Below are 72,089 nucleotides of genomic sequence, written 5' to 3'. Positions count from 1 at the left end.
ATAACTGATTTGCCCTCAGTACGAGTCTGGCATACCACTTGGTCCTCAGCTCGTATCTAGTATGCTAATGAGTCCTCAGTATGAGTCTGGTATGCCTTCCCGACCCTCAGCTCATATCTGGCATACTCCAGGGTTTGTTGGTCACTGCACGAGACAATGCAACCTCAACCCTACCCATACAACATGTCTACAGCTACAACTACTAGCATGTACATATAATCAAACAGTAGCACAGGTAGTCCTACAGATCTACCTAACTGGCGTAGCAAACTAGCATGCATGATCATCTCATACTCAACACGTAATCAACTACTAGGATATCAAATCCAATGGGTCGGCCTTGGTGCCTTAGACCCCTTATTATAGTGAGGATAATTCATATCGCAATGTCGCTCTGAACTGAAGAATCAAACTCCGAATCGCTGGCTCACCAAAAATCCCGAACTATCCAAATAATAAACATTATGTCAATACATGGAATACCAATCTTGACTAAGGGTCCACATAATCCATTTTTTCCTTCCTCTTTATTGGGCCAAGGCCCAATTGCCAAATCCATGATCTTAAAAGCCCATATATCCAAGGCCCATTAATGGCCCAACTTTCCCAATTTGGGCCTAACTTCCTAATTGGGCCTTATTATAGGATCCTTTATCAAAACTGGCCCAACCTCAATTATTCAGAGGGCCCAACAAGGCCCAAGTCCAATTAGTCCAAAAAGTGGCCCAATCCCAAAGCCCAATTTGTCAAAGGCCCAACAGAGGACGTACGCGGGGCGTACTCCTCTGGTACGCTGGGCGTACTCCTCCTGACGTTGACCACCATCGGGGTGGTTGACCCAGTACGCTGGGTGTACAGAACTTACGTTGGGCGTACGTGGGGTTTTGCCAAAACCCTAATAAGTGCTTAATGGCTTAAGCACTTAAGCTCATATTTCAGATCCATCAACCAAAAGTGTCTTAGAGCCATAAGGTCTTGAACTTTATTACTTTGGACGTCCAAAAAGCTCTTAATCCATGGTCTTAATCCATTAAGACCTTTCTACTTCATGCATGAGACAACTTAAGCTATTGGGACCTCATTTTTATCACTTAGGACCTCTTCAAAAGTCTGAAAGGACAACTTATCTTGTCCAAATCACATCATGCACCAATTTGGGGACTCTTGGGACAAGAATGGTTCCATAAGGCTAGAATAGCTAGATCTATATCATGCAAGCATAAAGTTTGAAGCTTTTTACCTTCTGGAGCTTCTAGGGCACTAAACAACTTCAGATCTACAAGCTTGATCTCCTTCTCCAACACCTTGATGCAACACCTTCTTCTTCTACTACTCAAAATACACTCTATAAGCTCACACACTCAAAGAAATGATTAGGGTTTGGGGAAAACGACTCTAAACAGTGGAGGCTGAGGTAAGGGAGGGTTATGAGCTCATAAGGTTGTTTATATAGCACCCAAACCCTAAATATTAGGGTTTCCACCTGACGTGAGTACGCCCAGCATACACAAGTGTACGCCCAGCGTACTAGGGCACGCCTAGTACGCTCAGCGTACACTTTTGTACGCTTAGCGTACTCTCTTGATCCCAAAGTTGCAACTTTAGCCCTTAGACTTCTCATGGGTCGTCTCTTCTAACCCCCAGGGACTAATATGACAACATAATAATAATAGAAGAGAGGATTCGGAAATACCTGCAAAATCTCGGGATGTTACACAAATAGTTGAGTGGAAGGTTCCAGAACCCCCTTGGAAGGGGGTGGACGAAATCTATAGGGGAAACCCTAATGATTTCGTCCAAGGGGCTTGGATAAGGCCTTTGGATAAGCTTAGGCCCTAAGCAAAGGAACATTAGGGTTTTCCCTAAACCCTAGATACCTCAGCTATAAAAGGAGGCCTCTGGCTCCCAAAATTGTCCACTCCTTCTCTTGAAGAAACCCTAGGCCGAAAATTGCATACCCTAGCCTCTCTCCTCATAAGTTTCCTTCTTGCTAGCTCTTGGGTGTGATTCCATTAGAGGCATTGCATTTGTGGTACTAAGCTTCCAAGAAGATCAAGATCAAAAGGATTACCAATTGTTTACTATAACAATTGAAAGGTATGTAACTCTATAACCCTAATTGGTTAATTTCGAAAATAGCATGCTCTCTTAGGGTTCTTGTTTTGCAATTCAAAGATATATGTTCAATAATTAAAACATAGATCCAAAGTAGGTTGCATGTGAACTTAGGAATTGTTTTTTCTAGTTTATTTGTTTTACCCAAAACCCATCAAAAGCATCTTGAAGGGAGGGCAGTCGATGCTGGTGTGGTAGCTATTATTGTAGGAAAACTCTACCAAGGGAAGGTAGGTATCCCAGCTACCATCGAAGTTTAGAACGCACGCACGCATCATATCCTTCAAGGTCTGGATGGTCCGCTTGCTCTGACCATCCGTCTGCAGGTGAAAAGCTGTGTTGAAGTGCAAACGAGTACCCAACTCGTCATGAGATTTCTTCCAGAATCTGGAAGTGAACCGTACATCTTGGTCAGAAATCACGGAAACTGGCACCCCATGTCGAGCTACTACCTCCCTGATGTAGATGTTAGCCAGCTTCTCGACCAAAATGCTCTCCTGAATCAGAATGAAATGAGCACTCTTGGTCAACCGATCCACGATGACCCAAATCGAATCCACTCCCCATGCGGTCCTGGGAAGCTTCGTGATGAAATCCATAGTAATATCCTCCTATTTCCACACAGGGATATCCAACGATTGCGTCTTGCCGTGAGGTATCTGATGTTCGGCCTTGACCTTCCTACAAGTGAAGCACCCCTCGACGTACCAGGCTACATCCCGGTTCATGCTGGGCCACCAGTAACCAGGACGGAGAACTCTATGCATATTCTTCACTCCAGGATGGATGGAAAATCTGGATTTGTGCGCCTCCTCCATCAGGACTTGGTGCACACTGTTGGATAAGGTGTCTAAGTCCATAACTATTTCTGGTATGTACTTGACCCGACCCGGCATGGTCCATTTGGGTTGCATGGCACCATGCAATTGGATAAACTAAAATGAGAGAAATAACACTTATGGTTTATTAATATATTATAAGTTCTAATATATTAATAATATTATTTAATTAGTTTGATCAAGAATTTATTTAGAATTAATTAAGTGATCAAAAGATAACTAATTAAATATATGCGTAGATTATGTAAATCTTCCATATCTTATATAGTGGGCTAAGAGGCTCCATGGATTATCAAGTTGGGTTCCACCCATAGGATGCTCCATGGATGCTCCATGGGAGTTACAAACCCATGGGTCATGGAAATGAAGAGTCATGACACATTAGGGTTTACATGGTGTAACCCTAGATGTGTCAACACTATATAAGAAACCCATTCTCCACCAAAATTGGCTACACATAAGAAACAAGAGGGCTAGAGCCGATTTTGCAAGTGTAAGATTCTCCCAAAGTTTACTCCTTTGCATTTGGTGTTGTGTGAAGCATTTGAGGCATCACACTTGGGGTGCTAGGCTCACAAGGTTTCAAGGATCATAATCAACAACAAGGTAAGTTATTCTATCTTTCATTCAAGTTAAAAATGTTCCCCATGTATGCTAGATAGGAATATAACCTTGGAATTCAACTTTGCATGATTATTAGACAAACATAGATCCAAGGTTATTAGGGTTGCATGTACACTTAGGAAGTGTTAGAATGCTCAAAACCCATCAGTGGTATCAGAGCCTAGGTTTGTTTGTTGTTTTTTGTGTGCAAACAGCTTGAAAAAAAATCGTTTTTCTGTTTTCTGCTCGTATGAAAGTTTGCACATTTGTTGCTGGAAATGGACTAGAAACATTACCCTAAACTATTTTGATGTTTTAAAGCTTGTTTTAGATGGTGTAATGTTTATGCTAATCCATTTACAATGGCAATTATTAAAATTACAAGTTTTTTTAAGTGTAATTTTTTGATTCTTGAAAGTGTTCATATTCATGTTCTTGAACTTATGAAGATTAGATGATCATATGAATTGTTTGTAACCTTCATGGTAGTTTAATTCATGATCATAATGTGTTTTAATGGAGTCTATAACTTGTTCTCAAGTTATGGAAAACCAAAAGTCTCACTTTTATTAAAGCCATTAAAAGAACACAAGAGTTATAAAAATGAAGAGTCTTCATTTTTATTACTCAATTAATTCATAAGTTATAAGAAATGAAAAGTTTTGGAAGTTTACAAAACTTGCCCTCAAGTTTTGGAACATGTAAAGTCTTGATTAAAACTTTAGTTCCAACCCTTAGAATTTTAAAAGTTAAAATTCAACCCTTATACTTTATAATATTATAAGTTACTAATATATATGTATAACGTCAAGTCGTCTTACCGCTAGTACGCCTCATTCACGAAGCCGGTCTATAAGGGGGGTATAAGGTTGTTGCCTATAAAATGGCAACTTAATGGGTGTCCACTCTCACCCACCGCTTCGTTGATCGGTGGAGGGTCGTTAGCCGAACGGGTAAGACAAGGACTTATAAATTCTCATTAAAAGTATGATGAATATTATAAAGTAACTAAATGCTTTTATTAAATTCCCAATCTTAGTTACTTTAGGAAAATGTGAATAAGGTGCTAATCCATGAAATTACACTTTACACTTTGTTTAAGTCGTTGGTGGAGCGTGTGTGGTTAACCGGCACACTAACTTGGACTTAACAAGGTAGGTAAAGGGTGACTTAAGGTTTACCATAGCATCGATGGAGCGTGTGTGGTTTACCGGCACATCGATTGAGTGATAAACCTTGAGGGTACCAAGTGATTTGCATGGTTACTTCACACCTCGTTTTGTGATCCTCGGTATCCCAGTCACAAAACTTGGAGGGCACACTCGAGATTGAAACATGCCTTTGAAAAGTTCATTGAATCTCAAAAGAATCTAGGAATTTCTAAGAACCAATTAAAAACCTAATATTTATATTTCGTTTTTCATGGTGGAAATTGGTGAATCGTCATTCACCTACCTTTCAAATATGTTATAGCTTGGATTACGGCATACCTCTTCTAAGTTATAATATGTTGTGATTGGATCCTAGCCTTAATATTACATTTGGGTGTTTTATTAAGGAATATCTTAATATCTAAACTAATCTTGTTCTCTTCTTTCAGATGTCTTCAAACAATGCTGCTTCTGGCTCTAATCCTAATGGCTCCTTTACCCTTATGAACTTGTGTGGGAAAGTCACTTTTGATGGATCCAACTTCAATGAATGGATCAGAAACATCAGGATGATTACCCGCTACGAGGACAAAGAATATGTCCTTGACAAGGAGCTTAAGGAGATTGATGAGACCACTGCAACTCCCGAGGAGATCGCTGACTTCCGGGCACATGAAAGGGATGCTACAAAAGTGGCATGCATCATGTTGGCCACCATGACAACGGAACTCCAAAAGTCCTATGAGGACTTCTACCCTTTTGAAATGCACCAAGATCTGATGGAAAGATACCATCAAAGTGCACGACAAGATAGGTATGAAATCATATGCTCTATCATAACAACCATGATGAAGGACGGGGAATCCGTCATGAGCCACATGCAGAAAATGCAAAGGTATGTGGATCGGTTGCTGAAGCTTAATGTGAACTTCCCTGAGGAGCTTGCAATAGATATCATTTTGCACTCCTTACCATCGTGCTATGATCAATTCCTCATGACATATCACATGAATAAGGAAGAGGTCACACTCAGCAAACTTCAGGGACTCCTCAAGACCGCAGAAACAGGTCTTAAGGGTAAGTCGGTTGTTAACACTCCTACTCCAAACTCCGCCCCGGTTTTGGCAATCGGGAAAGGTAGAGGGAAGAAGAGGAAGAGTTCTTATAAGGGTACCAAGGCTAGGACCCTTGATGGCTCTTCTTCAAGTGGAACCAAGAAAGGTTTTGTCACTCCTTCTTCTGACCCTAAAGAGGCTGAATGCTTCTATTGCCATGAAAAGTCACATTGGAAGCGAAACTGCCCAAAGTACCAGCAAGATGTGAAGGATGGGAAAGTTAAACCCAACCATGCAGGTATTTACACTATCTTATCTAATAACTCACCCCATTCTAACTCTTGGGTCCTTGATACCGGTTGTGGTATTCATATTTGTTCTGATTTGCAGGGACTAAGAAGAAGTGAGAATGTGGAGCATGGAAGAATAAACTTAATCATGGGGAATAGGAAAGCTTTACCTGTCACCAAGATTGGAGTTTATACTTTATCGCTAAGTAGTGGGTTTAGTTTAGATTTGAATAAATGTTGTTATTCGCCAGAAATGGCAAGAAATATTATTTCCTTTCATGTATTGTATAAACAAGGTTTCACCTTTTCATTTGATAATGAAGTTGGTTCGATTAATGCTTTCTTTAATAATGTTCTTTATTTTAAAGCATTACCTTGTGATGGTGTGTATGAAACTGTATCTGTGGTTGATAACTTAGGAAATAATGTATTGTGTATTGATTCTGTTAATGATAATAACTTGGATAAAGCATCATTATGGCATTGTCGTCTTGGACATATAAGCAAGAAACGCATAGGCCAACTCCAAAAGGATGGAGTATTGGAGTCATTTGACCTAAAGTCAGATGATAGTTGCGAATCATGCTTACTTGGAAAAATAACAAAGTCACCCTTCACAGGTTCTTGTGAGAGGGGTGAAGGTTTGTTGGATCTTATACACACGGATGTGTGTGGGCCCTTCAAACATGCCACAAGGGATGCTAATCGTTATTATTTGACTTTTACTGATGATTACAGTAGATATGGATATGTCTACTTAATCAAGCATAAGTCAGAGACTTTTGAGAGGTTTAAAGAGTTTAAACAGGAAGTCGAGAATCAATTGGGCAGGAACATTAAGATGCTTCGATCCGATCGAGGTGGTGAGTATCTTAGTTCAGAGTTCCTCGACTATCTTAGGGAATGTGGGATTGTCTCACAATTGACACCTCCCAGGACACCGCAGTTGAATGGTGTAGCTGAGAGGCGTAATCGAACCTTGTTGGATATGGTTCGTTCCATGATGAGTCGAGCTTCGCTACCAATCTCATTTTGGGGGTATGCCTTAGAGACTGCCGCCCATATCCTTAATCTAGTTCCCACAAAGAAAGTTGCCAAAACTCCTCATGAGATGTGGACTGGTAAAGTACCCAAACTAAACCACATTAAGATTTGGGGTTGCGAGGCTTTCGTGAGACGCGAGACTCATGATAAGCTCGAACCTCTAAGTGAGAGGTGTATTTTCATCGGCTACCCACAGAAATCCTTTGGTTACCTCTTCTACAGACCTAGTGAGAATGTGGTCTTTGTAGCTAGAAGGGCTTTCTTTCGAGAGAGAGAGTTCATAAGCCAAGGAGACAGTGGGAGGCAAGTTGACCTTGAAGAAATTCAAGAGTCAAGTGGTGAAGGAACTTCAAACCCTAGCACTCAACTTGAGGAGGAAACTCCTGTTGAGCCAATTTACAAGTCTGTACCTCTGAGGCGTTCCACAAGGGTTAGGAATGCACCTGAGCATTACTATGGATTCCATATTACTGCGGAAGGTGATACACTTATCAGTGATGAGACACTGATAGGTCTGGATGAACCTAACAGTTACGTGGAAGCCATGGCAGGCCCTGAGTCAGCCAAGTGGAAAGAGGCAATGGACAGCGAGATACAGTCCATGTATGACAATCAAGTTTGGAACTTGGTTGAGAATGTACCAGGTCGTAAGACTATAGGGTGCAAATGGATCTTCAAGAAGAAGACCGACATGGATGGTAATGTACACACTTATAAGGCACGACTGGTTGCAAAGGGTTTCTCAGAAACTCCGGGAGTTGATTATGATGAGACCTTTTCTCCAGTGGCCAAGATTAAGTCTATTAGGGTTCTGTTAGCCATAGCTGCATTTCATGACTATGAAATATGGCAAATGGATGTCAAAACCGCTTTCCTTAATGGAAAGTTGGCTGAGGATGTTTACATGAGTCAGCCAGAGGGTTTTGTCAATACAGAGTACCCTAATAAAGTGTGTAAGCTTGAGAAATCCATTTATGGGTTAAAGCAAGCACCTCGCAGATAGAATCTTTGCTTTGATGAGAAAGTCAAAGAATTTGGCTTTTCTAGGAGTGAAGGTGAATCTTGTGTATATGTCAAGGCTAGTGGGAGTATAGTTAGCTTTTTGGTATTGTATGTGGATGACATACTACTCATAGGAAATGACATCCCAACTCTGCAGGAAGTTAAGTCCTGGCTTGGGAAGTGTTTCTCTATGAAGGACCTAGGAGAAGCTGCCTATATTCTAGGGATAAGGATCTTGAGAGACCGGAGTAAAAGACTAATTGGACTTAGTCAGAGTACCTACTTGGATAAGGTGCTGAAGAGATTCGGCATGCAGGACTCCAAGAAAGGAGAGTTACCCATCCAGACAAAGCCCTAGTACTGAGGCTGAGATAGCAGAAATGAGTCGAATACCTTATGCTTCGGCTGTAGGATCGATCATGTATGCTATGACGTGTACTCGACCTGATGTAGCCTTTTCTTTGAGCATGGTTAGCAGGTATCAGGGGAACACTGGCAAGGCACACTGGACTGCGGTAAAGAATATCCTCAAGTACCTACGGAGGACTAAGGACTGGGTCCTTACCCTCGGTGGGAGTGAAGACTTGAGAGTTGTAGGGTATAGTGATGCTAGCTTTCAGACTGATAGGGATAATTTCCGCTCTCAGTCAGGTTGGGTCTTTACCTTAAATGGAGGAGCAATTTCTTGGAAGAGTTCCAAGCAAGAGACAGTGGCTGATTCAACTTGCGAATCAGAGTATATAGCAGCTAGCGAGGCAGCAAAGGAGGCGATATGGCTGAAGAACTTCATTGGAGACCTTGGAGTTGTACCAGCTATTAAAGAGCCAATGGAAATTTTCTGTGATAGTGAAAGTGCAGTTGCCTTAGCCAAGGAACCAAGGGATCACGGGAGATCCAGATACATCGACAGAAAATACCATTTCATCAGACATCGAATAGAAGAAGGACTCCTCGTGGCAAAGAGGGTATCATCGGATGAGAATCCAGCAGATCCCCTCACGAAGGGACTGACTCGGGTTAAGCATCTCCAGCATGCTCGGAGCATAGGGCTGAAGGATGATATTAGATTTAGTAGTTAGATAACCTTGAAATTTGTAAAGTGTAATTGACATTAGATGATGAATAAAAGGTGTTTTATTTATGAGTAAAGTGTTGCTATCTCTTGTCGATCGTTTACTATATTTCTTTTGCATGTTTTGACTTCCAGAATAATTATGTTTGGTATATCATATTATTCGAACCTCCACAGTCGGTCATATGTCGGAAGTAGGTATGAATCAAGACTGTCATGATTGGTTGCGAGGTCTAAGTTGTTGGACATGGCTACAACACTCATGAGTGCTCATAAGTTCTGAGCATTGGACTCAACCCACGCTCACTGGAATCACTTCATGGAATTTATCTCGAGTGATCGTGAGACGGTAATATCATATAAGTCTTCAAACCTAGAGATATGATTTGTTACTTATGAGTTGGTTATGCATTGATTGTACGTTAACGCATTGGTAACTCGATGTTATAAAACGTGCTTTTGTGTATAATTCAATGAGTGGTAGAACAAACATATGAGTCGAAGTTTATCTGGTCCTTCTTGGATTAGAAGCTGATATCTGGGCCCCTCGATGATTTTGTTTTGACCTATGTACCGGGCCCGGTCAGAACTAAGTTGATGTGTTCAATTAAGTTCTTTGTCAAACAAATCGGAAATCGGGAAACAAACTGCTGGACAATAAGTAAGACATTGTTCCATGTATTTGTCCGGATGATATCTAGAACAGAGGATTATATGATCACTTATCTTAAATGGCGTATCATCATCTTCTCAGTTCCGAGAGACCTTGAAAGAGCTACGATTGCCGATCGGTTCCTGAAGTATTGCTGTTATAGTTATTAGACTTATCCAAGTGGGAGACTGTTGGATAAGGTGTCTAAGTCCATAACTATTTCTGGTATGTACTTGACCCGACCCGGCATGGTCCATTTGGGTTGCATGGCACCATGCAATTGGATAAACTAAAATGAGAGAAATAACACTTATGGTTTATTAATATATTATAAGTTCTAATATATTAATAATATTATTTAATTAGTTTGATCAAGAATTTATTTAGAATTAATTAAGTGATCAAAAGATAACTAATTAAATATATGGGTAGATTATGTAAATCTTCCATATCTTATATAGTGGGCTAAGAGGCTCCATGGATTATCAAGTTGGGTTCCACCCATAGGATGCTCCATGGATGCTCCATGGGAGTTACAAACCCATGGGTCATGGAAATGAAGAGTCATGACACATTAGGGTTTACATGGTGTAACCCTAGATGTGTCAACACTATATAAGAAACCCATTCTCCACCAAAATTGGCTACACATAAGAAACAAGAGGGCTAGAGCCGATTTTGCAAGTGTAAGATTCTCCCAAAGTTTACTCCTTTGCATTTGGTGTTGTGTGAAGCATTTGAGGCATCACACTTGGGGTGCTAGGCTCACAAGGTTTCAAGGATCATAATCAACAACAAGGTAAGTTATTCTATCTTTCATTCAAGTTAAAAATGTTCCCCATGTATGCTAGATAGGAATATAACCTTGGAATTCAACTTTGCATGATTATTAGACAAACATAGATCCAAGGTTATTAGGGTTGCATGTACACTTAGGAAGTGTTAGAATGCTCAAAACCCATCACACACCGCCCGCGTACGGAACCCACACTCTTTGATGGAGTGTCAATAGCCCACAGTTATCATAATCGAAGGAGGAAATCTGACCCACGATACGCTCACTCTTCTGGTGTTCCTCCTTCATAGCCTCCGTCTGGGCATCCCGAATCCGCTCCAAAAGCGGAATCACTAATGTCATCCTCAGGCAGATGTCTCTGATCAGGGTCGCGAATGCCTTGCGGCTAAGTGCATCGGCCACAACGTTGGCCATCCCCGGGTGGTAGATGATCTCGCAATCATAATCCTTCACCACGTCCAACCACCGTTGTTGTCTCATGTTTAGATTTGGCTGGTCCATCAAGTACATCAAACTCTTGTGATCCGTGTAAATCATACAAAGGACCCCATAGAGGTAGTGTCGCCAAATCTTGAGGGCAAAAACAACCGCCCCCAACTCCAGGTCGTGTGTCGGGTAATTCGCCTCGTGAGGCTTCAACTGCCTCAAGGCGTAGGCGATGACGTGCCCTCTCTGCATCAACACTGTGCCCAAACCCGAGATGGACGCATCACAATACACTACAAAATCCTCAACGCCCTCTGTCAAGGCTAAGATCGGCGCCTCGCACAACCTCTGCCTCAAAGTCTCGAATGCTGCCTGCTACTCAGGCGCCCAATGAAAGACAACAACCTTCTTCGTCAGCTGGGTCAGGGGTACCGCTATCTTGGAGAAATCCTGAATGAATCTCAGATAATAGCCTGCTAAACCGAGGAAGCTCCGAATCGCAGCTGGAGACCTCGGAACCTCCTCTCTCATCACGGCCTCCACCTTGGCCGGGTCGACCAGAATACCGTTCTGGTTGACAAGGTGTGACAACCCGTAATTTCCATTCTTGTAAAAGCAAACTTGGTCAACTAATGTCAAACGTATCAAACAGAGGTCAAACTTATTTCTTTTATTATCTTAATATAGTTAGGATAATGAATATATAGGTGTATAAACCTAGTATTTTTAAATGTTGTGTGGCTAAGGAAAGAAATCCTTGAAAATCGAGAACCTTCGCATTAGCCGCAAACCCCTCGCATGCGTGGTTATCCCTCGGACCGCAAACGGTTCGGACCACAAACGGTTTGCAGCCGTGAACTACCTTCGGGCCGTGAATCTTCCTCGGACCGCAAACCCTACCTATGTATATGAGTTTGACCTAATTTATCCTCACTTCTACACTTATAGCCGTGAACTCAAACTTTTGCTCTCAAGATCTTCAACCGAAAACCCAAGTTTTCTCTCATCTATCATCCGAAGATCATCCAATTCACCTTCGGATCTTGTTAAGAACACCTATTGTTCTTCCTTCTCATCGATCATACACCCCTTCATTTGGTGGGTTTACAGTCGTAAACACCTACATCTCCTTCATTTCACCAAGAACATCAAGATCACACACTTGTTTCCAGCCGAAAACACTTGAATCATCAAGTAGCCGTGAACCGTTTACGGTCGTACACACACCAAAGCCTAGCCGTAAACACCTTGCAGCCTTTTGATTTCGGTTCTAACACTCCTTTTGTAAGCAATTCTTGCATCCTAGGTTGTTTCCTTAATGCCTTAGAGGTTATATTCACTAATCGTATGCCTATATTCTATGTGATATGCATTTTAGGACTTGTTTTGTCTCGGGATCTATCTAGTAGAGACAATCCACCTATATCGAAAATTCAAACGAATCACTCACTTAAGGTGAGTTCATACCCCTACAATTTACCTTTTTAAATGCTTTTAGGGGGGGAATACAAGTAGAACACAACTTAATTGTGTTAACTTTTACATGTGAAAAGAAACGAACAAATGATTTCTTATGCTTATAATTGTTGTTAAAATCATTTCAAAAACTCTTTTAAACTATTTTAGATTGCTGTTATTATCAAAATCGTATTCATTTATATATTTATGTATAAGTATGCTTTAACGGACTTAGGACTATTGCTAAACACCTTGACTCCTGTTCCTTGTTTGGTTATGGGCTTAGGGTAGAGTCACTAGTCCGACTGTCGGCTAAATCATAGTTATACTTGCTAAATATATATATGAATATTAAACCCCATTTTCAAAGAAAATACTTAACTCAATTGCAAACATTGGGCAATTGAGTCGTTTTGACAATTCATTTACAATTCAAACAAGTGTACTAGTAAACTATAATAGGTATAGTTTAGAGGATCAATACATGAATCAATACATACTATTTCTAGAACAGAGGAACAATACATGAGTCAATACATACATACTATCACTATTCATTACAAATTATACTATTCATTTATGAGAACAAAAAGGAACTTACATACTATAACAAGAACAAGATAACTAAAATGTGAGATACTATTTCATGGCATAGCAATGTACTTGTTATGTCATGTTTTGTAACCAGAGTCTCCTTGTAACATACACGTTCAGTTATCGTGTTATGTAATTTTAAAAGTGAATAATATAATGAAATATTATGTAATTTGAGCGTTGAGTTCTAACAAATAGTTTTTACTAGAAATGAAGTAAAACTATGTTTAGAATCGCCCGGAAAATATTGGAAGTCTTATGAGATTCCAATCAAAAGTCACATAGTGAAATTTAACGAAAGTATAAAATTTGAAATAAGTAAAATTATATTATTGAAAGTTGTAAAGAATCTCATTAGAAACATTTAGGCGAAAACCTCAGCGAAATCCGGGTTATAACGAAGAAGTTATGACCAATCGAAGATCCGCAACAAAACCAGCAAACATTATTTAGCGTAAAAAGTGAGTTTTCGATAAACTACTTTTTTAGCTTTAGTGATCGAAACGAAAGTCGTAGTATTCGTTAAACCGAGAATTTTCATAAAAAGAAAGTCCAAATCTGACTCAGTATGACGAAGTTATGATTTTTCTAAGTTTCGGAATAGTAGTAGACAGCTAAAAACTCGAAATAAAGATCAAGTAATTTTTAGCCGACACAACCTAAACGAGAATTGAAGGTCTCGTCAATAGTAGTACAACGGTAAAAAGACAGACAAAAACGGACATCGGATGAAGAAGTTATGAATTTTTAACGGATTTTCCTGTCCCGGTCTGTTAAAAATAATAATATTAAAAATAAAATTAAAATTAACCGACGCAGTCTAAACGAAAGTTATAGAGCATAATTTTACCTACGCGTGCATATAAAGAACGTCGAAAACGGAGCTCGTATGCGAAAGTTATGGATTTTAGAAGTTCAGGACACAAAATTCGAGAAAATCACTAAAACCGAGGAATTTCACATGGTCAGACTTCGGCCACGTCACCCTCGCTCGCAGCATGCCGCGTGTCCGAAATTGATGAGTCATCCGAGGCCAGCTGTCGACCCACGTTGCACCCTCCTCGCACCGAAGGCTCGGTCCAATCCGAGATCGACGCGTGCCATCGCCTCGCAACCGCCACCTGCCCTCGCCTCGCATCCGACGCCTGGCACCCCTCGCATGCGACGCGTGTCCTTCTCCTTCCCTCTGGATCAGAACCCTCGCACCTATATAAGGAGAGGTGCGAACCCTCCCGGCTAATGTTACCAAATTTCACACTTTTTCACCTCTAAACCATTTTTAAGCTATACCAACATCCCCCGAAGCCCCAGGATCATACCCAACACCCGAAACACGTTCCGAAGTGCCTGAAGATCCCGAGAAATTTATCTTTTCGGCTTGAAGCACAATCCTCGCAGGGCCCGATTTTAAATAAAGCTCCTGGTTTTCATCGAAGAAACTTATTTATTAGAACGAAGTGCTGCCCAAATTACTATTTTAACCTTCGGTTAATTCACGGTGAGTTCAATATATAGGAACAATTGTATGTTATGTGTTATATGTGCTATGTGCTTTTCCGTGTTATCATCTTGTGTTATTATTTCTGCTATTTTGATAGCAAAGTTGTACCTTTGGCCATGTGATCAGTGAAAGGACTTAGATTCACAGTGGTATTAGTATGTAACCTCTGGCCGTGTAGAGCATGTCTCGCAAGAGAATGACTTCTACCCCTATGGCATTGGCAGAAGGTTAGATAGGGTTATAAGCCTGAAATCTACCAAAATGTTTAAATTAGAAATTGTATGTCTTTTGTGCCACTTGGGCTGAAATCTTATTGATGTATATCAAGTTGAAATTGTTGTATCTTATTGATTGTATATACTTGAATCAAATCATCAATTGATATGGAAAGCTTGTCGCATTTCACATATGCCTTTGTTGTTCCTGATACCCCTTTGCTTCTGCTATATTAAAGTATATATATGGCATAATTTTATATTGTATCTATTATTGAACTCACTAAGCGTCACCGCTTACCCCTCTCAGTGTTTAACAATTGCAGGTAATGAGAATCCAGTATAGTCATATACTGTTGGAAGATTTAGAATAGTTTATATTATTACTTTTGTATTTAGTGATCGTGTATGTATAAAATTATAATATCCTGGGTAGTTTTGTAATATATAAAAACTTAGTCGGTTTGTATCCAGTCTTTTGTAATCAAATTATCAATGTAAAATATTATTTATGAATATGCATGTAGCATGTTTCGGAGTAACAATATTGTGAAGTATGAAAGTTTGGGTCTTTCAGAAATACGAAAGTTGAGAAAGGGGTTCTTTCAATCATGGTATCAGAGAAGTAGTTTAAGTGAACTAAATACCACAGATTGGTATTTAGACTTAAACCGTCAGAAGTTCAATATATGAACGGATTCATTATAAGTATATGGATACAAACCATAGGAAAGATTTAAGTAAATTATTAGGTACTGATAAATCCTAAAATATTATATAACTTTAAATTTTCAGAACAATGGCTGAACAAGTGGGTAGCCATACACCAGACGTAGGTGGAGATCCTCGTCCTGATGAAGTAAATACTCCAGTATCCCCTCGTGAGGAGCGACTCTTGGGTAAACTTACTGGTGTTATTCGGCAGACTCTCGAAGAACATAAAAAGAATGGTGATAAAGGAAAAGAGAAAGTCATCGGAGAATCTTCAAAAGGAGAGACGAGACGTCCCTCATTCAAAACTTTCAAGAGTAGTGGTGCTACAGAGTTTTCTGGTGTCCTTAATCTCATAGTTGTTCTAACTTGGATTCAGAACACAGAAAAAGTATTGCGTATGTCTCATGTGGATAATGAAGACAAGGCTAATTATGCTTCTGCTATGCTCGTCGGAGAAGCCTTGGTTTGGTGGGAAGCAACATATGAAGCTCTCAACGGGTTTGACCAGGAGAATTTATCTTGGGAAATGTTCAAAACTCGTTTGCTAGGGAAGTATTGTCCTCTGGACATGAGGAGAAGATTGGAGAAATAATTCCTCGAGCTTAAACAGGGAGGAATGACTGTGAATGAGTATGAAACACAGTTCAATCAAAAAGCACGGTTTGCTGCAAAGTATGTTTCAAATGAAGACGAGAAAAATCAGTTATTCATGGAGGGACTACGGCATGAAATCCAGGATTTTGTAGCCAATCGGGATGTTCTGTCCTTTGACAAAGCTGTTGAGTATGCTCGAAAGCGCGAGCATGACTTAGAGATACGTGGTGCCACTCTTTCTGTTCCAAAGCATCCACGTATCGATCAAACTGTTCCTATTTCCTCTATTCCACCAGCTCTATCTGTTCGATCTGATTCTAATACAAGAGATCAATCTCAGAGCGTCGTTCGTGGTCGCGATAGATCATAATCTTTTTCTATTCAATCGCCAATATGTCACATTTGTGGAAAGAATCATCCGGGCCAATGCAGAATAGAAAAGGAATCTGTGGTCTGCTATGGATGTGGAGAAGCGGGTCACATAAAGCCAGCCTGCCCAAGGAAGGATGTCACTTGCTATGCATGTGGTATTACTGGCCACAAGAAGCGTTTTTGTCCTACTCTTACTAGTCAAATGGCGGGAAGTCAAGCTTCCGTCCAACAACCAAAGAATACTCCAACTAAAAAGGAGTAGGTGCCAAAACCTAAGGGCCGTGCATTCCAGATTACCACAGAGGAGGCACGCGAAGACCTGAATGTTGTGACAGATACATTTCTTGTCAACTCTAGACCAACTCATATCTTATTTGATTCTAGTGCCTCAGATTCTTTTGTGTCTCATGAATTTGCGCATTCTTTCCAAATTGCTTGTTATTCATTCGTCCAATCATTTCACGTAAATACTGCTAGAAGTATATCATTATTTGCTGATAAAATCTATAGAGATTGTGTCATAGAAATTGAAAGCTATAATTTTCTTGCCAATCTGATTCCTATCTCCTTACCCAATTTTGATATTATTCTCGACATGTATTGGTTATTAAAGAACCACGCAGAACTCTGGTGTTACGAAAAGATAGTACGCAACCCTATCGAAGGGAAGGATCCTATTTATGTCTACAATGAACAAAGACTTAAAAATCTTAAAGATAAATTCTTTCTTAAAAACTCGTAAATTTGTATCGAAGGGGTGTTCTATCTATCTGGTCTATACAGTTGATATCTCAAAGAGGAGAAGAAAACAGTAAATGATGTGTACCACTGAAGATTATTTCTGATCGTAATACTCGCTTCACTTCTCATTTTTGGTCGAGTATGCAACATGAATTGGGATCTCGTGTTGCTCTTAGCACAACTTATCATCCCCAGACAGATGGTCAGACAGAGAGAACAATCCAAACAGTAGAAGATATGCTATGTGCATATGTCTCGGAGTTGGTACGCGTCAAGTGGAAACACCATCGGGGCCCAAATTATAACTGGGAAAAATAAGAATGAGATAAGAGCGAAATCTTCCAAGTCATTTATATTGTTATAATTTCGGGGACGAAATCCTCAAAAGGAGGAGGTATTTGTAACATACACGTTCAGTTATCGTGTTATGTAATTTTAAAAGTGAATAATATAATGAAATATTATGTAATTTGAGCGTTGAGTTCTAACAGATAGTTTTTACTAGAAATGAAGTAAAACTATGTTTAGAATCGCTCGGAAAATATTGGAAATCTTATGAGATTCCAATCAAAAGTCACATAGTGAAATTTAACGAAAATATAAAATTTGAAATAAGTAAAATTATATTAATAAAAGTTGTAAAGAATCTCGTTAGAAACATTTAGACGAAAACTTCATCGAAATCCGAGTTATAACGAAGAAGTTATGACCAATCGAAGATCCGCAACAAAACCGGCAAACACTATTTAGCGTAAAAAGTGAGTTTTCGATAAACTACTTTTTAGCTTTAGTGATCTAAACGAAAGTCGTAGTATTCGTTAAACCGAGAATTTTCATAAAAAGAATGTCCAAATCTGACTCCGTATGACGAAGTTATGATTTTTCTAAGTTTCGGAATAGTAGTAGACAGCTAAAAACTCGAAATAAAGATCGAGTGATTTTTAGCCGACACAACCTAAACGAGAATTGAAGGTCTCGTCAATAGTAGTACAAACGGTAAAAAGACAAACGAAAACAGACATCGGATGAAGAAGTTATGAATTTTTAACGGATTTTCCTGTCCCGGTCTGTTAAAAATAATAAAATTAAAATTAGCCGACGGACTCTAAACAAAAGTTGTAGAACATAATTTTACCTACGCGTTCATATAAAGAACGTCGAAAATGGAGCTCGTATGCGAAAGTTATGGAATTTAGAAGTTCGGGACACAAAATTCGAGAAAATCACTAAAACCGAGGAATTTCGCATGGTCAGACTTCGGCCACGTCACCCTCGCTCGCAGCATGCCGCGTGTCCGAAATTGACGATTCATCCGAGGCCAGCTGTCGACCCGTGTCGCACCCTCCTCGCACCCTCCTCGCACCGAAGGCTCGGTCTAATCCGAGACCGACGCATGCCCTCGCCTCGCAACCGCCACCTGCCCTCGCCTCGCATCCGACGCCTGGCACCCCTATCATGCGATGCGTGTCCTTCTCCTTCCCTCCGGATCAGAACACTCACACCTATATAAAGGGAGGTGTGAACCCTCCCGACTAATGTTACCAAATTTCACACTTTTTCACCTCTAAACCAGTTTTAAGCTATACCAACATCCCCGAAGACCCGAGATCATACCCAACACCCGAAACACGTTCCGAAGTGCCCAAGAGCCCGAGAAATTTATCTTTTCGGTTTGAAGCCCAACCCTCGTAGGGCCCGGTTTTTAATAAAGCTCCCGGTTTTCATCGAAGAAACTTATTTATTAGAACGAAGTGCTGCCCAAATTACTATTTTAACCTCCCGTTAATTCACGGTGAGTTCAATATATAAGAACAATTGTATGTTATGTATTATATGTGCTATGTGTTTTTCCGTGTTATCATCTTGTATTATTATTTCTGCTGTTTTGATAGCAAAGCTGTACCTTTGGCCATGTGATCAGTGAAAGGACTTAGATTCACAGTGGTATTGGTATGTAGCCTTTGGCCGTGTAGAGCATGTCTCGCAAGAGAATGAGTTCTACCCCTATGGCATTGGCAGAAGGTTAGATATGGCTAAAAGCCTGAAATCTACCAAAATGTTTAAATCAGAAATTGTATGTCTTCTGTGCCACTTGGGCTGAAATCTTATTGATGTATATCAAGTTGAAATTGTTGTATCTCATTGATTAGATATCCTTGAATCAAATCATCAGTTGATATGGAAAGCTTGTCGCATTTCACATATGCCTTTGTTGTTCCTTGTACCCCTTTGCTTCTGCCATATTAAAGTATATATATGACATAACGTTATATTGTATCTATTATTGAACTCACTAAGCGTCACCGCTTACCCCTCTCAGTGTTTAACAATTGCAGGTAATGAGAATCCAGTATAGTCATAAACTGTTGGAAGATTTAGAATAGTTTATATTATTACTTTTGTATTTAGTGATCGTGTATGTATAAAATTATAATATCCTGGGTAGTTTTGTAATATATAAAAACTTAGTCGGTTTGTATCCAGTCTTTTGTAATCAAATTATCAATGTAAAATATTATTTATGAATATTCATGTAGCATGTTTCGGAGTAACAATATTGCGAAGTATGAAAGTTTGGGTCTTTCAGATATACGAAAGTTTAGAAAGGGGTTCTTTCACTCCTGGAGGGAGAGCGTGAGTTTGTGTACAGATCTATACGGGATTGACCATACCACACCTTGCTGCTAGCTACAGTGGGACCTGCAGGTCTACGGGTGACAAATGTCACCCCATTTTCGACGCCTGAAGAACGTCGTGTTTTATACCAGTCAATCAAGCATGGTTATAACCTAATCACATTTAACCTAAAATAACCAATTTGGTTACAAGGTAGTTAATGCATCAGTAGGTTATTTTACAAAATACTACTGTAAACCTTCATTTTCCATTACCTTCATGCAGTGATATTCTTACATGAGAAATGCATACTATTTTTCTAAGTAAAGATGGTTTTTACAAATATGCAAAACTCACATTTTATACTATTTCAAGTACAAACATACATTTTACAAGAGAACAAACATACAAAACAGTCGGGTCTTGGGCAGAAGACTACATTTCATTTTTAGAAGAAAATATAGGATTTTCTGGGAAGTATACAAACATTTTACTAGACAAACACAAACATTTTCATGAAACAAATACAAACAAACATTAAATACTTATGAACTCACCAACTTAAATGTTGATACTCTCTTTCAAAATAACTTGTATTCTCAGGGAACCAGTAGACAAGTACACTGGACCAGGTTTTTGAGAAGACGGAGCATGTTCAAGACTCGTCTTTATATTTTGCTATATACATTTTTGGTGTCATACAACTATACTCAGAAGGCACATGTATTAACTATTCTATTAATGCAATGGATGTTGTTGCTTGTTTTACTATTATGCATTGTTATGATACTGTACATGTCGTCCTCCGCCCCCGAATGTTTCCACCATCTCGGTTTGGGGGTGTGACACAAGGTGCCCCAAGAACTGCACCTCGCGCAACCAAAACTCGCACTTGGAGAACTTGGCGTACAAGCTCTCCCTCCTCAGGGTATCCAACACCTCTCGCAAGTTCTCCTCATGCTGTTCCTATGTCTTGGAATAAACCAAGATATCATGAATAAAAACTATCATAGATCGATCCAACATCGGTCTGCATACACGGTTCATGAGATCCATGAACACGACAGGAGTATTTGTGAGCCCGAAAGGCATCACCACGAACTCATAGTGTTCATAGCAAGTTCAAAACGTTGTCTTCTGTACATCCTTGTCTCTGAATCTCATCTGATGGTAGCCTGATCGCAAATCAATTTTGGAAAACCAAGAGGCTCCCTGAAGCTGGTCGGAGAGATCGTCAATCCTCGGGAGTAGGTAACGGTTCTTCACCGTTACCTTATTCAACTCCCGGTAGTCTATACACATCCGGTGAGACCCAACCTTCTTCTTCACAAACAGAATCGGGGCTCCGCAAGGTGAACTACCCGACCTGATAAATCCCTTGTCTAACAGCTCCTGCAGCTGTGTAGACAGCTCCTACATCTCCGAAGGAGCCAACCGATATGGTGCCTTGGCTATCAGAGCCGCACTCGGAACTAGGTCAATCCTGAATTCCACCTGTCTCTCCAGAGGTATCCCAGGAAAATCCTCCGGGAACACATCCCGGTACTTCCGCGCAACTGGTACATTGCTCACCTTCGTTTTACCCTCTTCCTGGGTATCCATAATGTAGGCGATGTAACCTGCGCACCCCTGCTGTAGATAGCGTCTGGCTCTCACTGCTGAACACATGACCGGTCCACGTTGGGGTCTCTCACCATGAATGATCAGCTCTCACCCACTTGGGGTCCTAAACCGAACCAAATACTGCTCACAGTCGATCACCGCCCCATTAGGGCTCAACCAATCCATGCCTATGATGACCTTGTTCCCATGCAAATGAATGGGAACCAAATCCACAAGGTAGCGCTCATCATACATCCTCAGAACACAATCTCTATAAACCTCTATTGCCCGGACAGATCGGTCGTCCGCAATCTCGACCTCTAAAGCATAATCCAACGTGGCTGAAGACTCAACAAACCTCTTGCTGAGTGCAAGAGATACAAATAATCGGGTAGCCCCCGAGTCAAATAATACATGTACTCGGATGCCGTTCATATGGAACGATCCTAAACAAAACACATAGAATATAAATATTAAAACTTGCATATAATAAAAGATAGGGAGAAGAAACATACCCATCACCACATCCGGTGTGCCACGTGCCTCCTCGGCGGTCAGCTGGAAGGCTCGGCTCCTCACCACTGGAGCATCTGACTTGCCCTGTCGGCCATCTGTGATTCGCAGGTTCGCTGGAGCTGGCGCCGCCACTGGCACTCCTGATACCAATCTCGGGCAGTTGGCCTTCTTATGGCCCTTCTGATTGCAATGGAAGCAAATCAGGTCTGATGTCTGAATGGTGGGGGTAGGGGCAGTACAATACTTGCCAAAGTGCCCAAGCTTGCCGCACTTATAGTAGCCCGATCCCCCCACTCTGCAAGCTCCCTCATACACCTTCCCGCATTTCCCACAGCGGCTTCGGGCCTGCTGGCCCTTTGACCTCGAGTCGAATCCCTTGGGTTTCTTCTGAGAAACCCCAGTCGTTTGCCCAGTCTCCGCCTTCCTCTTCCTGATGTGCTCTATATCAATCTCCCTCTCTCGTGCCCTGGCTATCATATCATCTAGAGTCGGGCACGCCGAGTAGTTGATATGTTTCCGAATGTCAGCTCTCAGAATATCATGGTACCGGGTTTTCTTCATTTTCTCGTCACCCGCGTACTGAGGCACCAACAAAGCCCTCTCCCTGAATTTGGCGGTAATCTCCGCCACTGTCTCCGTAGTCTGTCTCATATCGAAAAACTCTCGAGCTAGCTGCGGAATCTCCACAGCTGGCACAAACTCAGCCCGAAATTTGGTCATAAAGTCCGACCAGGTCATAGCCTCAATAATTGGGGCTCCCAACGTATCACTGACTGCCTCCCACAAGTCTCTGGCCCGCTCTCTCAAACAACCAGCAGCAAACCTGACCTTCGACCCCTCAGGGGAAGCTCGTCACCGCAGACTCAATGTCCGCAATCCATCGTCTCACCACAATGGGGTCCTTCACCCCGTTGAAGTCTGGCGCTCCGCATCCCCTGAAATCCTTAAAGGAGAGTGCGCGAGTCCCTGACTGACCAGGTTCCATGTCACTCTTGAATGCCCTAAGGCGATCCTCCATCAGCTCGATGATACCCTCCTTGATCGACCCGAAAATCACCGGGGTCGCCTCAAGGATGCCTCTCGTAATCTCGGATGCAATGAACTCACGCAATCCATCATCAACTGGCTCGGAACCTGTACTCGAACCAGACCCAGACCCTGAACCTCCTGCTTCGTGACGTGTCATCACCATTCTAAAACAAACCACACAATCATCAGAGTCATACATAATATAGAGAGACCTCATACTTACTACAAGTTCCCTGGTTTAATCTCAGCTCTCCTTGATTCGAGTACGGATCCTCTTCTTTCAGTAGTACGGGCCCATACTATCTTCCACATCTATCCATACTTTCCTCAAGAATTGCCTCAACTCCACCAAGTCCCTTCTACTACTACTACTCTTCGTGCTAATCTCATCGTAGGCTTGCCCTAGGGTAACATCTGATCCACTCTCCGCCATCAGCTACATAAGAAGTCCTTGCTATCTCCCTCTAACTTGCTCGCGAATACCATTACATATCACTAAGACCAGATAATTCTTCGAATGAGAGGTTCTACCCTACAACGGTTAGACTCAGACGAGAGCTGCGAAATAGAGCTAAACCTGAGTCACCTGACCTTCTGAAATTATTTAGTCCTCGTAATATGTAACTTTAACATATTCGTTTACTAGTTAGTTAAAGATAACTAGAAATCCTAAAAGCACAAAGCAAGCAACATTCGAGCATTAAGTAAACATAACCAAGCATATCCTAATCAGGCCATCATATCACTGACTAATCAGTATTAGCATGCAGTTCATAAAGCTCATACACATATAACAGGAATACAAGGTATCCTTCTTAGTGATGGGTTTTCTATGCTACAACATCCTATGGTGCACATACAACCCTAAATACCTTGGATCTATGTTTTCACTAATTATACATGCAAATGGTTTCCAAGGCATTAAACCTATAACTAGCATGCGTTTGACATAAACCATATAAGATACTAGTTAAGGTATACCTTTTATGTAGCTTGAAGTCTTGATGTATTTGGCCTTAAGAGCTTAGCCCCAATAGTGTGGAAGCCTCAAATGAAGTCACAACACATCATGCACAAAGGAAGACAATTGAGAGAGAATATTCACACACCAAAAACCATCCATATGAACTCCAAGAACATGTGTCACGTTTTTGGCTATGTACTCACCTATTTATATGTAGGATTCCAAGGGTCATGGGTATAACTCAAATGCATACCCATGGGTTTTATGATCCATGGTTCATGTGGCCCAACGCTTTATGTACCCATACATAAACTTGGTCCAACATGGATCATAAGCCCAACACATATAAATATAACTAATTACCATAATTAGTCCCCATAGATTTAATTAGTCTCTTTTGATCACTAAATTAATTGCAAATTAATTCTTGATCAATACTAATTAAAACATATGATTTCATATTAATATACTAGAACTTATAATATATTAATAAATCATATATAACCTTCTCTCAAGAGTCTATCCTAACAAATTGTCCTGATGATATGCAACCCAAATGGACCATGCTACTCTCGGGTCAAGTACATACCAATAATAGTTATGGGCTTAGACATCTAATCCAACAGTCTCCCACTTAGATAAGTCTAAAACTATTATTGCAAGTAAGACTCCAAAACCCGACTAGCAATCGTAGCTCTTAAAAGCCGCTGTCGAACTCTGACCTAGTCAATGACGCGTCTATTAGATAAGGGATCATATAGTCCTCCATTCTAGATATCATATGGACTGAGACATGGATTATAATCATTCTCTCTATCCATTTGTTGTTTCCCGATTTCCGATTTATGACGACTGACTAATTGAACAAATTCAAACCAGTCCAGGCCCGACCGAGCACTTATGTTTGTCATCACTAAATCATCTAGGGCCCCACAAATATCGCTTTTATTCCTCCAAGGGTAAAAGGAATGGATAAACTTCGACCCAAATGTTCGCTTGTACTTACTCATCAAATTACACACAACGATATGTTTTATAACAACCAAGTTAATGGTTGCGTTTACATATGTCAATGTGCAACTGACGCGCAACTACAACTCAAATGTCTCCGTTTGAAGAATATAAGATATTATTGTCTCATGATCACTCGTGATAAAATCCATGAACTGATTCAAATGAGCGTGGATTTAATCCAATACTCGAATCTCATTCCAGGAGCACTCATGAATGTTGCAGCAACTTTTGCAATGTCAAAACACTTTAGACATCTACAAGCCCAATTCATGATAGTCTTGATTCATACCTACTTCCAAAGTATGATTGACTATGGAGAGTTTGAATAACCTAGTTATTCGGGAAGTCAAAACATGCAAAGTGAAACACAAGAATAATCGAATCCAATATGGTCTCAGAACTTATGAATATAAATAAAACACCTTTTATTTATCACCATATTGATTACAAATTATTTATTGTATAATGTTTCGAATAATCAACTTAATACTTGAACTGAAACAATAGTCATGCCATGCTCCAAGCATGCAAACTATGTTTATCCAAACAATAGTTATGCCATACTCCAAGTATGCACACTATGTTTGTCTATGATCCTTAATTTGTGAAATAGACCAATTGAACATGATTCCAATGATGCTCATTTCACAATCCCAAATCCTTACCACAAATGTAAGAATACAAGATTCTTTTCCATTTACTGAAATCTGTTAGACTTTAAACTTATATGCATTGATCCTCTTGTAATGACTATGCACAAAAGTCACAAAGACTTGGCAACAGACATTTACAAAGTATTCCAATGGAAATCAATTCCATGGAAAAGAAGTCTCAAATTCAAAGTACATTCCTTTGAACATCCTTCTTGGATTAAGTTTTCTAATCTTACACAGATTTAATGAATAACTTCCACCTATGGAAACATTTCCACATTCCCATTTTGACTATCACTTCTGAACAAGAGTTGCCTCCTTTCAGAATATGTCAATATGGTCCTTCCAAAATTAACACTATTCTTCCAATTGTCCATGAGCAACCAATATTTGGTAAACCTCAGATTGTCCTAGACAATTGCATAATCATTTTAGTCATATCTAGTTCTAGTCCTTTTTTCCCTCTTAATGTCCTAGGCATTTGGAAAATTTAGAGCGGATGAATATTATAGCACATATAATCGATCCTATATCCGAAGCATATGGGACACGATTCATGATGTTTCTCATAAAGACATGATACTTGACCAGTCTTTTGCTACAATATTTCTTATAATTTGCCATGTTCTCATAATTCAAATTATGAAAAGGGATGCCGTAATCATAATCGAATTTTAGAACGCAAATAATGTAATCATGACCAAATTTGATTAAAATCTCACAATCTAAGCTTTTAGATTTGAAATGAAGTATAATTTCCTCTCCCTTAACTATAGCAAAACAACTTTTCAAACCTTGCAAAGTACATTTTGCAAACTGAAACTTTTGTTTTCTATAATTAACATTGCTAACTTGCAACACCTAACATAATAATCATGCTCCCACTAACATGATAATTATCAGCATAACACTTATGCTCCCACTAGCTTTGACATGTATCCAGAAATCAGCTGGACTTCTAGAAATCAATACTTTATTGACTTTCTTACCAAAGTTCAGATTTCTGATACGAGATGCTTTGATAAGACTTTATCAATATCATACACCTTTCCTTAGATAGCTCACATGTGTGTCTAAACAATTTTTAGAACTATGAAAAGGGATGCCGTAATCATAGTATCAATTGTTTAGACCTTTTCCATTTCTCACAAGTCCATGTTAGTGTGCCGGTTAACCACACACGCTCCACTAATGACTTTGAGAATGCAAATATCACAATTGCTATCTACTTAAAATCTATTTAGCGAAAGCATTTCCTCACCATCATTTTCATGAATCGGAGAGAAACCTTATGACACTTAGATTTTATGGTGTATGTGTTCCTATCCATGTGAATTTATCATAACCACAAGAGGAAGTTAGTGACAAATCCAAACTCATATGGACTAAACTTGTTCAATCTTAACTTCTTGCCATCTGGCAGCACAAGGGCCTACCATTGCTTCCAAGTAGTTATGAAAACAATTGAGAACTCATAGAACTCACATGCATAGTCAACTTTAACTGGAATGGGCACAGAAACAAGAATATGTCAACACGATGGGCTATAAAACTCAAGTCGTGTGCTAGTGATAAACAACAGGTTTTGTTCTTGATTAGTTCTTGAAACTTTTCAAGATCTTTAAGACTCCCACTGACCTCTTGACATATAAGATTCTCTTGTCAAGAACCATTCCCTAACAAAGCATATATTCAACAGTTAGTGCGTATTCTTATCAAGACAAACACTTCACACAATTGGCCTTAGTTGGTCTTTGTTTTATCCAAAACATCACAACTTACCAATTTCAAATGTACAAGAGTAAGAAAACTTTTTTCTCTACATTTGACAAGTGTTATAAACCTTCTTAAGATTATGTCACTCAAGTTACAATCTTGGAGTATTACTCTAAGACTCAATTTTGGAACGAAGTATGATTCATCTTTTGATTTAACCATTCCAACAATTCGCGATTCCTCTTCTTAGTCATACGAATGCACTAAGATGTCATTAGAGGATCAATTGTGATATGGTTTCATAATCACTAAGATGATCATAAAACACAATACTAAAGTACTCTCCCATCTTTGCAAATTGGAGAAACTTTTATCTTTCTGCCTAATTTGATTCTTCTCATTCGTCCTGCCATACATTGAAACTTTTCCAATGTTTCAGAATTATACTTAAACTTTTAAGCACAACCATATTTACTAAACTTTAGTAAATCATGACATATAGACTTATCGTTCTTTGTGGTGGACCTGATGAGCGCACAACCAAGTGTACCCGATTTCCTAGTCCTTCACTTGACTCACATATACATGTGAACAAGGCATTAGTCTTAATTTCCCAAAGATGAAAATTCTCATTCATCATACAATACAAGTTGCATGATTCCAAGTTTCTATCCAACTGAAGCTTGGGTGAGGAAAATCTTTCCTTATTTGGTAAATTATGACACTCCCACAAACGAAAGAATCAAATCCATTTTCCAATATTGCTATCAATGGAGTCATATAAACAACAATTTTCACAAATGCCATTGTAAGGATACTTAAAATAAATAAAATCAAAATTTTTTCTTTTATTTTAAAAAATTGTGGAAAAACTTATCCTTACAATTCACATACATATGAAAACTATGTTGTTATCTATTCCTAAGCAATATATCATAACTCTTAAGTAGCAGCTCAAAATTCTGATCTTCAGATCATGCGATTGAAATCCATCTCTTCACGATCAGAATTAGCTTACTCTTTCTATAAGCTTCCTTTCTTCGATTCTATAAAACATCAAAATGTGACCTAGTCACATCATGTAATAAGAATCTCCAAATAGGAACTTAATAGAGTTAGATAGTGGACTTACCCGAAGTAGAGTCATACATTCTGACTTTACAATCCTTATGATTCTTCAGGTAAATGGGCAGCTTCGCAACCAATGCCCATTCTTATGGCATATGGACTTTTTAGTAATGGTACATGAGCCTATCTCAGACTCAGCCTTTCTCTTTACCATTTGGTCAACCGGGTTAACTATCGTCGATCCCTTTCCATTGGGAAGAGAAGACTTTTCTGGACTTCCAATGTTTCCATTGTCAATGTCCATGAAGGTTTAGGAAGTAGATCTTCCAATCAAATTTGCTTTACCAGTGCCCTAAATCATTGCTGATTCAGCAGCAACAAGCAAATAGGTAAGATCAATGAGGGTCATGTCGTGATCTGTCATCAGGGAGTGACTGAAGAACCAAGTCAACAGCTAGCTACCTTGAGACTTCGACACCCAACTCTCCCAACCTGTCAATATGTAACTTCATCTCCAAGATGTAAGCACATATAGACTTTGCTTGCCAATAGGGATTGAGTGACCTTGAACTTTTTCAAGAACTTGTGGGTTAGGGAGAATAATTGACTAATTGGAGGAGGTGGAGGAAGAGAAGTATGATTTCCATGATCCAATCGCGAGACATCATGTTCATTAGGAAAGCTTATTCCAAGAGATTTGGGAAGATCATAGTTGTCTGAACCAGACATCTACAATGGGAGAAATTCAAGTTAGTTGATTTAAGTCGTTAATATAACACCCAATATGAAATATTAAGGCTAGGACCCAACACAATATTTTATAACTTGGAAGAGGGATGCCGTAATCCAAGCTATAAAATATTTGAAGGTAGGTAAATAACGATTTACCAATTTCCACCACGAAAAACGAAAAAGAATTTTAGGTCTTAAGTGAATTGAAACTCCTAGATCCTTTGAGATTTATTGAACTTTTAAATGGCATGTTAAAATGTCGGTTGTTCCCTCTCAAGTTTGTGACCGGGATGCCGAGGATCACAAACAAGGTGTGAATAACCATGCAAGTTAACTTGGTACCCTTAACTTTATCACCTAATCGATGTGCCGGTTAACCACATGCGCTCCACCAATCTATGATAAACATTAAGTTACCCTTTGCCACTCTTACTAGTCCAAGTTAGTGTGCCGGTTAACCACACACGCTCCACCAACGACTTGGTAAGGTACAAAGTGTAATTTCATGGATTAGCACCAAATTCACATTTTCCTAAAGTAACTAATATTGGGAATTTAATAAAGTTTAGTTACTTTATATTTATCATTATACTTTTAATGAAAGGAGAATTAATGTCCTGTCAAACCCGTTCGGCTAACGACCCTCCACCAGTCAAGGAAGCGGTGGGTGAGAGTGGACACCCATTAAACTGTCATTTTATAGGCAGTAACCTTATACCCCCCTTATAGATCGGCTTCGTGAATGAGGCCTACTAACGGTAAGACTGACTTACTCTTATACATATATATATATATATATATATATATATATATATATATATATATATATATATATATATTAAACCTATAATATTACAATAGTATAAGGGTTGAATTTTAAACTATTAAAATTCTAAGGGTTTAACTTGGAATTAAAGTATTCATGGGGGGAAACTTTACAAATTCCAAAACTTGAGGGCAAGTTTTGAACAATTCAAAAACTTTTCAATTCCATAACATATGAGTTTAATGTAGGATTTAAAACCTTTAATGAAGATACTCTTGATCATCCATAACTTGTGAGTTCATAAAATTATTTATCAGGAAAAAGACTCTTCAATTGTGTAACCTATGGCTTTAATGAAGATTTAACACAAAAAACTTTTGGTTTTCCATAACTTGAGGACAAGTTATGGAATCCATTAAAAACACCAAGATCATCAATTCAACTAACAAGCATGTCAAGAAAACTATGATCTAGATTAAACTCATATGAACAAGACAATTCACATCAAACAATTTTCATGTAATTAGCCTAACCATTAAACTAATACAAAACATGAAACTTTTGACAATTATCTTTTGAATTAGATTAGAATGATCATTACCACATCAAAAACAGGTTTATAAGTCCAAAAACAGCTTACGGTAATGATTCTAGTCCAATTCCAACCTTAAAAGTCGAAAATCTGCACTCTGGGCCTCCTACTCGCCGAGTGTATGAACCTACTCGACGAGTAGGATGAATTTCTTCATGGACTCGACGAGTCCATCAGTGGACTCGGCGAGTCCACGGTCCAGACAGCCAGAAAATCGTTTTTTTTAGCAATTTGCATCAAGTATAATTGAAAACAAGCATTGGCTCTGATACCATTGATGGGTTTTCTATGCTACAACATCCTATGGTGCACATACAACCCTAAATACCTTGGATCTATGTTTTCACTAATTATACATGCAAATGGTTTCCAAGGCATTAAACCTATAACTAGCATGCATTTGACATAAACCATATAAGATACTAGTTAAGGTAACATACCCTTTATGTAGCTTGAAGTGTTGATGTATTTGGCCTTAAGAGGTTAGCGCCAATAGTGTGGAAGCCTCAAATGAAGTCACAACACATCATGGACAAAGGAAGACAATTGAGAGAGAATCTTCATACACCAAAAACCATCCATATGAACTCCAAGAACATGTGTCACGTTTTTGGCTATGTACTCAACTATTTATATGTAGGATTCCAAGGGTCATGGGTATAATCCAAATCCATACCCATGAGTTTTATGATCCATGGTTCATGTGGCCCAACTATTTATGTACCCATACATAAACTTGGTCCAACATGGATCATAAGCCCAACACATATAAATATAACTAAATACCATAATTAGTCCCCATAGATTTAATTAGTCTATTTTGATCACTAAATTAATTCCAAATTAATTCATGATCAATACTAATTAAAACATATGATTTCATATTAATATATTAGAACTTATAATATATTAATAAATGATATATAACCTTCTCTCAAGAGTCTATCCTAACAAATTGTCCTGATGATATGCAACCCAAATGGACCATGCTACTCTCGGGTCAAGTACATACCAATAATAGTTATGGGCTTAGACATCTAATCCAACACTTAGATCCTTAGCCCTAATCTAGCATGCAGTTCTCATAAGCATATCATAACAAAGCAAACATGTATGGGTATCTTGGGGAAAACTTACTTGAGCTCGGCCGATTGCACACATCACACTCCTTGTTCTTTCTAAAAACCCTTAATTTTTAAATTTTAGAAAATTTATTTTTCTTGTAAAAAACCTTTCAAACCCTCGATTTGAGTTCAGACAAACCCGAGAGTGTGCCCAAATCCAACAAACCAAGACTCTGATACCAACTTGTAACACCCCAAAGTTTAAGACTAAAAATTTCATTTTTAATTTAATAATTATAAAACCATTTGTTTGAAAACATCCATAGTGTCAACTCATATCAAAACCAATGTATCAATAGTCAAGACATATCACGATAAAACATCATCAGAGTACAACTCCCAAAGACCTCGTGTGCGGAAATCATGGTATGATGCGCTACAATCATGCCAACTCCTTTCCTTTTAAAGAAGAAGTACCTGAAACCAAAACTGAAAACCGTAAGCACAAAGCTTAGTGAGTTCCCCCATTATACCACATACCATATAATAACATACTGCCAAGCATATCTGGGTGCTGGCCTACCCTTTCGGTCTCTTTCAACCGGTAACCGCCTAGCATATCTGGGTGCTGGCCTACCCCTTCGATCTCTTTCAACCGGTAACTGCCTAGCATATCTGGGTGCTGGCCTACTCCTTCGGTCTCTTTCCACCGGATACATGGACTAATTCACCCCTACCACTACCATATAGCATCCTAGCCTATAAACGCATAATCACATACTGCCTAGCATATCTGGGTGCTGGCCTACCCCTTCGGTCCTTCGACCGGCTATGTGGACTATTTCACCCCTACCCCTACCACTATTACCTATCATCATAGCATACTAGCACATAAAGCATAACATATAGTGGCATACCAGATAATTATTACAAAGATAATCATCTACCTATAAACAAGTATTAGTGGGCCGGCATTGGTGCCTTCGACCCACTTCTATCGGGAAGGTAACCCACCTCGAATGTTGTATGGTGGCTGAAAAATCTTCGGCTCTGAAATCAACCCAACTCTTTCCCTACACATAAAAGATTTCCTTAATTCCCTTTCATACTCATAACCCCTTATAGGTCAACTTTGGTCAAAGTCAAAGTCAACATTCTGGTCAAAGTCAACATTCCAAGTTGACTCAACTCGCCGAGTTGGCCCTTCAACTCGCCGAGTTCCATAAATTATAAAACCCTGAAATCACGATCCAACTCGTCGAGTTCTTTCATGAACTCGTTGAGTTCCTCCCTATTAACAGAATCGGGAATTCTCAAATCAACCCGTCGAGTCCATCCTTGAACTCGTCGAGTTCTTCCTTTTAACAGAATTGGGACACTTCGACCCAACTCGTCGAGGTCCTCTATGAACTCATCGAGTTCTTCAGTCTATTAAGCTTTGTTAATGTGATAAGCCATCATTCTTCGAATTTAAGTCCCATATTCCAGATCTGAGTCGGAAACACACCTAGGAGGGTAAAGTTTCCAACTTTACCCAATAAAACCTATCCTAGAAGAAATGAGCTCTAACCCTAACTCAAAATGGCTTAACTCCAACTCCAAAAGCTATCAAAACTTTAAGATAGACCATGAGGTCATAGATCTAGACTCTACAGACGATTTGGTCACATAAAGTTCCTATCTTTACTTGCATGCATGGCCTACTTGGCTCAAAAGACCAAAAAGATGGTCTAAAAGTTTCATGGGACTTCCATGGCCATAAAGTTGGCACCTTTATGCCATGAAGTCCCGTCAAGACCCTAGATCTGAAGGGTTTGCCCACATGGGACGTCCAAATCCCAAAAACTAACATACTTGGACCAAAACATGAAGAAAGCATCCTAAAACTAGATCTAAGTATGCTATAGACAAGGTAGGAGCTTTATACTTCAGATGAAGCAGAAATGAAGCCCAACTTATGGATCTACTCTTCTCCTACACGTCCTTGCTCCTTCTTCAAGCACCTTCTTCTTCAAATCACAAAGAATGCACAAAAGTTGGCTTAAAACTCTCAAAAGTGAATTAGGGTTTCGAGGCTAGAGTTTGGGACAATGGATGCTGGAAATGAGGCCATCTTATGGGGGTTAAGGTGTTTAAATAGGGTGCAAAACCCTGAAAATTAGGGTTTCATTCTGCCAACCTACTCGTCGAGTTGAGGCTACTCAACTCGTCGAGTAGACTTCTTAACCCGTGTCCCAATCCATTTCTACTCGACGAGTTTGGGGCCTCCAACTCGTCGACTTTCTATACAAAAATGAATAAATTATGATTTTAAATACATACCAGAAACCAAGCGTTACAATATAGGGTTTGAGTTTATTTGAGCCATGCAAAGGCTCCAAGTTAATGACTTTGTGAATTAAGACGTTCCCCAAGGCTTGGATCTGATGTTTCGACTTCTAGTTGTAAGCATTAAGTGCTTAAAGGAAATAGTGCTTAATGGGCGCGTATGTTGGGCGTACGCGTTCGAGTCCCCGATTAGGCACTCTACCTAGTTCGTCGGTCGTACATCTGGTACGCGCAGCATACCATGCCTGGTCTTGGGCTTTGCGGTTTGGGCCATATTTTGACTATTAGGGTTTTGGGCCTTGTTGGGCCACTAGCCTTTCTGACTTTGGCCATTATTAGGCTTTGGGCCTTCTTGGATTTGGGCCCATATTGGGCCCTGGGTAACCTTTAGGAAATTGGGCCACTATTGGGCTTTTAGTGCCGTTGAGTTTAGGCCTCAGATATTAGGCCATGTGAGGAAATGGTAATATGGTATTTTAACCTGGGTGTTGGATTAATGAACTAGATTTCTGGTTATGGATTATGACCTAATTTTTAATTGGGATTTTATTTGGTTGGTTAGTGTGGGGATTCTCCGGTTCAACAACCCGAGCATTTCCCTGATTTTCCAGCAGATTGAGGTGAGTCCCCTCTGTGTTTGACGGGTCGAAGACACCAATACCGGCCCATGTATTATTGTTATATATATGCTAGTTGTCTGTGTGACCTTGCATGTGTGTATGTATTGTATGTACACCGAGCGAGGCCCAATTCCAGGCGGGGCCTGATGGATGTGTTGGGCGGGGCCCATCACATGATACAGACAGATCTGTTCTGAGCGGGGCTCGATGCTGGAAGGGGCCCGTTGGTTGTCGGGCATGGCCCATTGTATGTTTGGTGTGTATGGTATGGGGTATTTTGGGGGACTCCTTAAGCTTCATGCTTACGGTTTTCAATTTATGTTTCAGGTACTTTCGGATCGAAGGGGAAGAGCTCGGGATGATCGCATCGGACACACCATGATTTTCACTTATTTGACTCTAATGTGTTTTGGATGATTAGCAATACATTATGATTTTGTCCTTTGGTTTTGATGAACATGTTTGGTTGATGTTTTAATTAATATTAAAACAAAATTTTTTGGTTTTAAATTTTGGGACGTTACAAACTAGATTAAAATTTGATAATAGTTGCATGATAGTTAGGTGATAGATATGTATACATTATTCGATAAAAACTGGATGATAAGTGTATATATCCAATTTAATGATAATTGGATATATAATTAGATGATAATTGGATATCCCATTCGATAACAATTGGATTAGATCGGTTTGGTTTGAGATTGGATCTGGATAGTCATCTAAGAACCAACCGATCCAATTTGGGTGTTAAAGATCTTAAGTCGAACTAATCCAATTGCAATTGCATATCTAATGTATGTCGGTCAATTTGAATTGGATCATTTTTTATACATTCTCTCGTTTTAACATAGTTGCAATTCAAGTCAGTTTTACAGATCATTACATATTTTGGGGTTGGGGAAAGAGGAAAGAAAATTCCTTCAAAGACACAAATATAACCAAATTATTTACAAAAATCTAGTAATTCAAAGAAAAAGACGTATTCTTCTTTTAGATGCAAAACCATTAAAAATAATGTCAAAAACACAAATTTAGCTACACCATTTACAAAAACCCATTAATTCCAAGAAAAATATTGTTTCTAACCTTTTTAGATGAAAATCATTAATAATACTATCATAATCAATCTTTATAACATATCTTTCTCTTTCTTAAGATAGATAAACCATTTAATCTTCATTGTGACATCGATGATTTAAGTAAATCTTAAATATCTTTAACTTTGAAAACTTCTCTCTAGAGATGCTAAATTGACATGAATGGTTAATAAGATTATGCGTGCAATGAAAATATTCGGGTAACAATAAACAATAATACCAATTTCCAAAATTTCAACCTTTTATTAGAGAAATTCATTTGCAATACTATTAATTCGAAAAAAAAAATCCAAAAACACTTTGAAATTCCTTTAATTGTTCAAATGTAATGAACCTTAAAAACTATTAAACTGAATATATTTCTTCTTCATAATTTGTCTCACCATATTGTTTTTTTCTAAGAGATGTAAAAAGTGGCCAAATAACACACCCAAGTGGCAAAAAAATACCAAAAAAGACAAACAAGTCCACTGAGGGTCTTTTACGGACCTGCCTTCCTTCTGTAAGCTCATGCCAACAGTCAAATATTAAGCACCATTTCATAATTTTATTGAGTTTGTAATACGAGACCTCAATCTGCAGTACCATATTTGCGGATTGATGGTACATTGTGCAAACGTATCAATATAAATTTTGATAATTCATTTTTTGTATATGAAATTTAGATATTTTGTAGAATTTTTTTGAAAATTTTTATTTATAGATAGGAGAGAAAAAACTACTCTTTAGAGACAAAAAAACGAATTATTAAAATTTATACCGGTAAGTTCACATAAATTACCATCAATCCGTAGAGAGGTTACTACAAACTAAGGTTTCGTATTGTGGACTTATGCAAAATTACAAAAGATTCTCTAATATTCGACCATTGGTATGAGTCCGCAGATGGAAGGCGAGTCCGTAAAAGACCTTCTGCTGATTCATTGATCATTTTTAGAAAGTTTTTTTTAGCACCTGGATGTGTCATTTGGTCCTTTTTTTTGTGTAAAATATGTGTTCTAATACAAAGACATATTAATGGAAATACAAGTTCTACATCCATATCAAATACAATTGATTTTATGGGCCATAGACATGGTTCTAAAAAGCGCGTCATGGCGCACCTCAAGGCGTGTTATGGCGTGAGTCGTGGTATAGCCGTTACGAAAACGTCTAATCACGTTATGACGTAAGTTTTCTTCAAGGCGCGAGTTTTATTTATTTATTTATTATCAGGCCTAAAATAATTGAGTTTTTGTTAATTTTTTTTATATTAAATATTAATATAACACTTCTAAAAACTTCATATATTTGATAAAATGCAATACTTATATGATCTATCTCTTTTAATGTATATAAAATAGTCATGTTTTGAAAAACGTCATGGTTCGTCAAGGCTTGCCATGACTTAACTTTGACATTGCCGTCAAGTCACGCCTTACGTTATTTACAACCTTGGTCATGAGTGATCACTCATGCTACTCAATGTATGGTTGGGATGAGAAAAATTGAAAGAAACAATGGCCAGAGGTGGCTTGTTGGAGACGAAGACACAGGTGGCTTGTTGGAGACGAAGACGGTGAGGGATGAGATGCGGTTTGGTTTGTGGTTTAGGATGCAACATCGACTTGGAATAAAGACAATAATATGATATATATATATGTTTTTGCTTTTATATTTTAATTATAATATATATATATATATATATATATATATATATATATATATATATATATATATATATATATATATATATATATATATATATATATATGGCAAATTATTATATATATATATTAAAGTTGTGAAAAGTTTTAACAGTAAACCTGAGACATTTTGGTCAATTTTGGTCCCTTAAATTATATTTCCGGTCCCTCTATTTTTGTTTGTGTGTCACTTTGTTAATTTATATATTCCTGGGGTTACCACACTGGTTACGACTTTACTTCCCGATCCTTCCACCCTGATCCTTGCACAATCTTCCTTTTATCCTCTTCCAGATTCCACCGTCTCCCAACCCTCTTCGTCTCCACCGTTTCTCCCTTCTTCTTCACCACCGGCTCCAATATTCCGATGACGGAAGGAGTCGCCAGAGGTGGAGAAGCAGCCCGACAAAACGCTGGCAGAGGCCAACGCCACCGCTGTCGTATTTTTTTACCTCGATCGCCACCACCATCAGCCGCGTCATCTGGACCTGCGATTAGGGCTTGATGAAGACCATCGCTCCTGCCGGACTCTCTACACGGTTCAACTATCTTTTCTTCTCTTTCGTTACAACGCCTCTACATTCTTCGTCTCAGATAAACCCGAAAAGGGTCTCTCCACCACCACTTCCTTCTTCCATTACCCTACATTCGGTCCCTTCTCCCTTTTGTTCTTCGTTTGTATTTTACCCAGATTCGAGAGGGAACACTTTCCACAAACACGACTATCAACCATCCACTTCCGTCCGTCACACCTCTTCTCCACCGCCTTGACTTCTCTTTTTTTTTTTGTGTGTGAAGAACTGAAAATCTGTAGGAATCCTTTTGATTCAGTTTCAGGAGTGTTCTTCTTGGAATCTGTTGAAGGGGAATCTAAAAGGTGTATACGGAGGTTGACTTTGCTTCATAATTCTTGGTTGCAGGTTTTCGATCAGGGCTTTCTTCTGAGGTATACACTTATTGTAAAATAGAGTCAAAAGGACATCCTCCTCTACAGATTGTTGGCTATAGTTCGACCTATACAGGAGGTAAACATAATATTCACAAACAGTTTGTATTTGATTTGATAAATAGATCTGCTTTCCACCTTCAATAGTTCATATTTGGCTAAATTGTGTGGTTTTGCACCATAGGTGTTTGCTGAAATGATCGACCACTATTGCGTCTGTATGCCCAGTAATGTCATCCTCTGCTCTTTCTTTCATTCGTTTCCAAATTTTTACGGTATGATTTCCGTTTTTTTCCACTAGATTTGTCGTCGTTTGGTTTGAATTCCGGATTAGCATACGTTGTTTGTGTTTCGTATTTGTGTTTTATTGTATTTTTAATATCAAATTTCTGTTTCTACTACCTTTCGTTTTGGCTTTTGTATGATGCTTCCGGATATGTGTAACATCATCGATTATCTGTTGTGTGTGATGTTTACAGGAGACCTCCTCTATTGGCACCACCGACACACCACCGTCAACGACTCACTCGCCCAATAACCTTTCACCTTTACCACACCTTCTCATTGGGGATTGTGGTGTATGATATTTGTTCTAAAACGCCAATTCAAGACTAATAGTACAAGGGCTTGGATTATAAGATTGCACTCTGCGTTACGATTTTGGCTTCGACAAAACAGAAGGAACACAGTTCATGTGTGTATTAGACATATTTCAAAGGTAAGTCTTATTTCTTTAACCATCATTACCAATTTTATATATAGGTGCTCCTTCAATTTGAATTGTTTTATCCGCCACAAAATTAGTTGTTTTTTATGAACACTAGGTGTTTGATTAATTGCTTGAGCCAAAATACATATTATTATGCGCCTGAACTAGGTACGGTAGGTTTCATCGTGTTATTTTTGAAAAAAAACTAATAATTATGTTTTGAAGATGTTGTATATATTGTTTTTGTCAAATTGATGCCTTCAAGGCTATATTAGTCATTGATTTTTTTTTACAATTTTATGTGTATTCCGTATGTATTTTTTTATCTGTTTCTGTACAAATGGATTTGTAAAAATAAGTTTTTAAAAATTCCAAAAAAGAAATTCTCCAAAATTCAAAAAATTTAAAGAATACAAGTGGATTTGTAAAAATAAGTTTCTATTTCGTAAGAAAATATTTGGATTTTCTTTTCCGAAAATGACGTAATACTTGGAGTAAATTACTAAGGTGTTGTTTGTTTTTTTAAAAAAACATCTTCAAACCACTTTCTGCTGCGCGGCGCAGTACACGCACAGCACTTTCCCTCTCGCAGCAGTTTGTTTTTTGGAAGACTTCAGACTGCAAAACATCTGCGCGTGTGCTGCGTGGCGCAACATTTGACTTGTCTCTTCAAACCTCTTCAGCTTTCATTTTTTTGAAGTGTTTTTTTTAGAATTTCGATATATCTTTTTTTTTAACTTTTATTTCTTTTTGAAAAACATAGATTTTTTTTAACTTTTATTTACGGATTTGATACAATTTCTTATTATAGTTTTCACAAATTTTTTTAACTTGTTTTTTTTTTTTAAAAAAAAAACATTAATTTTTTTTAATTTTTTTTACCGTTTCTGTTAATAATATTTTGAGTTTCAATTTCATCTTTTTTAACGTGTGTAATTTTTTACGAACTTTTTAGACACCGTTTTCAATTCTTTCTTCATTTTTTTTGTTATTTTCTTTTTTATGTTTTTTAAAATTAGTTTTTTTTCTAGAATAAAGCTGTTAGCTTCTTTTATATTTTTGTAAGTTTTTTTAAAGTTTTATATTTTTGTTTTTTACATGTTATTTTTAGTATTCCTTCAATGTTTTAAGACTAGAGTTATTTAAATTTTCGTGTTGAAACTATTTTCAGTTTATAAAATTAGTTTATTTAAATTTTAGTTTACTGCAGCAGTCTGCAGATGTTAAAAAACAAACATGCTTCTTATTATGGGCTGCAGCCGTTTGTTCCACCTCTTCTGCTACAGAGGATTGCAGAGGTGGTCCGCAGACTTCACGAATTTTCGCTTCGAAAAAACAAACAGCACCTAAAAATGGGCCCTAATCTTTCTTATTTTTACCGTGTTCAGTCTAAAATTGAAACATTTTCCGGTTTTGGTCCATGGAATCTTGAAATAAGGAGCAAAACTGAAAAAAAAAAAAAGGTTTGAATCTTGAACTAAACATGTCAGAAAGCATAAGGACTGTTTCTATAGTTTATTCTAATGGATTATGTTTCTTTTTAGACAAAACTTTCTCGATTGGATATCGCGGGTAGAATAATTTGTTAAATGACCAAAATACCCTTTAATAAGTATAGGGTTTGTAAGGACAATTTGATTTGGGAGAATGGAATTCAATTCCGTCTTCCATTCCTACAAATGATGAAATCCCTTCATATATGGATTTTGGCGGATTCCATCAGAATTGACTCAATTCAATTGCGTCAATTGGGCAACCAAGAAATTGGAATATAGGATTCTATTCCATTGTGTTTACTCTATTAGATTTATATGAATTTCTGTTGATACGGATGTGTTTTAGCTCATGGATTGCAGCTTAGTCCAACGTAATCTAATTGAATGTGTTTTAGCTCATGGATTACCACTTTGGAATATAGGATTCTATTCCATTGTGTTTTTCTCTATTAGATTTATATGGATTTCTGTTTATACTTTTATTGCTTTAAAAGCCACTTTATTGATCATCGTTCTTATATAATTCAGGAACTTTGGGCTTTGTTTAACTTCTGTTGCCCAGAGCTTTTCAGAGACAAGAAATGGTAAGATTTCATTTTTTTTCTTTTTCTTCTTATTGTTATGTTATTTACTTATTTATATCTATTTTCTTTTCAGTTTTAAGGAAAAATATGAGTCAGCAATCCTACATGGAAATGACAAAAATGCATCTGATAAAGATAAGCGCATTGGTTCAGCTGTTGCACAGGTTATTAGTTATATTTCCCTAAATGACAAAATGGTTCATAAATATTAAGGCAATAACCTTTTGCTATGATTAAAACTATAAAAAAAATAACATTTATCCAAACTTACAAACAGGATTTAAGAAATTGCATTCAGCCCTATTTTCTCAGGTGTTTGAAAAGTGAAGTTTTTCGTGATAATGATGCTACAAACACTGCCAAGCTTTCTAAAAAGAATGAGATTATTGTTTGGTTAAGATTATCCAAATGTCAGGTGCTTACATTAACTGTGTTTATATTCTTTATTTTATAAAAACTCAACTTACATTCTTTTTATCTTTTTTAATTTACAGAGACAACTATACGAAGGCTTTTTGAACAGTGAGATTGTTCTTTCAGCCTTTGATGGTTCACCTTTACCTGCTCTCACGGTATTGTAGTCTTTTATGAGAAGGGTATTTCTGTCTTTTGCACATAAGAGAGATCAACAATGCAATTTTTTTGTTCTAGTAACATCAGTCTTAGTTTTTGGTGGACTTTTCCTTTAGTGAAAGTTAATGTTTATGATTTACATTTAATAGATATTGAAAAAATTTGTGATCATCCAGTTGTATTAACAAAAAGAGTTGCTGAAGATCTTCTAGAAGCAATGGAAACCGGGCTAAATGAGGAAGATCAAGGAATTGCTGAAAAATTAGCAATGCATATAGCAGATACTGCAGAGAAATATAACATTGGGGAAACTCATGACAAGCTGTCTTGCAAGATCTTCTTTATTATGTCTTTACTGGTTAGAATATTACATATTACATACATACCCTTAGACCCTTATTCTTTTTTTTTTGTTATATTTTAATACCATTTGGATAAATAATGTTTAAAAGATATGAGAAAATCAACCTAAACTTTTTTTTAATCATCCATTACAGGAAAAACTGATTCCAGAAGGTCATAAAGTTCTTATCTTTTTCCAGACACGCAAAATGGTTAATCTTATTCAGGTTTAGATTTTTTCCAAAGGTTTCCTGAAATTTATATTCAACCTGCACAAGAAATGGGTTTTACGTTTTTGCTATATTTTTCATTGCAGCATCTACCTATTATAACTCTTATATATATCTACTTATTGATTCCAGAAGGTCATAAAGTTCTTTTTCATTGCAGCATCTACCTATTCTAACTCTTATATATATCTACCAGTTTGTTATGGCAGCAGATGCAGTGTGCGATGGTGAAGGTAAGGTGACAGATTGTGTGAAGTGAACCAGATTTGAAGGCAATAGAGAAGAAGAGCTAAAGATGTTGTGGAGTTTACATATGAAAGCCATGCTCCTCAAGAACCCAACTGCTAGAAAATGTGTTTGCTACCACCTCTAGAAATCGAATTTCAGTCTGACTTATCGCGTTCTTCTGTGTCTACTACTGGAGCATACATACACATACAAAGGAGACGAACCCCTGTAACGGATCCTCTTCCAATCCTCTTGGCTCTTACAATAAAAAGGGTTTTGGTGGTGTTGATGGTATAAATGAAACATCTAACCCCCGCAACGCGGGGGCCACTTTACTAGTATAAATATATAATTTATTCATTTTAAATATCTAAAATAAGAAAGGAAAAAGAAATAAGAAAAAAACAAAATGAAGGTAAAATGATTATTTTATACTTAACGGCGTGTTGTTAATGGTGTTTGTTCATATCTTTGTTTCGTGTGTTCCCCGGAGGAATTCGATCTCTTCAATCTCGGGATACCACCCAAATAACTATATTGTTGTTAATGGTGTTGGCTAAACGACCATTTTTAAAATATAAAATCTTAAGGATTATACATATACCAAAATTATTAAAAAAAATGACTTTTAGTGAGAATTTTAGTATGCCATAGGCACCATTTCTGTAATTTATTCTAAAACGTATATAACTTCGAATGAACATGTTTTTAGGGAGTCGAATGGTTACTTTTTTTTATATAACCACTAATAATTTTTTTAGATAAAATACGTTGTTACGATCAATATATACAACATTGTAACTAAAATAGTGAACACCGGTCAAACTTTTATTTATCGTATGATGTTTCTTATATTTATCACTTTATACCTAGGTTCGTTTAAAACATATTTTAGGTCATCCTTAAATACACGGATTTCGTTTACCTTTTTATGATAATTCAGCTAGGTGTAAAACCTATGTATTATATGAGTTTATTTAAAAAAAAATTAAATATGAAAATTTAAACATTTGAGAAGTTTGAATTTATAAAAAGAATTAGAAAAATATTTAATTATTAAAACTAAAGTATTTTTTCTCTTTTAAATTTAAACAAATAACTTACATAAATAAACAAAGGAAACTAATGAGGTTTTAATTTTTTTTTTAATTAGAAGGAAAGTCAATTAATGAAAGTGATATGTATTTATTATTATATTTATTGCAACTATTACATTTAAATATTATATAAAATTTAATATAATTGAAAAAAACCACAAAATGTCATGTGGAAAAAACTTTAATTGAAAATAACCACAAAATGGCATGTGGCCAACTCTTAAAATGGCATGTGGCCAAATCAATAAGAGTGTGACATATGACAAAAAGTTTTTCATTTATTATAGTAGATAATTGAAAGAAATTTTTTTAGACAAAATTGCAAAAATGGTCTCTGTGGTATGCATTTTTTTGGGGTTTTAGTCCAAACCCCGACTTTTTTGGCTTCATGGTCCTTTTGGGCTAGTTTCATTGTAGAATTGGTCCCCGATAAACTTGAAAAGACTATTTTGCCATTTTAATTTGTTTTTTCCATTTACTTAAATATTTTTTTCATTTATTTAATTATAAATGTTAAATCAAATCAAGAAGGGGACCCACCTCTCTCTCTCTCTCTCTCTCTCTCTCTCTCTCTCTCTTTTCGGTCATTCCTTCATTCCTTCCCTTTTCTCCACCACCGGCCAAGGAAGAGGTTGTCGGCCACCGGAGCTACATTTTCCTTCCTCCTCCAACCGAGCAACGCCACCCAAACACCCTAAAGATCGTCATTACCTCCTAACCCTTTGTCTGCCACGTTTTCTGTTGAATTAGGAAAGAAGAAACAACGAGGAGCTACCATAGCAGCCCCTCTCCCCACCATTGTCGGCGATGACAACCACCAACAGTCGCCTCTCTTTCTTCTTCGTTCTTTTCCGCTGTCCATAACAGATCCAAAAACACCACCTTGATTGGCGACTGCTTTGCTCCTCCTCCCCATCGTATGTTGCTACTGGTGTCGAATCAAATGAACCAACGAGGGCTCACCGGAGATCGGTTACCCCTCCCTTCCTCGTGATTTCTCAGCCACCACCAGAGCTTCCCGTTAGCTGCCTTCGTTCATTTCTTCCCGATCAATTGAAAAAAAATGATGTATATCAAAAAAAGATGATAGAATAAGCTTCGTTCCTTTCTTCATCCCTTCCATTTACCCAAATCCCTGAACAAGTTTTGTTCCTTTATTTTCGAAATCGAATACGCACATCATTTATTGGTATGTGGTTAACATAATTTCTAGGTTTTTGAAGGGTTTCTGGTCCTTGTTCAAGAAACAAGATTAACTTGGGTATAAATTCAAACTTATCCCTGACTTCTCCTCTGTTGGTATCGTATTGGCTGAATCCACATTGAGGTTGAACAAATGTTGGAAGTTTATGATCGATTTAAGGGCAGTTAATGGTGGTAGTGGTTGAAAATCAAATGTTGTCTTCGATTTAGGGGCCTTCGTTTTTTTTCGAGAGCCCTACACCACCTCCTTGCTGTTGAAATCAAAATTAAAATTAGACTGGCTTTAATATGGGGATGTTGAAATAGGAACTGAAATCTAGAGATGAGGAAGATGTAAAACTGAAAACGTCGCAAGTCATCACCATCACCATCGATTTGGGTTCCATTTCTACAGGTGTATGCATGTGTGTGTTGAATTTGAACAGGAAGTTAGTTTCTAGGTTTTGTTAGAGGTAGAAAATCTATTTATGGGTTATGATAAAGAAGTCATTAGGTGTTGTTAAAAATTCAGATCTTGTTCATGTAGAAGAATTTAGAGCTTAGGAGTAGTCTTGGTGGAGATGGCTTCGTAGAGAGAAAGAGAGGAGGGAGAGAGAGAGAGAGAGAGAGAGAGGTGGGTCCCCTTCTTGATTTGATTTAACATTTATAATTAAATAAAAGGAAAAAATATTTAAGTAAATGGAAAAAACAAATTAAAAGGGCAAAATAGTATTTTTCAAGTTTATCGGAGACCAATTCTACAATGATACTAGCCCAAAAGGACCACGAAGCCAAAAAAATCAGGGTTTGGACTAAAACCCCAAAAAAATGCATACCACAGGAACCATTTTTGCAATTTTGTATTTTTTTATACTAACTTCTAAATATAACGTTTTCAGTTACAAAAATTTATATATTTAAAAAAAAATACTTCTTTTAGTTTTTTGAGATACATAATTATTAATCATATCACTAATAAAATTCATATAAATTTTGGGCCCTTTTAAAAGACGGACCGATAACGGTCACCATATTTCTACCCTCTGGGACGGGCCTGTTTATACGGTTTATAATTATGCTGCAACCACGTTTCATCGAGTTAAACATGTTACCAATACAAATATATATTTACATCTTAAAATGACACGTTGTATTTTTGTGTAAAAAGAAATTGCATAAATAGGAAAAAGATTATAATATTGTTTAATAAATAGTTAAATACAAGTTTAACCCTCTCTAAAGCAAACGAGTTGGTGTCAAACCATGACACCCGACTCTGTCCCCCACACATGAGAAATACATACGAACTTTATTTCGCATTGATAGTATTTTCAATTTATACACGCTAGAATGCAAACAAACACAAGAAATTCAGGTACATGTTGTGGTCATTCCACCACTCACTTATGTTGATTGTACTTTTACATCACCACATATTAACAAGATAATATGATATAACTATTTATACTATATAGTTTATTTCCCAACACCTTCCTTATATAAATGGCATACTCTATTTTGTAGACTCCTAAGTCAAAATGGAAGACGAAAGTACCAAAGCTTCCTCCAAAGCCAAAGTGAAGATGAAGAAGGTTTTGATGAATGATCACCATGGTGATGGGTTGTTAGGTTGCGACGGTGGTGACAATAGCGGTGGTTCTTTTGATGGGAATGTAAAGAAGAAAAAATGCGGTCATAGTGGTGGTGGAGCAACTAGCGGCACGAGGTGTTGCCAGGCTGAGAAGTGCCCTGCTGATCTTACCGAAGCCAAACAATATCATCGGAGGCATAGAGTGTGTGAGCTCCATGCAAAGGCTCAAGTTGTGATTGTTGCCGGAAATGAGCAAAGGTTTTGTCAACAATGTAGCCGGTTAGAGCTCTTCGTTATACTATAATGACTCTTATTCTTTTCCTACACATGTCAATATGATGTATGCATATACTATTCATCTAGAAAAACTCATTTTATTTAATACTCCTATAAGTTAACGAAAAACATACATTAATTTAAAAGTTAATCACATAAGAAAATCCTAACATTTTCTTTGAAACACTTTTAATTTTTTATATTTTTTCAGTTGAAGCGTTTAGTTGGTTTATTGGTAATCTTTTGGGTTTTAACATTTTTTTGGAAAAACCATAAATTTTATTTTCAAAAAGACTTTAAAAAAATCGAAAAAACCTCATGTTTAACAAACTTTTTCTTTTGAACCAACTTTTTGTTTTGACTCATAATTCTTATGTTTTTTGTTGTTAATGTTTATGATGTTTTTTTGATATCTTTTAACATTAAAATCTGAAGAAAACATTTGATATATTTTTTTTCAAAACAAGGAGAAAAGATGTCATATCTAATTCTTGTTCGCAAAATGCATATTATAGTTTATTTGCAAAATTTTCAAATAGAATGATAGCTTCCAAATTCCAATGTATCTAATTTTGGATTTCATGTTTTTCGCGGTAGAAACATTTTCAAAAAGAAGTAATTTGATCGATAATAATGTCATTATATTCTTTTTGAGACTCAATTTTTGTTTCCGTTTGAACCAACTTTTTTGTTGACTCATAATTTACATGTCTTTTTTTATGTGTATGAGTGTTCTTAATGGTTTTTCTTATCACATTCTTGTTGGCAAAATGTTTATCAAATAAAAAGACAACTTCAAAAATACTAATCTATGTTTATAATCTAATCTAAGGTTTCATCTTTTTCTCAATAGCAATATTGTCAAACCATATTCGGTCGGTTGTTCTTTATCTACTATAATATTTGAATATCTTATAAATAAATTTTGATATGCATTTTGTTAACAAGGATTGGACATGATATTTTTCTTTTTGTTTTGAAAAAAAAAATGTTTCCTTTAAATTTAACGTTAAAAACTATTAAAACACCATAAACAACGACATGAAGAAAAAAAATGAGATTATGAGCCAAAATGAAAATCTGGTCTAAAAAAGTTTTTATGAAATGTGATGGTTATTTAGGAAAAAAAAAGTTGAGACTTTTTCAATTTTTTTTTTTTTTTGTCAAAATGAGCTTATAAAATATTTTATGTTATTAAATCATGACAACTCATAGAAAACAAAGTATTGAACTGTGTCTGATTATTTGTAAACTCCCGTTGACATATGTAACTTCATATATTATTTATAGATCTCGTGTTTTGATTTTTAAGATGCCCTAAAATAGCTACATAATATTCTTGTAAAAGTAATCATGTCACATTTAACTATGTGTTTATTGTCTAGTAAAGGCATTCGACATATTTCATAATTTATGAAGTACATGTTAAATAAACGTTGTTACTTTTTAGACAAAGAAGTGACAAATAATCTTTAAACAATTTGATTTATCAACAATTATGGATCATCCATCATCTTATAAAACAAAAAGTCTACCAATTTCTATTCTACAAAAGCAATAAAGCTATTAATCATGTAATGTGTCATTTATTACTAGCCCACGAAACATTTTTTTCGCATGAGAGCACCATGACTTGATGGTACAGTACTCACTTATATCCTACTAGTACTAGTAATTGACAAAACATGCTTTTAACATGTGGACATTGATGTAACAAAACCCTATGCAAGTATATGCTTTTATACATCATCGTTTTGTATGCGTCAATGTGCATTATTGTGGTTTATGGTACAACATAAAGATGAGCATCAATGTACATTATTGTGGTTTATGGTACAACATAATGATGAACATCATAAATGTTTAACATTGTTCAATGATGATATAACAGGTCAAGCAACCATTTAATTTGATAATATTATTTCTTTGATTAACTGGTGCAGATTTCATGAGCTTCTGGAATTCGATGATACCAAGAGAAGTTGCAGGAGACGTTTGGCCGGACACAATGAGAGACGTAGAAAGAGTTCGAGTGAGATTAAAGGTCCAAGGAAGACGCTTGCGTGTATGGAAGCAGATGGCCGAGAAATGTTTCAAGGTAGTTGCGAAAGAGAATGACGCTGCAAATTATATGCGTTTGTAAAACCATATGTAAATTGAACATATATGAAGATGAAGACCTTCTCTTATGGAATTTCCTCGTACGTATATGGTTAACTTCACATGATTTGATCGAGTTTATGTAACTTTTGTGTTCAAGTCATGTTTGAGACATATGTAAAATTAAATAGTAGTTTAAAATAGATTGGAGAGTTTATGTAACTTTTGTTGTCTATGGTGTTTAGAATGCTCGTTGTCATGATAATAGTTTGATGTGTGTTTATATTCTTAACAACGTCTAAGTTTTATATTTTTGTAATTTAATAGTGTATACAAGTATAACCTTAAATTCTTTGTCTTGTTTGTCTTTTTGAAGTATGTATCGTTGTTATAGAAGTATGTTATGTTTTGTCATAAGATAAATGGTATAAAAGTCAGTGCATCATCATTTTTTATTTATTTTTGACACTACAAATTATAATCGTTTGTAAAACTATATATAAATTAAATTTATATGAAGTATGAAATCATTCTTTTATAGAATTTCCTCCTATGTAAATGGTTATTTTCACATGATTTGGTCAAGTTTAGCAACTTTTGTTGTTTATGATTAGATTGCTCATTGTAATGATAATAGTTTTATTATATTCTTAACAACGCGTAAACGTTTAAATTTTATGTTCTTGTAATTTAAAAGTGGCTATTAGTGTAATGTTAAATTGTTTAACAACTAGAATATTTTTATTTGGAGACTGAAATTACATAGTATTCCCACTAGAGAGAGACACCCTTACCGAGACATTACGGTTGATTCCATTTTGTGTCATGTTTGTTCTATGACGGTTGAGTCCATTGACCATCTTTTTGTAGGTTGTAACCAGTTGAGTGATTTATAGACTCGAGTTGCCATTTAGTGGGGTGTTCAGATTCCTCAACAACTATCCATTGATTCGATTCTGTCTTGGTCGGATTTTATTGCGCTTAGAGGTGGACAACAAAAAACTTTTGATGCGGTGGTTTTGTGACAACCCGAAATTTCTATTCTGTACAACCATTCACTTCAATAAAAGTCAGAACTGTTTCTGCTAACTTTTGAGCTGTGTAGAGTCAGTTTGAGTGTTCTAAAGCCTAGTACTGTAACAAATAACTGGAGAGAGGATGCTCTAGGGTTTATTGTGCATCAGTAAGGTCTGAAAACTCCAAGAGTTTGGAGTTTACGGCCTAAACATGGAGTTTACGGCCGTAAACTCCAAAGAGTATAAATATGGCACTTAGTCATTTTACTCATTTTTTTCACACTTTCAAAAGCTAGAACATCAAATCCTCTCAAGTACCATCCGATTTTCCTTCTTGATCTTCAACTTTGTAAGTGTTTCTTGCCCTAATTAGTTGATATCTTACTTAATCTAGTGATCTTACATGATTTCATCCGTGAAATCATTCCATATGTGTAGATCTTCAAGTGTTCTTAGTTTCACCAAGAACACACACTAGTGTTCTTGGACTTTTAACACCCTTTCAAGCTCCTTTATTGTAAGTACTCTTACCCTAGTGTGTTACAAGGCTTGTTACACTTCTTAATCAACTAGAAAGCACAAAGAAACACAAGATCAAAGGTGTTTACGGTCCAAACATGTTCTTGGACCGTAAACCCTAATGAAAGGGCCATTGTGTGCCCTAGTCCCTTACCAAGCCTTGGATACTAGTCTAGATCACATCCTTGAAGTGTATAGGACCTTAAACATCGAAACATCAAGGACCATTAGAGTTTACGGCCGTAAACTCATGGAGAAGTTGTCCATGGGCCGTAAACTCTACAAAGGGGTGAAATGTTGCCCCAATCACTTCCTAAGGCTTAGACTTGAAGTTAGGATGCTTCCTTATGACCTTTAAGACTTCAAAACACAAAATGGAAGAAGTACCATGAGTTTACGGCCATAAACTCATGGGTTTACTGTTGGATTAGTGTCTAAGTCCGTAACTATATTTGGTATGTACTTGACCCGAGTGTGCATGGTCCTTTTGGGTTGCCTTCACCAAAGCAACTTGACAAGGTAATTTGATATGAGAGAGAAGATATTATGGTTTATTAATATATTATAAGAATAATATATTAAAGGAGAAATCATATTTATTTAATTAGTATTAGTCATAAATTAATTAGGAATTAATTTGGTGACTAAAAGAGATTAATTAAATAAAGGGGTATAAACTGTCAAATGTGTGATAGTTGGTTTTTGGGCTGGGAAACCTAATGGACTAAGGGGGAACGAAATTATGATGAGGGATCATCATATTTTCGTCCAAGGGCCTCATTCCAGAAGGTTCCTTGGGCTGCTTGGTGGCTAAGCTATCCATTAGGGTTTAGACTGAAACCCTAGCACCCTATAGTATAAATAGATGCCCTATGCTTCAATTTTAGGCCACTTGATTCCAAGGGAAACCCTAGGGCCGAAATTAGCATCCTTCCCCTCTCTCTCTTAATTGCCTTCTTGCTTCAAGGTGTTTGTAAGCCATTAGAGGCACTACAATTGTGGTGCTTGCTTTCAAGAGTTCAAGAGATCAAGGAAACTAGTTGTTATTCCAATATAACAACAAAGGTATGTCTACTACACTTCTATATGTTTTTTCGAAAATAATAGAAGCATGCCAGGGTTTATTTTGTGTTCATGTAGTTATATGTCTTATAGTGAAAACATAGATCCAATTAGGGTTGTATGCACACATAGGATTGTTTGTATAAAACCTATCAGTGGTATCAGAGCTTTTGGTTTTTGTTTTCAATTTGATTTGATACATATTATGAATTTGACAAATTAGGGTTTATGGCAAGTAAACCCTAAGGCTTGGTGTTTTTCGAAAATAGGGTTAAGAAACCCTAGTTGGCGATTTTTTGTAGGGTTCTTAAACCCTTTTTTACTAGCCTCCAAATTTCGAAATTAGGGTTATGAAACCCTAGGGATTTCGAAAATCCCTTGCCCCCCAAGACAAGATCCCAAAATTATAGGGATTTGGATAATTCCATCTTTGTGATTATCAACTTAATTGTTTAAACTAGATAATTGAAGATCTTGAATTATCCTTTCCATAAATTTCGAAATCTAGGGGATAAAAAGGATTAGGATAAATTAATTGTTTAATTTTATGATAGTCCTTCATGATTTAATAATTTAAATTAATTGTTTAATTTTGATAATTATTAAATCAAAGATTTTTGGTGTTTAAAATTTTAAATTAAATTGTCTAATTTTCGAAAAATTTTAAACGCAACAAAGACACTAGTATTTTAAAATGTTTTAAAATACACCCTTATACAATTATGATATTATAAGATTAATTATTATATATATGTATAAGAATAAGCTAGTCTTATCGCTAGTAGGCCTCATTCACGAAGCCAGTCTATAAGGTGGGTATAAGGTTGCTGCCTATAAAATGGCGCTTAATGGATGTACACTCACATCTACCGCTTGCTTGACTGGTGGAGGGTCGTTAGCCGAACGGATAGGATAGGGCACTTAATTCCTCATTATAAGTATAATGGAAATATTAAAGTAGCTACATTGTTTTACAAATTCCCACTCTTAGTTACTTTAGGGTAAAATGTGAAAATGATGCTATTCCATGGAATTACACTTTGTACCCCTGTCAAACGTTAGTGGAGCGTGCGTGGTTAACCAGCACACTAATTTGGGATTGACATTGGTGACAAAGGGTGGCTCGATGTCTTATCATAGATCAATGGAGCGTGCGTGGCTAACCATCACATTGATTAGGTGATGAAGACATTGAGTGCACCATGATGATTCGCATGGTTGTTCACAAACTTGTTTGCGATCCTCGGCATCCCAGTCGCAAATTTGAAGTGCATATCGAGATTTAAACATGCCATTGAAATGTTCAATGAATCTCAAAAGAAATCTAGGAATTTTCAAATACATTTAAAACTTAACCTCTTTCGTTTTTCATGGTGAAAATTAGTGAATCGTCATTCACTTACCTTCAAATTATTTACTTTTAGATTACGACATCCCTTTTCTAAGTTGTAAATAATGTTGTTGGATCCTAGCCCTAATTTCTCATGTGGGTGTTTAATTAGGGATTCATTCTAATCAAACTTTGTTCCTTTCTATTTCAGATGTCAAACGCAAACGCAAACAACAACACTTCTGGGTCATTCTCGTTGATGAACCTGTGTCAAAAAGTGACATTTGATGGCTCGAACTTCAACGAGTGGATGAGATATATTCGCATGATAACTCGTTATGAGGACAAAGAATATGTCCTAGACGAGAAGCTTGAAAGGATCAACCCAGAAGAAGCTACTCCTGAAGAGATGGCCGCCTTTGAGGCCCACGAGCGTGATGCAACGAAAGTTCATTGCATCATGTTGGCCACCATGAACCTCGAACTCCAAAAGTCCTATGAGGACATGTATCCATATGAGATGCATCAAGATTTGCTGGACAGCTACCACCAGAGCGCGAGGCAAGAGCGCGAGGCAAGAGCGCTATGAGATCATCACCAACATGATCACCGCTAAGATGGGGAGTGGAGAATCCCTAACTACTCATTTGCAAAGAATGCAAAGATATGTTGATCGTCTTCTCAAACTTAATGTTAAGTTTGATGAGGATTTGGCTATCGACATCATCCTCCACTCCTTGCCTTCCTGCTACAGCCAGTTCAGAATGACCTACCACATGAATAAGGAAGAGGTCACCCTAAGTAAGCTTCAAGGGCTCCTGAGGACAGCTGAGAGCAACCTCAAGGACAAATCTGTTGCATCATCCTCTACTGTAGCTGCTCCTGTGTTGGCAATTGGCCAAGGAAAGGGAAAGAAGAGGAAGGCTCCTTACAAGAGCCACCATAAGGGTAAGACCCAAGATGGTTCTTCTTCTAGTGGGACCAAAGCAGGTTCTGTTAAGCCCTCTTCTGACCCCAAGGAAGCAGAGTGCTTCTATTGCCACCAAAAGGGCCACTGGAAACGAAGCTGCCCTAAATATCTTCAAGATATTAAGGATGGGAAGATAAAACCCACCTTCGCAGGTATGTATTTAATTAAATCTAATAACTCATCATTTGCTACTTCATGGGTTCTTGATACAGGGTGTGGTTACCACATTTGTTCTGATATGCAGGGCCTAAAAAGAAGTAGGGAAGTGGAGCATGGAAGGATAAGCTTGATCATGGGAAACAAGAAGTCTTCACCAGTAACCAAGATCGGAGTTTATTCCTTAGTGTTGAGTAATGGGTTAGGGCTAGATTTAAATAATTGTTGCTATTCGCCAGATATGGCAAGAAACATGATTTCTTTTCATGGTTTGTTTAGACAAGGTTTCAGATATTCATTTGATAATAGTAATGGTTCTATTAATGCTTATTTGAATGGTGTCTTTTATTTCAATGCATTACCTTGTAATGGGATTTATGAATCTGTGTTAGTTATTGATAATTTAGGAAATGATGTTTTGAATATTGATTCGTCCACAAGTTTGGACAAAGCATGCTTGTGGCATTGTCGCCTTGGCCATGTGAACAAGAAACGCATAGCCCAACTCCAAAAGGATGGAGTCTTGGAGTCTTTCGACCTTAGGGACGATGACGTGTGTGAGTCTTGTTTACTTGGGAAGATGACCAAGTCACCCTTTACTGGCACATGTGAAAGGGGTGAGGGTGTATTAGATCTCATACACACAGATGTATGTGGACCCTTTAGATCCACCACAAGGGACGCTTGTCGCTTCTACGTGACTTTTACAGACGATTATAGCAGATATGGATATATCTACTTAATCAAGCAAAAGTCAGAAACTTTTGAAAAGTTCAAAGAGTTCAAGAATGAAGTGGAGAATCAGTTGGGCAGGAAAATCAAGATGCTTCGATCTGATCGAGGGGGAGAGTACCTAAGTCTTGAGTTTCACGACTATCTGAAAGAGTGTGGAATAGTTTCACAATTGACGCCTCCTAGAACGCCACAATTAAATGGTGTGGCTGAGAGACGTAATCGAACCTTGTTGGACATGGTTCGCTCTATGATGAGTCGTGCTTCGTTACCAATCTCATTCTGGGGGTATGCCTTGGAGACTGCCGCCCATATCCTTAACTTAGTTCCCACCAAGAAGGTTACCAAAACGCCTCACGAGATGTGGACAGGGAAAGCTCCCTCGTTAGCACATATCAAGGTTTGGGGTTGTGAAGCTTTCGTAAGACGAGAGACTCACGACAAGCTAGAACCTCGTAGTGAGAAGTGTTATTTCATCGGCTATCCACAGAAGTCTTTTGGTTATCTCTTCTATAGACCAAATGACAATGTTGTCTTTGTTGCTAGGAGAGGGGTTTTCAGAGAAAGAGAACTCATAAGCCAAGGAGACAGTGGGAGTCAGATTGACCTTGAAGAGCTTCAAGAGTCAGGAGAAGAAGGAACCTCTGACACTGGCATGCAACCTGAGGAGGAAACTCCTGTTGAACCCATTGACCAGTCCTTACCTCTTAGACGTTCAAGTAGAGTTGTTGTTCCACCCCAGTTTTATGGTTTCCATATTACTACTGACGGGGATACGTTTATTAGTGATAGTACACTAGTAAATATGGACGAACCTAACAGCTACAAGGAAGCCATGGCAGGCCCAGAGTCTGTTAAATGGAAAGAGGCAATGGATAGCGAGATTCAGTCCATGTATGACAACCAAGTTTGGAATTTGGTTGACAATGTGCCAGGTCGTAAGACGGTCGGGTGCAAGTGGATCTTCAAGAAGAAGACAGACATGGATGGGAAAGTGCACACTTATAAAGCGCGATTGGTCGCGAAGGGCTTTACTCAAACTCCTGGAGTTGACTATGATGAGACCTTCTCACCAGTTGCGAAAATAAAGTCTATTAGGGTAATGCTTGCGATAGCTGCGTTTCATGATTATGAAATTTGGCAGATGGACGTAAAAACCGCTTTCCTAAATGGGAAGTTGGCTGAGGATGTTTACATGAATCAGCCAGAGGGTTTTGTCGATGCAAAGCATCCAAATAGAGTGTGCAAGCTTGAGAAATCCATTTATGGATTAAAGCAAGCGTCTCGCAGATGGAATCTTTGTTTTGACGAGAAGGTCAAAGAGTTTGGCTTTCTGCGAAATGAAGATGAGTCATGTGTATATGTCAAGGCCAGTGGGAGTATAGTGAGCTTCCTCGTATTGTATGTCGATGACATACTACTCATAGGAAACGACATCCCAACATTGCAGGAGGTCAAGTCCTGGCTTGGGAAGTGTTTCGCTATGAAGGACCTCGGAGAGGCTGCATATATTCTGGGAATAAGGATAGTGAGAGACAGAAGTAAGAGACTGATAGGACTCAGTCAGGATACATACTTGGAAAGGGTACTAAAACGTTTTAGTATTGAAAATTCCAAGAAAGGGGAGTTACCAATCCAATGCAATACCAAACTGAGTAAGACTCAGAGCCCGAGTACAGAGGCAGAAATAGCTGATATGAGCCGAGTACCTTACGCTTCCGCAGTTGGCTCAATTATGTACGCTATGACCTGTACTCGCCCTGATGTGGCTTTCGCTTTGAGCATGGTCAGCAGATATCAAGGGAATCCTGGTAGGGCACATTGGATTGCTGTCAAGAATATTCTTAAGTACCTACGAAGGACTAAGGAATGGTTTCTAGTCCTGGGTGGGAGTGATGACTTAAGGGTGCGAGGGTACAGTGACGCTAGTTTCCAGACAGATCGGGATAATTACCGATCGCAGTCGGGCTGGGTCTTTACCCTGAATGGAGGAGCAGTGACTTGGAAAAGTTCCAAGCAAGAAACCGTAGCCGATTCAACGTGCGAATCAGAGTACATTGCGGCGAGCGAGGCGTCAAAGGAGGCTATATGGTTGAAGAACTTCATTGGAGACCTTGGAGTTGTGCCATCCATAAAAGAGCCCATGGAAATTTTCTGTGATAATGAAGGAGCGGTTGCCTTAACCAAGGAACCAAGGGATCATGGCAGATCTCGTCATATCGACAGGAAATACCATTTTATTAGACATCGAGTAGAAGAGGGACTCCTCGTTGTGAAGAGGGTATCGTCAGAAGATAACCCAGCAGATCCCCTCACAAAGGGACTAAGTAGGGTTAAGCATTTGCAGCACGCTAGGAGCGTAGGGCTGAAGGACGATATTAGTTTAGATTAGATAGGTAGGAAACTTGTAATGGATGATCATGTATTCAACATTTGATGATTAAATAAAGGTGTGTTATTTATAAGAAAGCTTCTATCTTGTGTTGATTATTTATCTATTGTTTAAATTTGGCATGTTTTGACTTCCTGAATAATAAGATTATTCGAACAGTCCACAATCGTTCATATGTTGGAAGTAGATATGAAGGAAGATTGTCATAAATTTGTTTGTAGATTGTCTGAAAAGTTTTAGACATAGCAAAGGTTTGCTGCAAAGTTTATGAGTGCTTATGAAATTTGTATTGAGCATTGGAATAGACCCACACTTGCTGGTATCACTTCATGAATGTTATCACAAGTGATCGCAAGATGATAATATCATATAATCTTTAAACCTAGAGATATGGTTATTGTTTGCTAGTTGATTATACATTGATAATGCGAAAACGCATCAGTAACTTGATGTTATAAAACGCATTATTGTGTGTGGTTTAACTAGTAAATAATAAAGGCATATTAGTCGACGTTTTTCTGTTCCTTTTATTCTATGAGAATAAAAGCGATATCTTGGCCACTTGATGATTTGGTTTGACTTATGTGCCGGGCCCGGTCAGGATGAAGTTGATGTGTTCAACTGAGTTCTATGTCGAACAAATCAGAGATCAAGAAATAAAATGCTAAACAATAAGTATTGTTAGCATGATATCTAGAACAGAGGATTATACGATCCCTTATCTGAAGGACAGATTATTGGTCAGAGTTGACAGCGGCTATTGAAAGCTACGATTGCTAATCGGATACGGAAGTCATATGTGAGATGTAGTTACTAGACTTATCCAAGTGGGAGACTGTTGGATTAGTGTCTAAGTCCGTAACTATATTTGGTATGTACTTGACCCGAGTGTGCATGGTCCTTTTGGGTTGCCTTCACCAAAGCAACTTGACAAGGTAATTTGATATGAGAGAGAAGATATTATGGTTTATTAATATATTATAAGAATAATATATTAAAGGAGAAATCATATTTATTTAATTAGTATTAGTCATAAATTAATTAGGAATTAATTTGGTGACTAAAAGAGATTAATTAAATAAAGGGGTATAAACTGTCAAATGTGTGATAGTTGGTTTTTGGGCTGGGAAACCTAATGGACTAAGGGGGAACGAAATTATGATGAGGGATCATCATATTTTCGTCCAAAGGCCTCATTCCAGAAGGTTCATTGGGCTGCTTGGTGGCTAAGCTATCCATTAGGGTTTAGACTGAAACCCTAGCACCCTACAGTATAAATAGATGCCCTATGCTTCAATTTTAGGCCACTTGATTCCAAGGGAAACCCTAGGGCCGAAATTAGCATCCTTCCCCTCTCTCTCTTAATTGCCTTCTTGCTTCAAGGTGTTTGTAAGCCATTAGAGGCACTACAATTGTGGTGCTTGCTTTCAAGAGTTCAAGAGATCAAGGAAACTAGTTGTTATTCCAATATAACAACAAAGGTATGTCTACTACACTTCTATATGTTTTTTCGAAAATAATAGAAGCATGCCAGGGTTTATTTTGTGTTCATGTAGTTATATGTCTTATAGTGAAAACATAGATCCAATTAGGGTTGTATGCACACATAGGATTGTTTGTATAAAACCTATCATTTACGACCGTAAACTCATGGGTTTACGACCGTAAACTCCAAGGGAGTTGGTCCCAAAACCGTAAACTAATAAAGAGTTTACCCTTGGACCCTAAACTCAAAAGCCAAGCCCTACAACCCTTAGATGCAATCCTTAGTACTTATAGCACTTAAATCAAGTGTTTTTCATGTCCTAGGATGTCTTAACTTGGTTAATTAGTTGTTAAATGACTAATTGGATACATATATGTGTTATTATATGTTAACTAGGATCCTTGTGTGTGTTCAAGTCTTCGCTTGACATTTAGCATCCTATACCATCCGTTCATCCAAACCACTCACTACAGGTGAGTTCATACCCCTTAATCAACCTTTTAAATGATTTTAAATGCTTTTATGGGGGGGGGGGAATACAAGTTGAACTATTATAGTTATTATATCAATCACATGTGATTAATAACTACCAAACAAGTGGATTCCTTACTTTTCAAACTGTGTTATCAAACAAACTACTTTAAACTGTTTTACAAACTCTTTTACATGTCAAATACTTTTATTAAACTCTTTTAAACTTATATTATGTTAAATGTGTATCTATATAGATATAGTTATATAAGTAGGATTGAAAGGACTTAGGACTGATAGCTCACCTTGCCTCCTGTTCCTTGTTTGGTTGTGGACTTAGGGTATCGGTTATTTGTCCGAAGGTCGTTTGAATCCTAGTCATATATCATGTATATGTATATAGATATAAAAGTTCCTTCATTCTATTCAATACCTTTGGGTAGCAAAGGTATACAAACATGTTCATGCATTCAAACAACATTACTAGTAAACTATAATAGGTATAGTTTAGGAAGTTACTAATACTATTACTAGAACAGTGAAACATACAATGAGTCAGTTCATACATGAGTCAATACCATACAGAGAGAACATAACATACAGATAGAGAATACTATGATGAGAAACAAACAATACCATACAGAGAGAACATACATACATGCTAGACAGAGAGATAACATACAATACAGCTAGTACATACAATACCATACAGAGAGAACATACATACATACTAGACAGAGAGAGAACATACAATACAGCTAGTACATACAATACATTCACAAGTGCACTAATACAGTTATGTGAGCCACGTAACGGGGCATGACATCACCTGTCATGGCTCGTTTTGTATCCAGAATCTCCTTAAATGGAGAGCGTTGAGTTTGTGTATAGATCTATACTGGATTGACTATCCTACACCTTGCTGCTCACTACAGTGGGACTTGCAAGTCTACGGGTTCCAAACGTCATTTCTTCCGACGTCTTACATCATCGTGTTTATAGTCGGTAGTATGGTACAGGCCGATCACATGGTACTTTAAATAACAATTGGTTTAAGGTAGTTAGTACAGCAGTAGTTATTTAATACAACACTACAATACTATTTCATTTTCCCATTTGCATTCACTTTGTGATCTTCACACAATAAGCAGTAATGTAAAAACTATATTTTTGGTTAATGATAGTCAGATTTGGGAAAATACATACTCTTATAAGAGACACACACACAAACACTTGATGCCTTGGTAGAAGGTTACTTTTAATAGGAAACATAGGGTTTTCTAGGAGAGTTCAAACAATTACAAACTTTTACAAACTTATACATCACATACTTACAAACACTTTCATACAAGCAATGACACTAAAATACTTATGATCTCACCAGCTTTAAAGCTGATAAACTCTTTCAAAATAACTTGTATTCTCAGGTCACCAGTAGACAGGTACCGGTGCCAGGTTTTGAGGAGATGGAGCTCGTTCAAGACTCATCTTTTATTTTGATTCATGTTTTTGGTGTCTATTAAACTTGACAGAACACACTTGTATTAAATTATATTATTAATGCAATGGATGATGTTGTTGCTTGGTTACTACTATTCATTGTTGTGATACTGTACATGACGTCCTCCACCCCCGAACGATTCCGCCGTTCCGGTTTTGGGGTGTGACAGGTTTTGACCATTTTATGGTGTCTATGGAATTTTCGTAATTCCGTAATTTCGGATCGGCTTTGCCTAGAAAATCTTTACTTTTTGATGATGTGGTAGATAAAGTTTTCTTTTGGATTTCTAATAGATGTAACAAAGCTAAGATAAGGCGAAGTGATTGGTTATATAACCGTGTTTTAGCTTGTAATATACTGTAATTGTCTTTTTCTAGCTCCTTGCTTTTTGTCACGACAAATGCAAAAAAAATTAATTTTTTGTCACGACAAATGCAAAAAGTTTCTAGACTTTTCACAAGACTAAGTATATACTGCGAAATAAAAATCCATGGTTAGGGTAGGCATACTTTCAGTGGGTCTTAATTCACCTTTTTTTAAACATGGTATATAGAATTAAAATTGGTGAACTACCATAATTATTTTTAGTTAACTACTATTTAGAAAAAAAAAAGTATGTATCAATTTGATTTTTACAGTCCATAATCTATATTTTGATAGCTTGATATCTTTTAAGGTATCCCCTAATCTAATAAAAGAGTACTTAAGCCACGTGTCACCTCCGCTTGCTCTGTATTTTACCTAATGAAATATCGCTTTTACCCTTCTCCTATAAACTCCCGCTCAGATTTTCAGACCCATTATCATATGATCTTATCCAAATAAATCGTAATCCTCCATCAATTTGAATTCAATGGACTACTATTTGAATTCAATGGACTAGGCAAGAAATCAGGAACGAAATCAATCCCTAATCAAGCTGCGATTTTATTGAGTTTTTCGTTATATCATGGTTAATTTAGGTTAGTATACCAGTTTTTCATCGCCCTCAAACCCTAATCGAATCCAGTGCTTCGCTCTCAAACCCAAATGGTCAAACCTTTGAACGTGTGCTATGTAAAATTGGGTTGTAGCTTGGTGGCGGCAACCTAATATGACGATGCATCCATAGTTACATCTCTCTCCTCCTTGTCACAATACACTTGCATATGTAATCGCCTCATCCAGGAAAATGTAAGGAACTTCAAAATTAATGTTTTTTACTTTAATAGTTTTCTCTACCTATCAGATTCCCTTTTTCATATATTAACCTTGATCATCCAGGAGCCAAGCAGATTTTTTAGTGGCGAAATAGGCATACCATCGTTATTCTCTTATCATGTTTATGACGCTTATACCATTGAATACTGTTTTCATTTGAGGATGTAATGTATAATGACTAAATCGCACATATATTGTTCAGTAGACCGATGCAAAACATGTTTTTGTTGTGGACACATTTGACATTGCTGACTACGCTCAAAATTTCATTACGTTTTATAAAATTTAACATATTTTTTTTTGTTTTCCAGAAACTCAGTCGTGTTGTCATTGATGTGTTGTCATTGATCTATGACTTTTTTTCTATTTCTCAGCTTTTGACTTGATTTGGCAAGTATTAAGAATCGTGTGATTTGTCAGGTCTTCAAAATTGTTTGATTTGATACACATAACTTTTACTGATATGTATTTCATCCATGTTTAGGGTAATGATTATTTGGCAAGTGTTAAGAATCATTTGCTATCCCAGCTTCGATTTTATTTTTACATCTTTCATATAAGTTTATTGCTTAGATGTAGATTATGAAAGGACGTTGTGCTTTTAGGAATTATGTTAAATGGTTCCATAAAAAAGATGCACTTTCTTTATAGGCATTGTAGTCTTTGACCATGAATATTTGCTTAATGTAGGATGTAATAGATGTTGCGGACAAAGCAAATTAAATGAACATATACATGTCTTTTATTTGATTTATTAGATACTGTTCTTTCTAATAAATTCAAAGGGATTTAGATACTGTCTTTTATTAGATACTGGTTTTGATTTTTTTGATAATTTTAGCCCTTGAATTGTTTGATTTGCCTATTAGCGTTCATTTTTTTTTACTTTAAATCTTCATGAAAATGCTATAAGTACTTAGTGATATATTAATTCGGTTTAAGGCTATTCAGTTGAAGACTTTATCCAGCTAAAGAATTAGTCTAATAATTATGGCTTGCAAATATTGTCCACTAGGTGTTTGATATAATGCCAAGGTGAGTCACAGTTTAACATTTTGACGTTTTATGAAATAGTTTGAATATTATGATCAAAAATTCGACTGTTTAGTGAATTCTGCTGTTCTACAGTGAATGTTATCATTATGTATCTTTTTATTCTTTTGTTAATTGTTGGGCTTTGGCTTATTTTAAAGTTTTTTGTACGGAAGAAATGATTCTGATGGGGGTCGATATTCTAGGGTAAATAGAATACTCATTCATTTATTATGTGGTCTTTTGTGATCAACTGAGTAGAAACTTAATTTGTTTGATTTGTAACTTTGCTTCAGTTCCTCATCAACCGTGTTTTTTTCACTTTTGTTCCAACACTTACAAATTGGCTTTTTTTTTATGTAACACTCATTCATTTATTATGTGGACTTTTTAACATCACACTAATACATGGTTCTTTCTTCTTACATACAAAACATAGATCAAATATTCATAACATTCATTAATTTTAAATAATCATCATAAACTTAATAAAATTTTATAAATCATTTACCTGTGGTTTCCACGGGCTGTAACCTAGTAATCCAATAAGAGTATCTCAATACAACTTAAATTTAAAAAAAAATTGTGTGAGCGGAAGTAGGCATTAGAGAATTGCGTTTCCTTCTTCAATCTTTACAATCGCAGATCACCATCAGCTCAGTCAGCTGCACAATCACCGACCAGTTGCACCGACAGCCACCCTCTAGCCTCCGCCACAGCCTCTGACAGTCGTCACTCCCCCTCGTGCCTCCTTTCAATCACAGTCAATTATCATCCTGGTGGCTATTGACATATATTTTTTGGCTTATACGACCTGATCCGATCCAAACCCGCAACTAGTACTATTTGATTTTGTTTTCATTTTTATCGGTTTCAATTAAATAGTGAACCATATGGTTTTACGTTCTAGACCCGCCACTAAATTTATATTTCCTTTTAAAAAAATGGGATGTTAGTATTGTCATGCTAAAACTGTAAACCAATTGATTGACTTGTAGGCATTCAACGAAAAACCTAAAAAAAGAAACCTAACATATTATGTTTAAGAAAATCATATATATATATATATATATATATATATATATATATATATATATATATATATATATATATATATATATATATATATTCAGTCTAATTTTTAAATATCTTAGTTTTTATAAACTTTCAAAATATCAAATTTGTCTATTTTAAATGTTTTAATATTAATTTATATCAAATTATTGTTATACCATTTTCCATAAAATTAAGTTTAAAATTTCCAAATTGAATTGAATTAGATAATCAACCTAATTTCACCCAAGTGCGTAAATGTAGTAGAGAGATGAGATTATGGTTTAGCAAATGGACTGCTATTGCGAAAGAATTAGTTGATAAAGCTGCTATTTTCGCCAAAGTTCATCTATTTGCTTCACGTCGTCAATACTTACATACTCGCCCCTACCCTTGTAAGCTTCGATTTCTATGATATGTGTATCTATATACATCATGATGGAGGTGGAGTTTATGTTTCAGGTGTATGGGCCACGTATGATACCACATTAGATTCAAAAGGCGATGTGTTACTGTCGGAATTCATACCTTATAAGTTAGGGAAGATAGCTCTTTGTTGATCCTATCCGCAATGAGAAAACTTGAGTCTAACACTCTTCAATCTAATTATTTTTTTTATGCAAAAATTTCTTAAATTTGTTATAATTATCATTACATTGATACAAAACTTCTAGCCACTAATTTGATTTTTGATTTTTGATTTGTTCAATTGATTTGGTTAAGAATATAATAACTTCAATGGAGTTTTAATTTTATGATTGTGATTTGAATGTATAGGTGTCGAAGCAACATGTATGGATTCAAGGGGATAACATTTATGCATTTAAGGATTCTTGGAATTTTTGTGCAACCCCTTACGGCCTAATCTAGGTTAAGGTTTGTTGTACAATGAGTAATTTCATCAAAGTTGTGTTTCTTGGTAGTTAATGAGTAATTATTATATCTAATTGTGCACTTGTGTATGCATTGACTATAGACATTTAGGTAGGGGTGTTCGTGTGGATGGATCTGTTTGATCTGATCCAATCAAGTGAATCCAAATTGATTTCGGTTTTCAAAACATAGATCAAAATAGTCCAAACTAAATTCAAATCCGATCCGATCCAATCCAATTACAATTCAGTTGGATCGGTTTTTATAATTCAGTTTTTAAAAACCGAAACATTTTAAAACGACATATAAATATAATATTATCCAACTTTACACGAGAAGCAAAAAACAAATTATTTAGTTGTGATTTTAAATTTATAAACAACTACTAAGAAGATATATTATAGTTAAATATTTTATCGATAGAAAACTTTTGAGAGAAAATGCATATTAATGTTTCTTATCGGGTGAAACGTTTTGAACCTATTTGAAAAAATAAATTGCAAAATTAATAAATAACTATAGATACATATTATAAATAGATAAAATAATAAATGTTTATTCGGTTTTTTTGGACTATTCGGTTCTTATTTTATAAACCAAATCCAATCCGAAATCCAAAATAATAATTCGGTTTTTTTAAAAACCAATCCAAAAATCCGAATATCCGAACCAAATAGTCCAATCCAAATTGTCCAATTGGATAATTCAGTTTTATCCGAATAATGAACAACCCTACATTTAGGGCATGTAAACTATTTCGATCATTATAACAATACAATTGGCTCGATGAAGTAGTGCAAGACATTAAGAACATTTCGTTAATATTCAAATCATTGAGCTAAAGTTACCTCTGGTGTATGAGTGGGGATCAAACGATAATAGACTTGGGTTCGAGTCCAACGATGACAGTATAACATTAGAGAAGGATCAAACGAAATTTGCAGATCATTACTAGAAAAGGAGAAGACCATAAACCGTGAATCAGTACGAAATTCCTGATTACAATGGGTTGTGAGAAAGAGAAAAGACGTGGTAGAGAAGGGAATAGCCAGAGACGAAATCGATGAACAAGATGTCGAAGATAACATGACGAACCCAAGTGCCAGAGAAAAGACGATATAGATTAGAGGAGACCAACAACAAGGGTTCATGGAATCGATTTTAAATATATTCAACTTACATTTATAACAAAAATGTGTAATAGTCATTTGATAAAATAAAAATTTAAAATGATTATAAAATGTTTAAAAGTGTTAAAAAATAATACTACCTCCATCCCAAAATTATAGTCCATCTTTCATTTTGGTTTGTCCCAAAATAATAGTTAACTTATAGTAATAAATAACATTTTTACCAAAATACCCATCATTATTACTTAACAAACTAAGCATTTAATGTTCCAAAGTAAGAACAAAACTGTCATTTTATTAAATAAAGTTAGTGGTAATTAATGATTCCTTAATCTGTGTGTTTTTTGTCTGTGGACAATAATTTTGGGACAGAGGGAGTATTTTAAAAGTTTAAGAGAAGTAATAAATTAAAACGGACAAATATAATATCTTGTTATTTAGAAAAGACATATTTTTTAATATATTTTTAGATGTTAAATACACATAGAATCTAACTAGGATACTATAAACCAAACGTTAGGTTATGGGGAGTGGTCACACTCAACCTATTCAAAAAGTGTTGTCAACTCAACGTCACGTAAGCTCCACTACAAGCTTCCTACCAAACCAATAGCATTTGAAATGGTTACCACTCCATAATATTTATCTTTTTATTTTTTATTTTTTTGACATTATATTAAATAAAAAAACATAAATAAATATTTTACATTAATTAAAAACACATTACATTAATTAAAAACACATAGAAATTTAAAACCTAATTTACTAAAAAAAAACATAGAAAATTAAACCTAAATTACTAAAAAAATATAGAAAATAAAACTTAAATATTAAAACACTAGAACCTAATTTTCATATTTTTCTCAGACATATTGAAAATTTAAAAACGTTGCTAGATGTTCTGGCTAGTGGTTGTGACTTTGTGGTTAAAGTTTGAAATCGGTAAGTGTTATTTTTCGGCGACGAGCTTCATCCGTTGATTCAAAAAAAATCTAGAAAAGTTAGAGTCTTGTCTATTTTTTCCGCAAGTACGTCTTCGCAAACCGCTTTTCCGCTTGAAGACCTCGCCTTTCTCGATTTGTCCCTTCCCGGTGGTCGACAAAGTTGGACTTCCAATGGACCATCCCCCTCGATGCCGTCGAACCCATCATTGAGGTCGAGGCCAAAACCCATGTCGGACTCGGAAGTTCTTGGCCTTTTGTTAGATCCGGTGGTAGATCCTAAATGCTTCGTCTCCGGATAAAGGACTCATTTTGGACCGTTACGACAAACTTCCCACGCTTTTTGGTGTAACATCCCAAAACTCACAATAAATTTCAACTTTTCAAAAACAACCCATTATCCATAATTGTTTACAAGAAAAGCCATTGTTTCAAAAGTAAAATCATATCAGAGTGTCCCATAATCCAATATTATGAAAATAGGAAGATGTGCACGATCAAACATTCGCTTTCCCACGATCCTCTTAAGTACCTGAAACAATAAACTAAAACCGTAAGCCAAAGCTTAGTTAGTTCCCCCAAAGTACAATCCCACAACATAACAAACAATAGCATGCAAATATGAGCGTTCAGCCTGACTAGACCGCCTCGCAGGGCCTACAACCTATCTGGACCGCTCTATGGGCCTTCAACATGACTAGACCGCCTTGCAGGGCTTACCACCTATCTGAACCGCCCCGAGTATCTTGACCTTTAGCACAAAGCAGGACCGCCTCAACCCAACCACAATATGTCGACATATGTAACAGATAAACATAAACATAAAACCAACAAAAGAATATAATCATACAGATTTTGTAACGACCCAAAAATCAAGGGTAAATTTTTTTTGTTTTTATTATAGTCAAAACACAGGTATCTTCTAAATCCAAACATTCCAAAAACATGATTAAGTAAAAAACATTTATCAGAGTTCGTCCTAAAATCACATATTGCTGAAACACGGGTGTGTGCGCTGCGATCAAGTCGGGCCCTTCCTTTCCAAACCGATGATACCTGAAACCATAAACAAAACTGTAAGCACGAAGCTTAGTTATTTCCCCAAAGCATACCCCACATAGTCTACATAATCACATAAACCATATCAACCATACAAGCCATATCAATCACATAACCATGCATATTAACATATAAGGATGTCGTGGGCTCCCCCCAGGGTCTTACTCCAGGATGCCATGGGCTCCCCACATGGTCTTACACCTAAGTGCCATGGGCTCCCCCCATGATCTTTAATAAGAAAGCCATGGGCTCCCCACATGGTCTTACATTCAAGTGTCATGGGCTCCCCCATGGTCTTTAATAGGAAAACCATGGGCTTTCCACATGGTCTTACATCTAAGTGCCATGGGCTCCCCCCATGGTCTTTAATAGGAAAGCCATGGGCTCTCCACATGGTCTGACATCCAAGTGCCATGGGCTCCCCTATGGTCTTTCATACAAGTATACCACATATACAATTAGCATACTTCGTAACATATAACCAACTAACATGCCACATAACACTACATCAACTAGTATACCACATATCATTAAATGGGCCGACCTTGGTGCCTTAGACCCATTGGTATGGTGAGGAGACTCACCTCACACTGCTGAAGTCCCACAGATACAACTCTAGCTGTTGGTTGACAGATTCCCGTTCTGTCAATCATCAAACGACACCCAATTAATAATTGGGGTCCAATACATAACCATAAGTCCATGCTTGAGGTAAAAATACTATTTTACCATTAAATTAATTTGGTCCAAAACCAAGGTCCAAGCACACACTCTGAAGGCCCAAAAACCAATTAATGAACCAAGGCCCAACATATGGCCCAATTTTCCAAATTGGGCCCAAACCTCTACATGGACTTATCTTAAGGCCCAACCATTTATTCTAGTCCAAATAATTGACATTTCGATGGTCCAATATCTCATAATCATCAAGGCCCAATTATGGCCGACTTATGGCCCAATTTTCCAAATAGGGCCCAAGCCTTTCCAATGGGCCTTATCCTAAAGCCCAATAATTTCCTTAGTCCACAAACTTGTTCCTATTTGGCCCATGAAGGCCCCCAGCAACCCAGTCCAAGAAATGGCCCAACAAGAACCCAAACCCTAAGCCTAAAAGAAGGCCCAACTTGAAGCCCAATCATAATTAGGGTTTTTTCACATAAAATGACGATTAGGGTTAAGTGTTCTTACTTAACCCATTAAGGACTTAATCCATTAAGTCCATTACTCCACTAGACCAAACATACAAAGTAATCGGGCGTAATTCAAAATTCCAGATCCAATGGTCCAAACACGGGTCCCTACCAGTCCAAAACTCACATTCCCAAAATTAGGGTTTTCTAAACCCTAATTAGGGTTTCCAACCAAATCACAAAACCAATTAATCCAATAGTTAAGTTTTTACATTAATTAAAGTCTAATCAAGTCGGGTACCACCCACTACTACCTCGGGCAGTGGTGGTTGGCGGCGGTTCACGGCGGCAACCACCACCTCATGGTGGTGGTGGTTATGATCTTGGGCCAATGAAACACCAAAAGCACTCTAAACATCAATCCAAACGCACCCGAAAGCCCACAGCCACCCAAGATGGTGGCTAGCAGTGGCGGAACGGCGACAGAAGATGGCGGCCACCACCTCACAGTGGTGGTGACGAGTTTCCTTCTGTTTCCTGGCTAAGAGAGATCCATACAACATTAAACTCATGAACAACATTCCTACACACACTAATTCACGCACACAACCACCCCTCATGGTGGCCGGTGGTGGCAAAAGAGATGGCAGCCACCACCTCACGGTGGTGGTGGCGGGTCTTCCTTGGTTTTTTAGGCCAAATATGGCTCATACAATCACACAAACACCGAAAACGCATAAATAATCGAACGTACCTTTACCAAGCCACCTCCTAAACGGTTGACGTCATCGGAGTTGACGACCACAACAACGCAAAAGCCTCCGGCGGCAGCAATGACGTTCACTACTTCAAACACCGAGAGGGACGACGGGGAGGAGAGAGAAGTGGCGGTTAGGCCTACCGGTAAGTTCCTGGTTGCTCACGACCTACAACTCACCGATCACAAATCAAAACTTCGGTATCGGTGATCTTCCGGCTGCCTGCGACGTCTGGCGGCGGGGTTGTGGATGGCGGCGCTCGGCGACAGGTAGCAGCATACCTGGTGGCGCTCGGACTCGGTTTGCAGGCGGCGGCTGAAAAGGTTCCCTTATGGTGGCGGCTAGTGAAGAGCTAGTGTTAGGGTTAGGAAATAATGACATTAAGACGGGAGGGAAGACCATCGGGTTCAAATCCCGTGCCCCATCCAAACTTATGCACATTTTATGCATTTGGTCCCTCCCTATAAGATCTTTCTCAAATCAAGGCTACAATTTACAAGACAGCCCCAACATCTAAGATTCATCATAATTCAAGTCCCAGAAGTTACCATTTAACCATCAACATTACAAAATCCTTTCAATCTAACTCCAATAATTACCAAACACCCCTTGACTTCTGAAAATCTATACAAAACCAATCTGGAACTTACACTTTAACCCCCAAAAGTCTAAATTATATCATTTGGCTCCCCGAAACCAACACCCCGCTAAATATTATGGATTTTAGGGCCGTTATAAAATATTATAAAATATAAATTTACATCTTGGGGTTCCGGGTTTACTATTTAATTACTCTATTTCAAACGGAATGTTACAGATTTACTAATCAGTCATATACTAGCATAACACCATGCTATAACCAGGATACGTAACCTAGTGGGCCGACATTGGTGCCTTCGACCCACGAGTACATTGAGGAAAACTCACCTCTCAGTCTGAAGAAATAGCTTCACAGATCACTGCTCTAAATGTTGACTCTACTAGCCACATATACAAACACAATCACTTAAGCTCACTTACTAATCAAAATACCCAAAACGCCCGTAAGTCAAACTTGGATCAAAGTCAACGGTCAAAGTCATCCTGCAGCTGACCGCCACGTCGTGTCCATCCATATCCATGCCATGGTCGCTATACGACAAAACTGATGGGTTTGAGCCAAAAGAACATCCTATGTGCTCATGCAAACCCTAATGCTTGGATCTAGGTTTCTCCATTGTACATGCAATTCATCCAAGACTTATAAACCCTAGATCTAGCATACATATTTCGAAATTAACATAAGAAATCAGATCTAGATGATTACCTCTTCTTCAATGGCTTGAATCTTCTTGTCTTGGAGCTTAGAGTCACAAGTGTCACTCCTCTAATGACTTACAAACACCACACAAGCAAGAGGATGGTATTGGAGAGAGGGGAGAGGCACAATTTCGGCTATGGAACTCTCTAGGGTTTCAAGTGGCCGAAAATTGGATGTCCTGGGGTCTTATTTATACTGATGCTGCTAGGGTTTCAGTCAAAACCCTAATGGACAGCTTAGGCCTTAAGCAGTCAAAGGAAGCTTCTGGAATAGGGCCTTATGGCCGAAATTAGGATGGACACATCCCTAATTTCGTTTAATCCTAGTCCATAAGCCTTCTTAGCCCAATACTCAACTATCACACATTTGACAGTCTAAGTCTCCGTTATTTAATTAATGTCTTTTAGTCAAAATTTTAATTCTTAATTAGTTCTTGTCTAATATTAATTAAACTATATGATTTCTCCTTGAATATATTATTCATATAATTTATTAATAAACCATAATAACCTCTCTCTTCATAAATCACCCTGTCAAATTGCTCTGGTGAAGGCAACCCAAAAGGACCATGCACAACCGGGTCAAGTACTTACCAAATATAGTTACGGGCTTAGACACTAATCCAACAGTCTCCCACTTGGATAATTATAGTAACTTAAATGTAAGTACAATCCGATTAGCAATCGTAGCTCTCAAAGACGTTGTCGAACTCTGATCATATCAGTAACCTGTCCTTTATATAAGGGATCGTATAGTCCTCCGTTCTAGATATCGTGCGGACAAATACATGGAACATAATCATACTTATTGTCCAGCAGTTGTTTCTCGATCTCTGATTCGTCTGACATAGAACTTAATTGAACACATCAATTCAATCCTGACCGGGCCCGACACATAAGTCAAACAAAATCATCGAGGGGCCCTGATATCGCTTTTACCCTCTTAGGATAAAAGGAACAGATAAACTTCGACTTATATGCATTTACCATTCACTCATCAAATCATGCACAACAATGCATTTTATAACATCAAGTTACTGATGCGTTTACGCATTATCAATGCACAACCAACTTGCAAACAATAAACCATATATCTAGGTTTTAAGACCATATGATATTATCGTCTTGCGATCACTCGTGATAAATTCCATGAAGTGATACCAGCAAGCGCGGGTCTAATCCAATGCTCAAATCAAACTCATAAGCACTCATGAACGTTGCAGAATACCTTTGCTATGTCTAATACACTTTAGACAGTCTACACACCAATTCATGACAATATTCTTTCATACCTACTCCCAAAGTATGAGCGACCGTGGAATGTTC

At 37.3% G+C, this 72,089-nt stretch overlaps 1 protein-coding gene and 2 long non-coding RNA genes across 3 annotated transcripts; all 3 read left to right on the top strand.

The window, feature by feature from the left end:
* Nucleotides 1–38,084: 38,084 nt before the first annotated feature.
* On the top strand, nt 38,085–38,777 carry LOC145162426 (uncharacterized). The gene is made up of 3 exons (XR_013739101.1): nt 38,085–38,324; nt 38,430–38,520; nt 38,725–38,777. It is a non-coding gene; the product is annotated as an uncharacterized LOC145162426 (long non-coding RNA).
* A 2,366-nt stretch (nt 38,778–41,143) lies between these two features.
* LOC145162425 (uncharacterized) lies at nt 41,144–41,928 on the top strand. The gene is made up of 3 exons (XR_013739100.1): nt 41,144–41,198; nt 41,312–41,449; nt 41,529–41,928. It is a non-coding gene; the product is annotated as an uncharacterized LOC145162425 (long non-coding RNA).
* A 4,249-nt stretch (nt 41,929–46,177) lies between these two features.
* LOC145162424 (squamosa promoter-binding-like protein 3) lies at nt 46,178–48,875 on the top strand. Its single transcript, XM_079081571.1, has 2 exons — nt 46,178–46,556; nt 48,497–48,875. Exons 1-2 carry the CDS (start codon nt 46,225–46,227, stop codon nt 48,669–48,671), a joined length of 507 nt encoding a protein of 168 aa, XP_078937697.1. The 5' UTR covers nt 46,178–46,224; the 3' UTR covers nt 48,672–48,875.
* The last annotated feature ends 23,214 nt before the right edge of the window (nt 48,876–72,089 follow it).

Source organism: Lactuca virosa, chromosome 3, assembly GCF_052849685.1.
Source record: "Lactuca virosa cultivar CGN04683 chromosome 3, Lactuca_virosa_CGN04683_v6, whole genome shotgun sequence".
Taxonomy (NCBI): domain Eukaryota; kingdom Viridiplantae; phylum Streptophyta; class Magnoliopsida; order Asterales; family Asteraceae; genus Lactuca; species Lactuca virosa.
The sequence above is the reverse complement of the archived record's forward strand: the minus strand, read 5'-3'. Positions and strand labels throughout refer to the sequence as shown.

Bases quoted from the DNA above. Each gene is read 5' to 3' on its own strand.
- LOC145162424 (XM_079081571.1), top strand. From the start codon at position 46,225: ATGGAAGACGAAAGTACCAAAGCTTCCTCCAAAGCCAAAGTGAAGATG. The intron at 46,557-48,496 runs GTTAGAGCTCTT...TAACTGGTGCAG, and splicing joins TTTTGTCAACAATGTAGCCG to ATTTCATGAGCTTCTGGAAT.